Source organism: Cajanus cajan, chromosome 11 (genome assembly GCF_000230855.2).
Source record: "Cajanus cajan strain Asha chromosome 11, NIPB_CcT2T_4, whole genome shotgun sequence".
In the NCBI taxonomy this organism is placed as follows: domain Eukaryota; kingdom Viridiplantae; phylum Streptophyta; class Magnoliopsida; order Fabales; family Fabaceae; genus Cajanus; species Cajanus cajan.
This window is the reverse complement of record NC_138527.1, coordinates 37929776-38000276: the sequence shown is the minus strand read 5'-3', so window position 1 is coordinate 38000276 and position 70501 is coordinate 37929776. Positions and strand designations below refer to the sequence as shown.

Genomic DNA, 70501 nt, shown 5'->3' with positions numbered 1-70501 from the left:
AGTAGCAGAGCAACTTATGAGAAATGAGGATCTTGATGTTGCCTTGGAAGCACTTGTTAAATTTCTCAAAGAAATGGACAAGGACAGAAATTGCAATGGAGAGTTAACAGGGTTGCTTTCATAGAGTAGGGACTAGGGACTTATGATCTTCTCTTATATGCCTAGGAAACTCACACTGAAATAGCTTCTATCTTTACTTTTAATTTGTTTTGTGTAACTTTCCTGTTAAAATAAGACCATTCACTAAGCATAAAAAAAAAAAAAAAAGACCATTCATTGTAATGCTGCTTCCTGCTACCTAGGCTTAACTATGTTGATATGGAATCTGAGATGTAAGGTAAAGTTATTTCAAGGTGTATTTAATGTATGAATACGAATCTTTTGAAATGTTCTTTTATACTGGATTATAAGTTCATGGAAGATCAGACGTCCGTTAATAATCGTTTACGTGTGTGTTTGGTTTAGATTTTCAAGGTGATTTATCAAGTTACAATAGAAACTATTAGTTATAATTTTTATGTTTTAAATGTAATTTTTGCTGTAATTTTTACTTTGATTCACGTTTTGAACGTGTAACCAAACAGACACTACTTTATTAAGCCGAATTGATTCAATAGGAAATATTGCTGTTTCTAGTTTCAACTTTTGTGTCCAATGCGTACCCTTTTTTTCCCTTTCTTTAGGAAACTGATAACATATTTCTTGTATGATTTATCAAACAATAATATGTGAGTTATAATGAATATGTTGTACAATTCTAAAACAAGTATCATGCCTTTGTTTGAGTTGAAAATTTCATGATTTAGTTGCTATGAAGTACTGATACTTCAACTTATTTCACGTATCCGTATTCAATACAATATTTTTGGATATTTTACCGATACGTATCAATGAAGTATCATAACCTTTAAAAATATTATGAAAATTTTATTCAATTTCAGTACATACTTCACCAATACTTATTGGTGATATGTATGGATAAAGTATTCAAATTTTTGAAAAATTATGAAATATCCATTACAGCTAAATAAGATATATAAACATGTTTAATATAGAAACATAGAAATATTGGTCTTTAATAAAATGTAAATAAAAATTATTTTTTATATAGATAATTTTAAGAAATGAATGAATATTAGTAATATTATTTCTATTTGTAAATAATAAAAAGTAATTTATAATGAAATGATTTATAATATATTTATTTTTAGTAATGTATAATAAATATGTTTTTAATTTGGATTTACAAAATAGCAATTATATATTTAATGTTTATGATTCTTTTTTTTAATCAAAATCACAAGTATACATTTATTATATTGTATAAACATTAATACATATGTGTTAGGCATACTCGAAAATCATGTGACTCGAAAAGATTGATAGCGCTGCCTGAGAAGTAAAATCAACACATGATGAAATTATGGGACTCGAAAAAACAAGTGTTGCTCGAAAATAGTTGAAAAGTTGAGACTGTCAGAACATGGAGGTTAAGCCAAAACGGTTACTAAAAAATCAATCGAGAAAACAAGGAACGTGGGAAGAGCGGTTAAAGGAAGTTGAGTCAAGACCACGTAGCAAATATAGTGGATAGCGGTTATGAGTCAAAAGCGTACATGTACAGAATTAACCGCCCTTGATTGCTCTATAAATACAAGGAGTACGGACCTTTATGGGGGTCGAAAAACTCATACTAGAATTGGACTCTGAAGCACTCTCTGCCTACACACACACATGGCTTTCGTGCACAAGATCGTTTTTGGGTATGACTGACTCTCGGCCACTTTTTTTTCTCTTTTTTAGGAGTAGAAGTAGAATAGTCTTCTTGTTCTTTGTTTAATTACGTAGTGTATTCATGTACTGGGATCAATATGTTCGCATGTGTAACGTAATTTGATCATTGTACGAAATGAACTATGATTTGCATTGCTAACATATATATTGTTCACTCTGTTCATATTATTATTTGCTTGCATGAGCATTGCTTGTTAGTAGTAATAGAAGAACATTTCGAAACAAGTAGTTGCTAAGACTTTTTCATCCTACTTTCCATTCTCAGTAACACGATAACGCACAGTAAGATACCTAAATTGAAATACGTTCGTATGCTAGTCTAAATAAAAAGAACTCAGGATTTGATGGTTAATTCCACCGTAAACAAATTGGCACGCCCAGTGGGACTCGTTTAATTTAGAACGTAATTGGACTAGTTTTAGGTGTGTGAATTGCATGAGATTAAGGAGTGGAAGAACTATGTCTACGTCTGATAACATGAACGTAAACAATAATAATGTAGATGTAGAACAGCCTAACTCCAATCCTGATAATGCTACCAATGTGACCAGGGGGGCAAGATCTCCTCCTGTGTTGCTTGAAAACCATGCTAGGCATAATAATACCACTCAAGAGTTGGTAAATGTTACTAGAGAGTACCCTTGGGGTATGCCAACTAATTGGCGAAATACCCAGCCTGCGTATGTCGAAATGTCAATGCCTTTTATAGGGCCAAATTCACAAATGAATATATCCCCACAGGGATATAATCCTGGGCCAAGTGGACTGGGTTTTGTTATGCAAGACCCGTATCAACATGTAGGAACAAGTCAGGAGGGTTCATTAATTCGACAAGGTAGTTACATGCCCACGGGTATTAGTAATCAAGCAATGATGGCCCTTCGACAACAAATGGACCATAGTAATCATGACATGGTCAATTTGTTGTCTACTCAGATGCACAACATCATGACACCCCTTTACGAGCTAATAAACAAAATAGGAGATAAGTTGGGTAATGGGACTCCTTCGAGAGCAATGAGTGTGAATCTGAACGATACAGAAAACCCTGGGGGGCATGGAAATTTGCAAAACATAATTCGACCTAACAGGAACCCTAATGATAATTTAGATCAAATGGTAGAAAGAATATTGAATAGACATGGATTCGATGTAGGTCGGAATGAACGCCCATACTTTGTGTCAGCCTTTCCAGATTATATTACACAAGTAGAATTACCCCGTGGAATGAAAGTCCCAAAATTCTCGAAATTTGCAGGAGATATAACTGAGTCAACAGTTGAACGTATAGCTAGGTATGGGGTCGAATGTGGGGATTTGGCTAATAATGAATACTTGAAAATGAAATATTTCCCAAGTTTGTTGACTAAACATGCTTTTACCTGGTTTACTACCCTGCCTCCTAATTCGATACATACTTGGGTACAGCTAGAAGGTAGTTTTCATGAGCATTTCTTTCGAGAGGAAACAAAGGTTAGTATAGTCGATCTAATGAATATCAAAAGGCAAAGTAATGAAACATTAGATGACTATTTAAATAGGTTTAGGCAATTAAAATCTCGATGCTATACTAATATTCCAGAACATGAATTGGTTAGAATCGCCGCCACAGGTTTAGACTTCTCAATACGCAAAAAATTAGTAAATGAACAATTGAGGGACATGGCTCAACTTGCTGAGAAAGTGAGGAGGATTGAACAAATTAAATTAGAAAAGGAAAAGTTGATGAAATTCGACAAGTTCGTTCGAAAAGAAAAGATAGCGTATTTAGAAAGTTCTGAGTTAAATGAGGATTCTAATTATGAAGTTGTAAGTGAAGATTTCGAGATTAATTTGGCAGAATTGCGCCCTGGACCTACGTACCAATGTCAAATGCTAAAACCAGGAGGTAATATAGAAGGGAATTCGACTAAAAAATATAGTTTTGACGTTAGTAAGGCAGAAAAGATATTCGATACTTTGTTAAAAGATAAACAGATTATACTCCCAGAGAATCATAAAATTCCACCTTTCGAGCAAAGAAAAGGAAAGAAATTCTGCAAATATCATAATATGTATGGGCATTGGACTAACAGTTGTGTGCGTTTCAGGGATTTCATCGAGAAGGCGATTACTGATGGTCGCCTGGCTTTTGAAGAGAAGGAAATGAAAGTAGATGTTGACCCATTTGCTGTCCATACTGGCTATGTTGAACCAGTTTCGATGTCCATCAACATGGTGGAAGTCGCTGCTGAGGACGATGATAGCATTGAGCCCATTTCTGATGAGAAGCTCGAAGAGTTAATGGAGGATTTTGCTAAAGAGCAAGAACCCATATACCCAAAGGAAGGAGATAGTCTGGTGGAGTTTTTATCGAAGAAAAAAGAAGCTGATAAAGAGGTCATGTTGTGTCCTCGATGCAGTGCTGTCTTCGACAGAGCAGCGGCTAAGGCTTTCGAGGAGTCTGAAATAATGAAGAATTACAAAGCTGAGAAGCTGCGTGAAAAAGTGAAGCCCAATGCTAGGTTGAATGCTGGTCTGAATATGAGGCAAGTTCATATGCCTCAATATAATGCCCCGGTTGGGAAGATGGAGATGTATAACTCGTCTAGGTTCGGCAATACTTTTGTGCCGAACGCAAATGTGCCTGTCGGGACATGGAACGCACCACCTAGGTCTATGATGGGTCGAGGTAAACAAGTAATGACTAGCATGGGAAACCCGGGACAAAGAAATGCAGGAAAATTTTCGAACTTGACTACAGGGAATGTTGGAATTCCAGCTGGGGGATATGGACGTGGATTTCGACAGCCATTTAACAACTTAACCAAAACCCAATGGAGGAGGCAGCAAAGGATGCGTAAAGCAACCTTTGAAGGTATGGGAGGAAATCGTTTTTCAATCCCAGTTCCTCAAAAAGGGGAATCTTCTGGCAAGTTCATCGAAGACGATGAAGACATGATAACAAACTGCTTTGAGAGCGGTTTCGAGGATTCTTTGGAAGATATTTGCGGGGTAGTTTCCATTTTACCTTCGGAGTATGCTGGTGCTATGGAATCCGTGAACGAACAAGAGGATATCATCAGGGAAGACGTTTTCGAGGACCCCAATTATGAGTCCAAAATCATATGGGTCAATCAAATCTCGAGGGTTATCCCTAAGTTCAACTCTGCTATCTTCGACTCTCCCACAGAGGAAATGAAAGGACATCTCAAACCCCTATTGTTAACACTGATGATCGAGGGGCAAGAGGTAAACAAGGTCTTGGTCGATGGAGGCGCAGCTGTGAATATTTTGCCTAAGACAATGCTGAAAAGGTTTGGGAAATCCTTGGATAATCTGAAACCCCATAACATCATGATCTCCGACTATGCAGGCAAGTCTTCACATCCTGAAGGTATGATTCTGCTCGATGTACAGATCGGAAGTGTGAAGAGGACTACCATGTTTATAGTAACACCTTCCAAAGCAAACTTCAACATGTTGCTAGGTCGGGAGTGGATTCATGGTGTAGGTGCTGTTCCTTCGACCGTACACCAGAAGGTTTTCTTCTGGAACGATGATGAAGGTTTAGAGGTTCTCGAAGCTGATCAGAAGACTTATGAAGTTGGCATGTATTTTGCTGATCAACAACTGACAGCATTTGCCAAGACCAAACCTTTTGACGCTTACAACTCTGGGGTGATGGATGAAGAGGAAGGTGTCAAGAAAACCTTTTGTTGGGATGTAAAGAGAGGATTCATTATTCGAGCCGAAAAGAATTCGGCTCCATTGGATGCATGAAGGACGAAGATCCTTATTCGAGCTTTTTAGCTCGAATATCGGCCTACGTGGCCGATCAAACGGCCAATTTGGCCGATAAAGATCAATTTGACAATGAGGTTAGCACGGTCATGTTGGCCGAAGAAAAACAAAAAAAAAAAGAAGAGATGGATTTCGAATCAATAAAGGAAAAAGGGAAACAACAAAAAGAAAAGGAGTTCGAAATCGGGAAAAAGAGGGAAGAAAAGCAAAAAACAGAAAATGAAAGGGACGAAGGAGTCTCAGATAAAAAAGAAAAGCAAAAAACAGAAAATCAAAGGGACGAAGGAGTCTCAGATAAAAATGAAAAGCAAAAAGAAAAAGCAGAGCTAGAACTCAAACTGGATTGCATTTTTGATGATTCACCTTTGGGTTTCGAGAGTGCCGCTAATGGAGAGCATAAGTTAGAATCCCAAGATCCGCTCGAAGAGGTTAATCTGGGAACTATCGAAAATAAGCGGATCACTTACATTAGCAAGTTCTTGCAAGGGGAGCTGAAAGGGGAGATAATTCAAGTCTTGCATGAATACAAAGATTGCTTCGCATGGGATTATGATGAAATGCCAGGTCTGGATCGAGAATTGGTAGAACATAGGCTACCAATGATCCCAGGAAAGAAGCCCGTGAAACAAAGTCCTCGAAGATTTGCTCCTGAAGTGATCGAGAAAATCAAAGGGGAAATTGAGAGATTGCTGAAAGCAAAGTTCATCAGAACTTCGAGATATCCTGACTGGATCTCGAATATAGTGCCAGTTATAAAGAAAAATGGAAAACTCAGAGTTTGCATTGACTTTCGAGATCTCAACATGGCAACTCCCAAGGATGAGTACCCTATGCCCATTGCTGAAAATATGATAGACGTCGCTGCAGGTAACGAGATTATGAGTTTGTTAGATGGTTATTCTGGATATAATCAAATTTATATTGCAGCGAATGACGTGTCGAAAACTGTCTTTCGATGTCCAGGTGCCTTAGGCGTCTACGAATGGGTGATGATGCCATTTGGTCTTAAAAACGCTGGTGCGACTTATCAAAGAGCGATGAATTTAATCTTTCATAATTTGATTGGTAAGTTCGTGCAAGTTTATATTGATGACATAATTGTTGGCTCAAAACAAAAGAAAGACCATTTATATCATTTGAAACTAGCCTTCGAGAGAATGAGGAAATATGGTTTGAAAATGAATCCACTGAAATGTGCTTTTGGTGTCATAGCAGGCGAATTTCTGGGATTTATTATACACCAGAGGGGGATCGAGGTAGACAAGAACAAAACCAAGGCTATCATGGAGACCAAGCCTCCATCGAACAAGAAAGAGCTTCAATCTCTCTTAGGTAAAGTAAATTTTTTGAGGAGATTTATTTCGAATTTGTCTGGTAAAACTAAAGTATTCTCTCCTTTGTTGCGTTTAAAAAAGGAGCAAGAATTTCGATGGGATGAAGAGCACCAGAGAGCATTCGAAGAAATTAAAGCTTACTTGGCTCATCCTCCAGTGCTTGCACCAATCTCTGAAGGGAAGCAACTGAAGTTGTACATTTCAGCTAATGATTCGACTATTGCGGGCATGCTGGCGCAAGATGATGAAAATGGCATCGAAAGAGTCATTTACTATTTAAGTCGAATGTTAGTAGGAGCAGAACTTAGATATACCCCTTTAGAGAAATTATGTTTAAGTCTTTATGTTGCGTGTACTAAGTTGAAGTACTATATTAGGACTCGTAATGTTGTAATACTTTGTCGAAGTAATGTGATAAAATATATGTTGTGTAAACCTGTGTTACATTCTCGAGTCGGCAAATGGGCACTTGCCTTAACCGAATACCCATTAACTTTCGAGCCGCTAAAAGCAACTAAAGGACAAATAATTGCAGATTTTCTTGCAGAACATTCGAATGGAACTGAAGAAGTTAATTACATAACCACCAAGCCTTGGCAATTATATTTCGATGGCTCGAAACACGAGTTAGGCGCCGGAATAGGTCTTTTAATCATCTCTCCCAAAGGGGTCCCGACGAAGTTATCAGTCAAAACAAATATAGGATGCTCGAATAATGAAACTGAATACCAAGCATTGATTACTGGACTTGAGATTCTTGAAGAATTAGGCGCTAAAAATGTGGTAATTCGAGGAGATTCACAACTGGTCATCAAACAATTAACTCGAGAGTATAAGTGTTTAAATGAAAAATTAATTGAATTCAAAACTCGAGCTACACGATTACTTGACACGTTTGATGAAGTAGAGTTACAACACATTCCCCGGGACTCAAATCATATTGCAAATAAATTGGCCCAAATAGCCTCCGGATATAAAATCAGTAAAGAGTATCTTGAATATCTGATTCATACAGAGAGTGAAGTGTTAGACTATCGAGCAATTCTAAATATAAGTTCAGCAGGTCAACAAGATTGGAGGAGCGAATTGATCGAATACTTGCGAAATCCTAACATAAAGGTTGAAAGGAAGATTAAACTCCAAGCTCTTAATTATCTCTTACTAAATGATGAATTGTACAAAAGAGGCTTCGACGGAGTTTTGTTCAAATGCTTGGGAGACCATGAAGGTTATATAGCAATGGCAGAAATTCATGAAGGCATTTGTGGAGCACATCAAGCTGGAAAGAAGATGAAATGGGTTTTGTCAAGGAAAGGCTTATATTGGCCTACTATGATTAAAGATTGTATCGAATTCGCAAAAAGTTGTGTGGAGTGTCAAAAGCATGGACCAATACAAAAGGTACCGGCAAGTGAGTTGCATTCGATCATCAAACCTTGGCCATTTCGGGGTTGGGCAATGGATTTAATCGGACAAATACACCCACCTTCCTCGAAGAACCACAGGTATATACTAGTTGCCATAGACTATTTTACAAAATGGGTTGAAGCTATTCCTTTAAAAGAAGTCGAGCAAAAAAATATAATTGATTTTATCGAAGACCATATTATTACAAGGTTTGGAATTCCTCAAACAATCACTACTGATCAGGGTACGGTTTTCACGGGTCGAAACATTGCTCGATATGCAGAATCAAGAGGAATTAAGTTGGTAACTTCAACACCATATTATGCCCAAGCTAATGGTCAAGTTGAGGCTGCTAATAAAGTGGTAATTGGTTTAATCAAAAAACACATATCAAATAAACCTCGAAATTGGCATGAAACTCTCGCCCAAATACTATGGGCATATAGGAACTCACCTCGAGATGCCACGAAAACAACCCCATATAAATTAGTATATGGCCATGAGGCTATTCTTCCTATTGATATTAACTTACAATCAATTCATATACAAAAACAAAATGAATTACCCGTGGAGGATTATTGGAACTTGATGTATGATGAGTTGATCTCTTTAGAGGAAGAAAGATTAATTGCGTTACAGAATATTGTTCAACAGAAAGAAAGAGTCGAGAAAACTTATAATAAGAGAGTGAATATGCAACGTTTTCGAGTCGGAGAATTGGTATTAAAAGTTATACTTCCCATGGATCAAAAATCTCGATGTTTGGGGAAGTGGTCATATTATTGGGAAGGCCCATTTCTAGTCGAGCAAGTATATTCAAAGAACGCATATGTAATTAAGGAGATAAATAATTCAAGTGCAAGCAAAGTCATAAATGGAAAATATTTAAAACATTTCCATAAAAGAGCAGAAGAATAATTGTTCAATACAAGGCAAATATAAACTAAAAGGTTGGAAAAGTAGATAAGAAGAACGAATTATTGCAAAAATTGCTTCTTGAAATCCTCGAAAGCTTTGTAAGCCTCGTCTAGATTCTTTTTGCGAGAAGCACATTGAGCTTCTAAATGCCTCTTCTGCTCCAAAGTCTTTGCTAATCGAGAAGAAATGGCTTTGCCCTCTTCCTTAAGCCCTGTTTGATGTTGCTTGATCTCTTGACTCTTAATTTTCACTCCATCCTTCTTCGAGCGAGTTTTGTCAAGCTCGTGGTTTAAGGCTTCGATAGTACGTTCGATATCAGCCTCCTCCTTCTGCAATGCTTGTAAAGCAGAAATCATTTCTTCCGTTGATTTCTTGATAGAAACCAACTCGTCTCGGAGTTTCTCGAGCTTAGCACGGTCTCCTTCAGTTTCGACCTCAATTTGAGTCACTTCTTGATATGCAATAGACCACTGAGTTCGAAGTTCCCAGGCGCGACTAAAGGGCTTGATAAATGCTTGAAGCTCTAAAGAAATATCAGAAGGAAGGTCCGAATAACTGAGCAACTCATCAATCATTTGCTGCACTTCCGTTTTGAATTCAGGAATGAGGAAGGCTTGATCGAGATCTTTAACGTATGCCTTCGAGCGAAAAGAGTCGAGTAGGGGTTGGTAAGAAGGTGTGTCAGAAGCTGGCTCAACAGCCTTCAATTTGTCTTTCTCTGACCCAGAGGGACCACTCGTCCAATTGTCCAATACTTCGAAGATAGTATTGATATCTTCGTCCTCGTCATTAAAGAAACTCATCAAATCCAAATCTGGAGAGGGAATCAAGGAGAGACCTTGGACAGAAGAAGTAGCACCGCCCTGGGTTGAAGGAGAGGTAGTAAAAGGTCTAGGGGACTCAGTTGAACCTGCACAAAAGTAAATACATAAGAAACTTCCATTAACAAGGTATCATATCGAAGATTAAAGTCGAAAGAAATATACCCTAGTTCGGATCCAAGGGAGGTTGTAGTTCGAAAGAAGGTTCACCTTGAGCGGAGTCTTGCCGCGTCTCCATATTAGTCAAAGGTTCGGGTTGGGGAATCTTACCCTCTTCGACAGGAGGGGGAACTTCTATCGAAGCCATGGCAGAGGCAAGCGCCGCAACATCCACTTGAGGAGTAGACAACTGAGGAAATGAAGAAGTCAGGCTAAACATCAAGAGGAAATTTGAGTCACAAGGTATAACAAGATGAACATGTTGGGTTACCTCAGTGGCAAAGGGTACGCTTTTCTGCACCTCTTGAGACACCCCTTGAGAAGAATCCAGTGGGATAATCACAATATCCTATTAATAGGATTTTAGAACGGTTAAAGGCATAAGAGAAATATAAAGGAGGAAAGACGTCGAAATTGAGATACCTTAGGACCGGACTTCATGGCGTCTTTAAGCAACTTCTCGCCAGAGGATTGTTGAGGTTTTTTGGGAAGAGGCAAGACCATCTTACCTTTCCCCTTGTCTTGCTTTTTTGTGGTCGAGACCTGAGTTGGAAAATAATTGATTAGGTATGAAAAACGAGCAAGAAAATAATCTTAATATTTGAGTTAAGATACTCAACAGTTTTGATACTGTCTGAACCTATTCTTTGTTTCTTCGAGGTTCCAATACTCTGTAGAGTAGAATTTCGAGAAGGTAAGATAAAATATTAGTTTCGAGGAAAACTGCAATCCAAACAAGGTATACCTTAGAACGTAAAGAAACCTTGTCAGCAGCGGTCTTTCTCTTTCGACCCTTTTTAGATGTTTCCTTATCCTCGTCATCGTCACTCTCCCAATCAGGAGTTGGATCAACATGTCGAGGAACACGCTGAGGGATGGCAGCTACAAGTTTCAAGCAAAGAAGTGAGACAAGTTTAAAGTATACGCGAAGAAGAAGGAGGTGAAAAATATTTACCAGGAGGAGGGTTAATGTTATTGACCCAACATAATGGCCACCATTTGTTTCGAGGAAAATCGTACACGGAACATCTCGCGTAGGTAACTTTATTCTTTACAGGAACTTCTTTGCGCTCAAGGTAAAACGGGTCGAGTGTTTTCACCCAAGGAGGATGAGATACATGTTTAACTAGACCAAAAAGGGCATTTGGAAGAGGAGGTATATGCTTTGGACAAAATTTTTCGAAATCAGTTTTACCTTGAGGATTTATTACCTTTTTTGAGCGAATGTTCCGTTGTACCATTTTCGATAACGAGACAGAAGCGTCAAAAATGGTTCGGTGCGCATTGTCAGGTCGATAACAAACCTTAAAAAATTGTTCGAATTGATAAATGATAAGTTGATTCTTGAAAGTACCTGGTTGTTTAGGCCCCTGCGTACAAGAAAGAGGAGAACTAATCAGCTTTTTCAGAAAGCCATTAAAATCGGTGAGTTTATCTACAATATAGTAACACCACCATCGAAGGTAGCATTTTGAGACTAAGAAGGAAGGAGAAAAGGTGGTCGGTGTAAGCCTAAGTTCTTTATCAGGGCGAAGGATGAAGTTAAGGACTTCTTCATAATTCCCTTTTTCGACACAAATATCCGCATCAATGCCTTCTTTACGTCGAAGGGGAAGAGGTTTCATTTGACAAAGCCCAAACTGTCGAGCAAAAAGTTGGGGCTGATAAGGATAAAGTCTGACATCTTTTTGCCTCATACCCGACATGATCACATCCCAAGACAAGAATCCAAACCACAGGTCAGTTGAAGCTGGACTTATGCTACCAACTTGGTTATTTTGGCGCAACCATGTAGGACCTATCAAATTCGGTCGAATAAAAGGGGCTAAATCTTCAGTGAAGTCAGTAAAGCTAAGGATAGCTCTAATATATTTCTCGAAATTATCTACCAGACGCTTTCGAGGGGTAAGGGTTGTTAAACGAGCTCCTTCGAGTTCACATATGGGAATGGGTTTTGAGGGCAAATGAAGTTTCTTCTCCAATAGCGCGTTGAGCCAAAGTTGAAGTAGCCATAACGGGCCAGAGAGATTTCGAGGCCCAGATTCTCGAGCAAGACTTTCAGAAGCTTCATCAAGACAAGTATAAAGGGAGGCCAGAAGTAATTTGCTTAAGGAGATTTTCCTTTGCAAATGAAGGGCTTGAGCTAAATTGTAATAGTATTTTGGGACTTGAAGCGAAGGGGTGCAAAAGACACAGGCTGACAACCAGTACATAAGAAAGGCAATATGCTGAAGGTGAGACAGGCGTGTCAGGTTGTCCCATATGCGCGTTAATAAAGGCCAAATAGGTCTTCTTATCCCAAGAAATGGAAGTATCCTTGATCGAAATTTCCTCTTCAAAGGCGTCAGGATAAAACCTATCTCCAATAGGCTTTAACCCTGTTATAGCAGCAACATCAAGTAACGTCGGGCAAATGAAGCCACAAGGAAACTCGAAAGCCCGAGTCTCTCTATTCCAGAAGAAGATAGCAGAAAGGAGCATTTGAGGGTCGAAAAGGTGGAGGTCGAACTTAGCTAGCTGGATAAATTCGAAAATACCTGTTTCTTTCCATTCTGAGGACATAGAAGCCTCTACACGAGCTAACCAAGAGAGGTGCCTTTCTTTAACGGGGGGAAACGCTCTAAAAATTTTGGTAGTATCCCCAAAAAGGTTTAGGTCTATTTCTGGGGAATAAATGAAAGGTAGGGTGGTGGAGTCCTCAGGCAAAAGGGTATTACCATATCTCTTGGTATTTTGACCAGCAAAAGGACCAAGGAAAGCATGAACAGAACCATCTGCTAGAGAAAAAGGAAGAAGTACCTGAGATTGGTATATTTTCAAACTAGCCTCCTCCATGCCTGGAATTGGAATGAAAGTGTCATCACCTTCTTTGACCTTTTGAACCTGAGCACCAGTCAGTAGCAGAGGAGTGTCCTGGATAGTAGTTGCGGTGGCCATAGTGGTTATCGGAGTGGTGGGCATAGCAGCAGAAGTAGTAGCAATCAAAATGGGGGAAGAAGTGGTGGCAGTAGGAGACATTGAAGAAGCTACGGCAGCGGAAGTGGACGCAGCAGAAGAAGCCATAACAAACAACAGCAAGGACAGAGAGAACGGTCTGAGAAGAAGATCAAGAACCAGAGCAAAAGAAACAGTGAGCAAGAAAACTTGGGCACGAAGGAAGAAAGTGGTGAAAACAATTTAACCCTAGGGTGAAAAAGGGGTTTTAAACGAGGTAAATGGGCCTAGGTTGAAACGGGTTAGGTTAGGCAAGATTATTTGAAATATTAGATTGAATTTCCAAAACAACCGCCAAAACGTTTCATATCAGAAGGCAAATTTATGGAAAAATAGAAGCACTCTCTGCCTACACACAGAGCTATCAATGTCACATCCAAATGGTCAGTACCTTACAAGAATAGGTTTTCATCGAAAGAGGGATTAAGTTAACGTCAAGTAAAGTGAACATCAAGAAACAAATCGAGGAAGTATTGAAGAACAACCTTGATAGGAATTTAGTTTTCTCCTAAGATGCTCATCGAAACCAAATTCCTAGGGGGGCATTTGTTAGGCATACTCGAAAATCATGTGACTCGAAAAGATTGATAGCGCTGCCTGAGAAGTAAAATCAACACATGATGAAATTATGGGACTCGAAAAAACAAGTGTTGCTCGAAAATAGTTGAAAAGTTGAGACTGTCAGAACATGGAGGTTAAGCCAAAACGGTTACTAAAAAATCAATCGAGAAAACAAGGAACGTGGGAAGAGCGGTTAAAGGAAGTTGAGTCAAGACCACGTAGCAAATATAGTGGATAGCGGTTATGAGTCAAAAGCGTACATGTACAGAATTAACCGCCCTTGATTGCTCTATAAATACAAGGAGTACGGACCTTTATGGGGGTCGAAAAACTCATACTAGAATTGGACTCTGAAGCACTCTCTGCCTACACACACACATGGCTTTCGTGCACAAGATCGTTTTTGGGTATGACTGACTCTCGGCCACTTTTTTTTTCTCTTTTTTAGGAGTAGAAGTAGAATAGTCTTCTTGTTCTTTGTTTAATTACGTAGTGTATTCATGTACTGGGATCAATATGTTCGCATGTGTAACGTAATTTGATCATTGTACGAAATGAACTATGATTTGCATTGCTAACATATATATTGTTCACTCTGTTCATATTATTATTTGCTTGCATGAGCATTGCTTGTTAGTAGTAATAGAAGAACATTTCGAAACAAGTAGTTGCTAAGACTTTTTCATCCTACTCTCCATTCTCAGTAACACGATAACGCACAGTAAGATACCTAAATTGAAATACGTTCGTATGCTAGTCTAAATAAAAAGAACTCAGGATTTGATGGTTAATTCCACCGTAAACAATATGATGACACGTATCTTACAAGTATCATATCTTATATATTTTAAAATAATTGTATCACTATATCGAATACGTATTGTATTTGATACGCATATCGTATCGGTGTATCATAGTTTAGTTACAACGTGGTAACTCCCTGTCTGAGTTCTCTTCCCGTTAAATAGAATAAGGCCAATAGAGTGCATGGTCCTTCTCATTGATTATAACATCAATTCAGCTACTATATTTAAACTGAATGGCAAAAGTATAAACTTCAGCTACCATATCCACAAATCATTATGTCAGTTCTTGCTACTGTTAGTTAAACATGCAGCAAGCAACTCCTTCTTATAATTTTACCTCAAGTTCTTTCTCATATTTTACCCTCTAATGTGCTAATTTTATGCATTTTCCATTTATACGATTATCGGTAATCCTATGGCCAGTTATCGAATTGGAAACAATGAAGCGTGTGAATCGCATCTCAATACTATGTTTGCTTTAGTTAGAATTAGATTTTAGATCCTTTCGTTGTAAAGGTTTGTGTATATTATATAAATTTTATATTTATTGTAAAATGTATATGTAAATAAAATTAAGATTATTTTTTTTTAAATATTTAGTGGTATATTAGATATAATTATATTGATCGAAGTTGTGTGTAATTGAAGTTGCGCTGTAGATGTTTTCCGCATCGCACATGTCTTCGTTTTTAATTCATAATTTGAGTCTTGTTTGTTAAAATGAAGTGATTCTGGTTTCATCTGAAAGTAGACTTAAAATTTCTTAAAATAGAGACAATAAACACCTAAAAATATTAAGAAATAAGCTAGTTAAGACCAAAACAAAAAGACCTTTACTTACAAGAGAACGAGAATGGACATTATGCGATTACTATTTTGAAAAGCTATTTGAACGACTAAAAACTGACACTTTAGCATTTAATTTTTATGTATTGTGTAATTTTGAAGCTATTTTCGATTTTTAATGATTTCGGGGATTTGTATGTCATGTACTGATTTTGGCGAATCGTGTTTTTGGAACAGTTTTAGGAAGAAATTCACCATAAATTGCACACGTACATTATTTTTGGATGATCTTTGTCAATACGAAACAAGACCTAAATCACTACAAGATAGTTAGGTTTGGTGAAAAATGTTTTGAGAAGATGAATTTAAAGACGGTTGTAACCATATCTTAATTTTTTTATTGGGCTTCTACACTATAGCCCCAAAATTTGATAATTACTAAATTGAATCATACTTATATGTTAAAATAAAAATTATATTGATGTGTTAGATTTTTTTTATTCTTGTGGATGATAATGAATTTTGACTTTTTGCTATGCCTAAAACAAATTAATATTATGACTTATTTAATGATATTATATCGGTCCTTAAATATGAAAAACTAAGGACTGATATAAGGTAGTTGCCCAGTTTCTGATTTTCAAATGCAATCTTCAAACAAAACGTGTTTGAAAAAAAAATTGAAATGGTTAAATCAATTTTAAAACAATTCTATATTTATTTTCAATACCAAACAAAAAAAAAATATTGTAAATTTTCACACATTTAATAATGACTTGGTTCTACTATTAGTATTAACATCGACAATATCAATATTATAGTTAATATTAAGTATTATTGATGTAACATTCACCACAAACATTATCATTATTAATATTATTATTGTAAATTAGATATCGGCATGTGTAATGCACAGATAAAAAAAGTAAGTTATTTAAATTAAAAATATATTATTTTATTAATTAATTAGTGTGTTATTTTAAATATAATTTCATTTAACTATGTTAGTGGTAGAAAATTGAAGTAACATATATGAAATTCTAAATTCTAAATTTATCTGTGAATTATATTCTCAAGTATTCTAAACTAGCTAACATTATTTTTCTTAGTATTAATTTTTTAAAAACTTATCTTTTAACATCTTATATTCTTCGATAACCTGTGAATAAATAAATTAAAATGTAAACAAAGATATTAAATATTTTGTAATGTCTTTGCAGCGGTTAACATTAAATTTTTTATAAATAAAATCACAAGTTAATAAATTAAAATTTTTCTTTTCATAGTAATTTTCTTTTAGAAAAATTATAATTTAACATAATTAAAAGAAATATGATTGAAGAGAGAAGATAAAAGGATCATGAAAAATGCTTTTACACATTTATCAATTACTCTTTTTAAGACTGATGTAATTTTTTTTAAATAAAAATAAAAAATATGCATATATATGACTAAATAAAACTGAACAATGTAAACTAATATATATTAAAATAATAATTATGATTGTATTGGATATTGAAGATAATTTTTTTTCTGTTACTTATAATTAATAATAATTATTTATTTGATTTTAGAAATATTTCTTAATAACTATTTTTAATAAAACTATAATATTTATTACTCTTTTGCAATTTAAAATTTCACCAAATTTAATCTCTTAATTAATAAAATTATTAATATATATAAACTAATTAAATGTAATTTCAAATTATCAGATACTTTATATTTAATATTAATTCATCTTGTGTCATTGTTGTTTATAATTAACATAAATGGATATAAATTTTTTTTTTTGTAAACGATAATTTAATTAAAAGTAATCTTTTAATTAATAGAATTATTTATATATATACTATTTTTAACTTATTTTCATATCATAATACATTATAGTTTTGGTCAACAAAAAAAAAACTTTCACTTTTTCTTATAATTAACAACAATTACTCGGCGTTTATTGATTTATATCTTTTATAATCTGCATTTTAACCAACTTTTTCCCTTGATTATATATTAAATAAATAATTAATATATATAAATACTAATTGAATATATTTTTAATGAATTTATTAATTATTTAACAAAAATTGCAACAAGATCATACAACTGATTATAATAATAAATATATAATAGTAAATGTATTTACGTTTAAAAAATAAAATCTCAAAATCATATGATTAGAAAATAAAAAATATTACTAATTTATCATTACATAGTTCAAATCTACATAGTCAATGTTATGTAAGTATTAATTCAAATTGTAATAATATTATGAATTGTATCTTAATTCAAAATTAATTGTAAAATATAACTATTGTATAAAATATAACTATTGTATAAATATGATTTAGTATTGAACTAATTAAAAATTAATGATTAAAAAAAAAAAAAGTATTACTAATTTATTATTAATCAGTTGAAATCAGCATAATCAATGTCATGTAAATGTTAATTGTAACAATATTATGGATATATCTATTAAATAAATGCAACTTAATATTATATTAATTGCAAAATTATATGATTAGAAGATAAAAACATTACTAATTTATTATTAGATGACTTAAATTAGTTTATCAACAGCTCTAATAAAGAAATGTGTCTATAGTGATCACTAAGTCATGAATGTAAATCCTTAATCCACTTTTTTATTATTCACATTTCAATAGAAGAAATTTAACTAATAAAAGTAGATATATAAATATATTAACCTTTGAAGAAAAAAGAGTGAGTGATGCAAGAAGAAAAATAAGAAATAAGACAGCAAAGAAGAGAAATCGTGAAAAAAATAAGTGATTTAATATAAGAAGAAAACACAAATAATACAGTAGAAAGTGCTAATAAATAATATATTTTCTCCACTTTAAATTTTCAGTAATAAATAAATAAATCATATTATTTATAATTAAACATAATATTTCATTTTCTAATTTTTCTAATATTTCTAAATTGAAACATATACAAATATTAATTTAAAAATATGTTGTATAATTAATATTTTTTTGACAAATGAATACTTTTTTGCATATAAATTCAATAATTATTCTACAATTATTTAATTTTAATGTTTAATGAACTTTTATAATTTTTTTTAATATCTACAAATTATATTATCAACCCTTATATATTAAAAATGATTATCTTGCACGAGAGCATTTTTAGGTATTTTTTTAATTTGGCTTTAAACTTTTTTGTCCATAATTTTGAAACATCTATTTAGGGATGATAATACATTTGTACCTATGAATAATATATGAATTGACCCGATTTTGACGAGAAATATCTAATTTGATTGGGCATATGTATGAATATAAGTAATATCTAATTTATTGAATTAGGTATGAGGATGAGATGAGTATATATATACCCACCTATACCCATTTTAAATTTCTAGAAACTTAGTTTATTTTTTTTAGAATTTACTTGATATTTATATAATTTTTACTCTATTTTAAATTTATTTCAAATGAAACTTAATAAATGTAATTACTACCTTATGTTGAATTTATTTTTTATATTTTTGTAAAAAAAATATTTAATTAATTTTTGGACAAATACGAACATACCTAATTATTTACTTCTCACATTTATTAACTTCTCACATTTCCTATAACAATCTCTTGTACATGGAAACAAAACACCTATAACTCAATTTCTCATAGAAAGTGTATTGTTTATCTAATTTACTATTCTTCTTCTCATGTAAATGAGGTTGGTTATCTCATGTGTGAAAAAAAAAATGAGAGAAGTGGAAAAAAGGAAGAAAAATAGTACCTTACATTTTCAATGAAGTTTGTAATGTGAAATGAGAATTAAACAATATAGAGTGAAAAGTGAATTAGATGGAGTATGAAAATGTAAAATAGAGAGTGGAACTGCGGAAGGGAGATGTAATAGTAAATAGAATTGCAGAAAAGTTAATAATAAAAGAAAAATAATATCTTTTAATTTTATTAATAATTACAATGAGATGAGAGTTAGACAATAGAAAGGTGAGAGGTGAATTAAATAAAATACATAAAAAAAATATGTAATATAAAGGATAAAGATGAAATATAATAGTAAATAGAAATGTAAAGACAATAGAAGAATAAGAGGTAAATTGAATAGAATGCATAGAAAATATGTAATATAAATGATAAAAAGGAAATATAATAGAAAATAAAAATGTAAAGAAAATGACATGTAAGCAAATATGTTGACGTAATAATATATGAATTGATTTTATGACATGTCAATGTAATGATATTTGATTTGACTTTTATATTATAAATAGATAGATATATAAATACCACCACTACTAACATTATCGCTTGTATTGCTACTACCAACACTAACATCATTATCATCACCGCTATTACAATTGCTATAATCGTTGACATCACATACCACACAAACACTCATAAGTTAATTTTAATAAGATAATTTTTTTTTAGAAATAGGTTTATTTTAAAATTAAGAAAAAAGTAGAAAGTAAAAAAGAAATTGTATAGCAAACACGTCCTAAAAATATAATTACATAGTTAAAAAAAGTTATTTTCAACAGATTTTAATATTTTTGAAAAATATTTTATGTATAAAAAATAAACATTTAACCTGCATTAAGATAGTAGTTATTGAAAAATAAAATTAAAAACATGAAAGTGAGATAGAATAATATTTGAGTTTGAGCTGTGGTGGCAGATCGCAGGAAGGAAGCGAGATGAAGGAAGAAGCACGTGGCGGTCAACTATAGATTGTGACATATGATAGGAACGATGGTAAGATATATAAATGGAATTGGATATCCTTGCATTTCGCCCAAACCATGCTTCTGTCTCTCTGTTTTTATCTCCTATTTGCTAATTCTGAATTAGCAGAGATATTCACGGTCTTTCCGAGCGTTTCAATGGTAATGGTGCATGCCTCACTGTCTCCAACCATTTTCTAAAACTAACTATCTCTTTCTTTCCCTGTTTTTCGATTTCAAGAGGTAATCATCTCCCTTCTCCATCTTATTCCTTCACAAAAATCTCTTTGCACGCAATTCAACCGACGCGAATCTCATCACTTCATTGTAACATTTTTGTTGCTTTGTTTATGTATTTTGGCTTTTCAGCTAATACAACGTAGGACAATGGTGTCTAACGAATTGTTGGTTGGTGGGGTTGCAGGGCAGGGCATCTGGGACTGGGAGGGGCTTTGTGTTCCTTCCCTGTATGATATGAGTGCTTGATTCGCCTTTCATCTCTTTCAACTTCTCTAAGGTCAATCAACTCAAACGACACCATGTCTGGACCTATGTCTCCCAAAACAGGTTAACTTATTAAATTGTAGGCCACCCGTTTTCTCTTTCACGTCCATTCCTTATCCATCTTTCTTAAATATATGCTCAAATATTTTACCTTTTGAATGTCGTTTATTAATTATCTTTTATAGTCTTGTCTTATGGATGCGCCTCTTGAATGTTATCATCTTGTAGGTTCTTTCAAGCAGAAAGCCTCAAACATGCTGAGGAATTCTTTGAAAAGGGGTAGACGAAGCAGCAAAGTCATGTCAGTTGAAATCGAGGACGTCCACGATGCTGAGGAGTTGAAAATAGTTGACGAGTTCCGTCAAGCTCTTATTTTGGATGAACTACTCCCTGCAAAACACGATGATTATCACATGATGCTTAGGTCTCTTCTTCTTCTCCCCCCGCATTCACTTTTCAATGCATTCACACATTGAGCAGTGACTCATATTTCATCTCAGCCAAGAAGCTTTTAACACTCATTTGAAATGCACTGACTACGTGCATAAATGACTGCACTGAATCTTGTTCCATTTATCATATGACTTGCATGCATGGTTATTGGATCCATGTCCTCCTAGAATGGGATATGTACTTGCATATCATGTCATGTCACTTATTAAAATGAGAAAGACATGAAACTTTTCTTACACTATTTTTGTATTTTGCTGTATAGATTCCTAAAGGCTAGGAAATTTGATATTGACAAAACAAAGCAAATGTGGTCTGAAATGCTCAAATGGAGGAAGGAATTTGGTGCTGACACTGTTACAGAGGTACTTGTAACTTGTAACAACAATGTTTATTGAGGCTTGAGGGGATTTATTTATTTATTTTATTGTTGTATGCCATTGCTTTCCTTTATGGCAGTTTTTTTAACTATTTCTTTTCTGCTCCTAACTCTTGCGTTCCTTTATACCAGGACTTCGAATTCAAAGAAATCGATGATGTTTTGAAATACTATCCCCAAGGACATCATGGAGTGGACAAAGAAGGAAGACCTGTGTACATAGAGAGATTAGGCCAAGTCGATGCCGGGAAGCTGATGCAAGTCACAACCATGGATCGCTATGTCAAATATCATGTAAAGGAGTTTGAGAGGACATTCGATGTAAAGTTTGCAGCTTGTTCAATTGCTGCAAAGAAGCACATCGATCAAAGTACAACTATCCTGGATGTGGAAGGAGTGGTACGATAAATAGTTAATTATATGTGCCAAGAATGAAGTCATAATTTATAAAAAGAAATTGGACATTTGAATATGGCTTAGCTTAAAATGACAAAACACAGTCTTTATTTTCTTCACACTTCACAGCCTTTTTAATATGAAACCTGATATCAATAATAGAGAGAAAAAATGGAAAATATGAGAAGCTTCTAAAACTTTGATATTGTATGAATGCTACAGGGGCTTAAGAGCTTCAACAAGCATGCTAGGGAACTAGTTACTCGCCTTCAGAAGATCGACGGTGACAACTATCCCGAGGTATTTTTTAGTTTTTCTACTTTGGTTAGATTTGTGGAAAAATAAAAAATAATTTTATTTTTATTTTTTTTATGAATAAATATCATGGATTACTGAGTAATTTATGTACTTGTTTGCTTCATTGCAGACCTTGAATCGCATGTTCATCATCAATGCAGGTTCTGGATTCAGAATACTGTGGAACACCGTAAAATCATTCCTTGATCCTAAGACCACAGCAAAAATCAATGTGATCATATAAACCTTATCCTAAATCTGCTTGTTTGGTCAGAAAAATATAACTATGTCACTAAAACATGCTTTTTCAGGTTCTTGGCAACAAGTATGATAGCAAATTGCTAGAGATAATTGATGCAAGGTGAGTTCATGAATAGGTGGAACATGAATATCATAGTATCTGGTTTTCCTTATTTTATAAGTGCTTCCTATCTCTTTGGTTTTTCCCCCTCCCCTGCTTTCATTCTCCATCTTAAAAGTCTTCCTATAAAACTGCGGCAAGATTATTGAGAAGCTTCTTGGTTTATCTTGCCAGTGAGTTGCCTGAATTTTTGGGAGGTACTTGTACTTGTGCTGATAAAGGAGGCTGTATGCGCTCAGATAAGGGCCCATGGAACGATCCAGAAATAATGAAGGTAGGCCTGCAATCCATTTTATTTTTCCTCTTTTTTTTTTTTTTCCCTTGCTCTTATTATAACTTCAGCTGATAATTTATGTCCATGTATGGATCCGGATTCCTAAACTAAGTGTATTACGGAATTGCAGATGGTTCAGCATGGTGCTCACAAATGTTCAAGTAAAACTGAATCTGTTGATGAGGATGAGAAAAAACATTCTGAGGTGAGATAGATCATTCTAAGCTATTTCATTTGATAATATAGTGATACATTTTGTTTCATTTAGTTCTGCCTCTTCGAATGCTATAGCTTTTCGTATGTCATTTTGATTTTGTAGATTCTCGGTGCTTTCTATCATCTATGAAATTTTGAACTAATAAATTAGCATGTATGTCTAGGAAAACCATACTCCCAAGTTGGAGGAAAATCCCACCCCCGAGGTTTCTCCAGTTGCCCAAGAGGTATGTTAAATATGCATATCCTTAAATCTAGTTAAAAATATACAGCTTTCAGGACATAATGGTGGTTGTTAAAGTTTTAGATAGACATAGTACTTCTGATGTAAATACAGATTAATTAAAGAAAAATATTCTATCTATCAGTTTATATAAGTATCTTCGTGTCAACTGAGCATGCATATGTGCCTTTCCTCTGTCGCTAGTATTTTAAGTGTTTTATTTTGTGACTGGCTTTTAGACACTCATTAGCTAAGTTTATACTGTATGTGGAGATTTCACAGCATATAGGTCCTTCTGACTTCTGAGTATTAGTAGTTTGTAGGGCATACATTATCCTTGTTTTTTTAATGCTCCTTGTTTCCTTAGTTCTGAAAAAACTTAAGCCTCACAGGTCCCTGCTACTGAAGCTTTGAAGCCCGAGGAGCCTGCCACTCAACCTTCCAAGCCTGAGGAGCTTGCTACTAAACCTTCCAAGAAAGAGGACCTAACCCCAAAGCCTCATAAAATTGCTTCTAAAAAAGGTGACAAGGTTGAGTCACTTGCAGCATCAGCAGGTAGACCTCTATACATTTTGGACATTTGAGCTTTATATCTTTGTATAGATGAACATATACTGATATTATTAATAAAAATATTCATTTTTTTATTAATAATATTTTTAATTTTTATTCAAGTCAACTTAAAATATAATATAAATATTTAAAATAATGCCGCTAGTTTTTTGGAGACTTATTATCATAGAAAAGTAACATAACAAGTTGATTTGAGAAGGGGGATATACTTTTTCTAATAAATATAGTGTTATCTCCTGTTTTGCGATTTTTTGTAGAGATAAAATGTTTTTATTGTAAAATAATGTTTCTTAGTATTTTTTAAGCATTTGGTCTGACCAATTTGCCTGCAACTTTCTTTTTTTCAGCGGAGTTTGCTGCTGTCATGAAACGCATGGCTGAGTTGGAGCAGAAATTGCTCAACATTAATAATCAGCCTACTTCCATGCCAGCTGACAAGGAGCAAATGCTCAAAGCAACTATTACTCGAGCAGATGACTTGGAGAAACAACTTTTGGCCACCAAGAAGGTAAATAGTACATTATATTCATTTATACACGTAACTGTTTCCATTAAATTACAACTTATAAGCAAGAGCCAAATCAGTTATTGGGCGCATTTGGATAATCCAAAAAATTAGAGTAATAACTTTCAGGCACTGCACTTTTCAACACACTTCATTAACCCTCATCATTTTCTTTGTCTCGTTTTCTATCAAATCATGTCACTTAACATACTTATATTTTTCTCTCATTATCTGTCTCTTTCTAGGTGTTTGGGTGTCCAAAAATCATTTTGCAAAAAATTAAGCACTTCTTATCAAATGGTCACTTAATTATAAGTTTAATTATAAAGTTTATTAAAGTTAAAAAGAAGAATTTATAAAATAATCACAAGCCACTTCCACAGTTCCAAATTATGTAAGCCAAAGTGCTTCTGATTACCTATTGTTAATGGTTCTGAATTGTCAGGCTCTGGAGGATTCACTTGTAAAGCAAGAAGAGCTTTCGGCTTACGTGGAGAAAAAGAAACAGAAGAAGAAAAAGAGATTCGTATGTACCTTAACTTTGCTACTCACTACAGAATTATTTGGTTACTGAAGGTTTTTCATGTAACACTTTGCTTTTGTAATGCAGTACTTCTTCTGAGAGTAAAATTCAAGGATGTCCTGAGAAGAAAAGTCGTTCAGGGTTCAACGGGGAATTAGCTTTACTTTCTGCCTTGAGGAGACTTCCCAAATGCCCTCTTACATAAAATGTTCCAACATGCGAACTAGTAAATTTTCAAAACGACAAGAAGAAATATGCTCAATATATGAATAATGCTAATCAGAATTTTGGCCTCTTTTAGGATAGGACTTGCTCTCTAGTTTCTCTGTATATATTACATAATATATAGTGCTATGCGCGATATGCAAAGCCAACCGTATTATTTCCGTACAGAATCAAGCAATATCTAATACGAAATTAGAGGGCTTGTTTGATATATACATATATATGAAAAGGTAACTAACAAAAACATATTCCTTTTCCGGTTTAAGTAACAAAAGTGCTTCCTGTGTATAGGGCCATTTTTCGTGAAGTACACTTTTTCTTTTGGCCCAACAAAGGATAATTCCATATCTTGGTCTAAACGTTAATTATATTTTTTTTCTTTAACTTATGGACCTGGGCTTTAAACTCAACTAGTTATGAATTGAAAACTAACAAAGAACAAAAGACTGTCAGGTTTACCAGCTAGCCCAACCAATTGCAGGTTAATCAGAAATGGATCAACTAATTTTCAGGCAATACCGGACAAGGTTGAATAAATTATGTTTAGGTTAGATTTTTTGAGTTCAAAGCACTTTTTCGTTTATATCGAGGCCGAGAATATCAATGGTCCTGCCTAGATTATGAGAAGGAATATCATAGTCCTGTTTAACTTTTAAGGAATATATAATCGAGTATTTTAGTTTACATGAAAGAATTATAAAGTTTTAATTATGTATCAAGTGGAAATTGATCAAGAACATGTAGTTCAACACCATGTATATTCTTGTATCTTTGTAATTGTTGCAGGATACATTGTTGATAAACCTTTACGTTTTATCCTTTCTTTTTTATTTTTCATTCCCATCACCTATATATTTAGAAATACTATTGGAAAAGCATCAGCCAATTGGGGCTGTTTGTTGTTCAATTAAGAGGTATATATAAATGAGAAGGTGAGCTACGGATAAGGTATGCAACTGATGCATGCATACGAGTCAAAGAATATACATAATTATTATTTTTTTGGTGAACCGAGAATATATGCATGTTAAGCTATACATCTAATCATTTGTATGTCACTCTTTGCAAAACAAAAAAGCGTGCATGCGAAAATAGTTATTTGATCCTTTCATTATATGTTTCACGAGAAAAAAGTATTGTGCCATGTTATATAATATTAATTCATCACCATCACGGGTTTGTTCCAAAAATATGTACTTCATTTTCCTTCAAAAAACTTAAATAGAAGTGAGGATATAAGTGAAAACTGCAAAAGCAATTGAACACTGCAGTATGAAAGTGTGTTCAGTAGAAAATGGCAGGTACCGCATTCGCAAGCTTATCTAACATTTTATTGAACGTGGGGATGAAAACAGGTAGGTGGACTTCTAATCTTCCAAATACTAGTGTCATATCACTAGACACTAATTAATAATTGAGCTCTATTACCTTAAACGACCTCATTCAAAAGGGTCTTTAACCAAAATTTTCTACTGCTATATGTAAGCAGTTGTTCTTCTGTCAAGATTTTTTTTTATTTATTATTTTATTATTTAGCACTAGAAATTTCATATAATACTTTCATACTCAGGGTGCAATGTGAAAAACAAAACAAAAAAAAACTTTTTATTATATTATTTTTTCTTTACCTTTATATATATATATATATATATATATATATGTATATGTATATATATTATTACATAAATTATTTTATGTTACACTTGTTTCTCTTCTCTTTCCATTTCTTTGTTGTATAAATTAATAAAAGAAATTACACAAATGCAATTCTAATTTCTAAGGAAGGAAAACTCAAAAGCTCACAGATACAGTTATAGCAGTAGGGAGTTAATCTGAATAATTTACATAGAATTCTAAATTCAATTTTTATTTTTATCGCGTTCCACAACAAAAAATCTCAACCTCAAATAATTCTTCCATAACCAAGTGGCAAGTTGCAAATAGCAAATTAATGTTAATTAAATGGAGTAATTTTTGTTGAGTACAATTAATGTCTAAAAAGTATATAATCATTTAAAGTGTAAAAATGACAAGAAAAAAGGTATTTTTAAGGTTTATTTTAACTCTTTTATTTATTTATCGTGTTTTGTTGCAAAAAAATACTTTTCATGCAACAGTGTAATATTTTCCTGATGGGGTGTATCCAGGACCGGGAACATTGGAAAACTTGAAAGTAAAGCAAGTGCACCTATTGAAAGCATTATGAAGACTAAGATTAAGCGTGCAACTTTACTTTATCGGTTTTAGTTTGAATAATGGTGCATTAATGTAATATCCGTAGTCATCTTTACAGCTTTAACGTTCATTGCCAATGCCACATATGTCTAAACTTAATGTTATCTTATAAAATAAAAAAATTGCTAAAAATAAAGGGAAAGAGACAAAGAGTAGAAGAAATTGATCCTATCCTACTCCGTCTACAAAGCCCTAATTTTTTAGTAGCAAAGTTGTCGATTTCCCTGGAATCAAAGCTAAGCACATATACCATACACCCAAAAATAAACGAAAAGAAGTAATTCTAAGAATATAATGTTAAATCAAGAGAAGACAACTTTAGTTCAAGATTTAGACTACTAGAAACGTAGAGAGGAGTAGGTATCCAACTATACCTGTTCCTTCATTACATTGTGCATCATAAATCATGTAATGTTCTTTGTTATTTATATTAGCTCTTGTCAGCATTAATATTTTATATCCTTACACATATAAACAGATGCACAAGTCCAAATTAAGGTTGTTACAGGTTTCGAAGTGAAGAAGTGATAAGATTGGAGAGGTCCAAAAGAAAAAGTATAGAGTGGTTAAAAACTTGTTTTAAATAACAAATATTTATTTTATTCTCTTAAAGTAATAAGATGTTGATATATCAATAAATATTATTTATTAATTGACACGTAGTAATATTCGTTTTTAAAAAGTTATCATCAATGAATAAAAAAATATTTCGATCTATATTTTATGTTTTAATAATCTTAGAATATTTTCGCCAATGTCAAGAAGTTATTCTACACTTAAACTAATGAGAAGTCGAGCATATAGCAGACAGTAGCGTTTGTAGAGTCTTTACAGTTTACACCGACACACAAAAAGGAGAACAAAGACAACAAACAAACGTGGATACAATTTTTATTATAGTATAATAATCTATCATTCTGTCCACCACTCCACCGTATGAAAGTCACTGTGCCTTTCTTTTTTAATGTACCCGAGGAAACTGTTGCCCAATAAAAACAAATGCATGTGGAAAAGAAAATACTGCATAATATACAGAAACTGCATTTGAACAACAGAAAATTAATCCATCGTGATGGAATGATTATAGTTCATGAATAGTTAATTTTAATTTATAGAAAAGTTATTTTATATTATATATGTTATAATATATAATATATAATATATACCCCAATTAGTTGTCAATTGCAGATACCATTTTTGGTAGGAAGATTTAGTCAACAGTATGAAGAGGTAGGATGAAGTCAACATGAGCAGTTGAAGCCAACTTAATTGGAAGAATAAGACACAGAGAAGAACAGCAAGGTCTTTGATATTGTCATAGTTGAGTGGAACTGGAAGGGAAGCATCTAAAACTCAAGACTCGGTTATAGTGCAAGTGTGAAGGATCAAAACTCTCTTATTTTGCTTGGCTTCGTCTTGGTTGATTGAAATACTAGTCTTCGGCCTTATGGTTGTAATAATAATGAAGTACGTGTTTTTTGAATAGAAAATTGTGGGATAAAGTCCTTCAGATTGAATTTGTCTTAAAAGTGAACTAGTGGGATTATAACGACCCTTAATTAGTTTCATTTAGATTAAACTAGTTTACTTCAATCAACAAAAGTTGGGTCTGATATTTTAGGTTAGATTATCACAAGGTAAAAAATCATAATTTTTCTAAATATCTAGTTATATCGCGCGCGAATATGATTGACATTTATGAAAACCACGTAAGAAGAAGAAAAAATTACTTGGGGTCTTGCTTGGTTTAAGAAAAAAAAGTGAAAGGAAAGAAAAAAAAAAAAAAAAAAACAAGTGAGGTAATTTTTAAGTCATTTAGTAGAAAAAATATGAAAAAAAAAACAGTAAAACAAATATTTTCTGTTGTTTGATTGTGCAGAGAGTAAAAGGAAAAAAATGTAAATGTAAATATTCCTAATAAAAAAATGTGTAAAAATAAGCGTACTTTGGTATTTTAATTTTATAAAAGCAATTTTCTCTTGCTTCCAAATCGGGCTTACGCAAAAACAATAAGTTTAGCTTACATTTTTTTAGTTTCTTTCCTTCACAAGAAGTTGCCAATAGTTGGAAATATTGGTTTTTAATTTTTTTACTCTTCTTTTTTCCTTCCATTCTTGACTCTTTATATTATTAAATTCCAAACGGACGCTTAGTGATAGATTCATTAAAATGATATTTTCTTTTTCAGAAAAGAAAGTGTTAATGATACGTTATCTATATTTTGAAATAACTATCTAAATTATTAAACTTTTTTCAATTTTTTTTTATAAAAAAGTTAACCATGAAACTAAATTACCTTTATTTTTAGTTTCATTTATTGAGACATGATATTTAGAAAAAATAAATAAGGAAAATTAAAATAATAAAATAAATATTTCTTTGATACTATAAAATCACAGCTAATCTAGACAACAATAACAACAACAATAATAATAATAATAATAATAATAATATAACTACCACTAAAGTTTGCTTAATGGTAGAGTTTAGGATAATATGTTGAATAGTTTGCTTAATGGTAGACTTAAAATAACACGTACAAAATCATATATTTTAATATTAGTGTGACTGTTGTATATTATAAAAAGATTCTAAAAAGATGAAAAAGAAAATTCTTTCAAGATGGTTTTTTTTTTTGTTCGTCCCTGGAGTATCCACCGCCGACAGCAGTGACTAATCTCCTCGCTACGTTGGAGCCACCTCAAAGGGTGGGATAGCTGGCCCCAAGATTTAACGCGGCTGCATACACAAGGCAGGATTCGAACCCCTTCGAACCCCTAACCTTGCTTAAGCGTGGATCAACCCCTACCGCTGAACCACACGCTTGAGGTTAAATTCTTTCACGATGGTGGTAATACTTTATTAGCCATAATCAAGGTTTTGTATAATGAAAAATGAAAAGCAAAAGATAGTGCTTAAAAAAACAAATAAATGATTTGATGCTGATCTTAAAATAATTAGACCAATAAAATTTTCAGTGAAAGAATACCGTAAGTAACAAAGTCAGAGGAACCGGGTCCATAGCTAAGGCCTTTTTTTTTTGCATAAATAATACTAATTCGCTTCATAATATTTTTTAATTTCTACTGATCATGTCATTCATCTTACCTCATAATCATTTGATCTTATCTTTTTTATCTCTCTCCCTGTTGTTAAAGTTATTGAGAAATTTACTTGAAAATGACACTATTCTTTCTGCATCAAGTATTTTTGCTTTATGCCAGACTTAAAGCATGTTGCTCTGCATTTAGATCATGAAGCCATTTTGTTAATACTATAGTTTTGGGTGATTTAACATGACAAGTATCAAGAGCTAACCACTCTTCATCTTTTGTGCGGATTTGAAAACTAGTTAGTTACCAACTCCAGCTTTTTCTACCCTTCCATGACGCCTTTTTCAAATTCGTTCTCTGTCATGCAATAGTTTTCTGCCAACTTTCTTCTCTATAAATACCAAAACCCCATCACGGTGCTCATCCAATCCAGCTTGAAAACTCCTCTTCAACGACCCTTCTTTTGAAAGGAACAACAACAATGGTCAATTCTATAAGCTTCCTCCTACTTTTGTCTCTACTAGCCTTTGCTCCCTTCTGTCACTGTAATAAGAAAATAGCAGGTTACCTTTACCCTCAATTTTACGATGGTTCATGCCCAAGAGCTCAAGAGATTGTTAAATCCATCGTTTCCAAGGCTGTGGCAAAAGAACCCCGCATGGCTGCTTCATTGTTGAGACTACATTTCCATGATTGTTTTGTCAAGGTCTCTATATATGACAAGACAACAAACCCTTTAACTTTGTTAATACAAATAGAAAATTGTTAGTAGTGTCATAACTCTAATCTACGAGTCTTGTTATGTGCATATTATAGAATTTAGAGTAACAATATGTTGACACATGCATACATAGTATAATTGACACCTTTTATTTTTCTCTATCACTTTTTTTTTTTTTTTTTGTGTTTGTCATATTATATCTCCTATCACATGTGTCTAGGGGCACATGGGTGTTATGAATCATTTTTTTGTAGAATTTATATGGTTCAAATGCATTATGTGGCAGGGCTGTGATGCATCGTTGTTGCTAGATAGCAGTGGAACTATTATCAGTGAGAAGAGGTCAAATCCCAACCGTGATTCAGCTCGAGGATTTGAAGTCATTGATGAAATTAAATCCGCACTAGAGAAAGAGTGTCCTCATACAGTGTCATGTGCTGACATTTTAGCTGTAGCTGCTAGAGATTCAACTGTTCTTGTAAACATCTCCTTTGTTTTGCACTATAGTACCCTTATCTTGATATTTGACTATCAAAATTTAGTGATCAAACCTTATTTATAACCCCTGCAGACTGGTGGACCTAGCTGGGATGTACCTTTGGGCAGAAGGGACTCTCTAGGTGCAAGCATTAGTGGCTCAAATAACAACATTCCTGCTCCCAACAACACATTCCAGACCATTTTAACAAAGTTCAAGCTTAAGGGGCTTGATATTGTTGATCTAGTTGCTCTATCTGGTACACTCCTAGTACTTATCTGTTTCTAGCCTTCTAAACATGTTTGGTTTATGGTTATAGTTTGTTTAGATGAGTCTTTACAAACTTAATCTTAGATGATATTGATTTTACAAAATTTTGGTTAAAACTGAGTTTGAATCAAAATAATATATAATATTTCATAAGTTTACAGTAAACTTTAGTATAAAATTTTCAACTAAACACAATAATCACATTTTTTTTATAGTTAAATGTACTTTTAGGACAAACTTAAATTTTTGTTGTAACTATGATATTAAAGCAAAGTATTTATCTGCTTGATAGAACTCAAGATCTTATTTAAAAAAATCAAGTTTAGTTTTTGAACTATGCGTTAATTTCATTTCAATGTAATGAAACATGCACAGATTTTGCAAAATGAAGTTCTTGCAAAATATAGTGGAACTATGTAAGCTTGCAAAAAACATGATTACACCATCCACATTTAAATTTTGTAAATGTAATGTTATAGGGAGCCACACTATAGGAGATTCTCGATGCACGAGCTTCAGGCAGAGACTGTACAACCAAACAGGCAATGGAAAATCAGACTTCACTCTAGATCAAAAGTATGCTGCTCAATTGCGAACTCGTTGTCCAAGATCTGGTGGAGACCAGAATCTGTTTGTCCTAGACTTTGTCACCCCAATTAAATTTGACAACTTCTACTACAAGAACTTGTTGGCTAACAAGGGTCTGTTAAACTCTGACGAAGTTCTTTTGACAAAGAATCAAATATCTGCAGATTTAGTGAAGAAGTATGCAGAGAGAAACGATCTTTTCTTTGAACAATTTGCCAAGTCCATGGTTAAGATGGGAAACATTACTCCTTTAACTGGATCAAGGGGAGAGATCAGAAAGAACTGCAGAAAAATTAACTCCTGATGATTCATTGTCATGTGGCACGAGTCAATTTGCACCTACATTTTATTTTTCTTTCCTTTCTTTACCGCATTAAAAATAGGAGAAAAAGTCGATTGATGTGTCGTGATGTGCCATGAATATCCTTTTGATAGCGTTGTTGTGTGTTTAGATTAAATTATGTAATTAGATGTTTCAGGGTCAGTCTTGAAATTTGAATTAATTGTTCATGTGGAAAAAAATAAATTCAAATAATTTTTTTTATTGAACTACATTTTTATTTTAAACTGTTTTTTTTTTATATTAAATGAAACGCCGCAGTTTTTTTTTTCTTCTTTTTTTGCATGTAAAACATAACTTAAAAATGATTCCACGAGACTCAATTTTTTTTAAAAAACATACATATACATATATTTAAATAAATCAATTAGTATAAACTGTTTTAAATTTATTTTCATATGCAAATTAAGTTGATTCTGTTTTAATTTTTTTTACTCTCAAAAATAATATTTTATCTATTAAAAACTCTAGAAAAACTAATAAAAATAATCAATCGTTATAGGTATCACATTTCCCCCATCTCCTAATTAGGATTCTAAAATCAAATCATTTATGGTTCCAAGCGCAATTAAGCACTCCTTATGCGCGAGAAAAGGAGTAGTTTCGAATGAGGTACACAAATTACTTGATTACTTACTGAGTAAGTAGTTCTTTCTTTCTTCCTTTTTCGTGTAGTTGCTGTGACAAGTGTTGGCATCGCATAAGAATGAAGATCTTTCTACCGCATCAACATTTGCTGTAAACGAAAAAGGATTGCAAGATATATTCTACTAGGTATTGCAAAACTTTGTATGTGTTCGATTGAGTTGGAATCAAACAAATGGGAAAGAAACAAAATACAGGACAATAATGAATTTCCAGGACCCTTTTCTGGCCACATAAAAATTAAATTAGAAATTTAAAAAAAAAATGGAATAAATCTTGGCCATTCATGTGTAATTGAGGTCTCCGTTTGTGAGGAAAAGGTGCCTGTTGAATTTGCCATAGCTCACACAAGTTCCACGTATTATTGCATTCACAATTAGTTATTGGAACTCATTCCCAATTATTGAAAGGGATCAAGTTCCTGCGTGCATAAAAGTGGAAAGACCTGTTGGTGCTTGAAACTTTATCAAGCAGTATGTACATTGTCAACAATAAATTGAAGCAGGTATGCTGAACAATGGAACCAGAACTCAGAAATGCTTCCATTCCATAGATGAAAGCATGTATCACACACCAACATTGTGCCAGCAATCAATCTGCAGTATGATATGCAATGATGAAAATAAGTTTTCTAAATTCTTGTCTTTACATACAATGTACTTTATATCAAATGTTATATCAGATTGGTGAAAAAAGTAGCTTACCAATTGCCAAAATGTCTGTGGTTGATTCAATTACTGGAGTATTTGTGAACTCGAACGTCCGAAGCCTATGTTCGAATTCGACTGGCATTCCTACAATTTTTAACTTATTCAGAGAAGTGATAGCTTTCAGTCCTTCTGGAATCTTTTTCAGTTTCTCACAGCGATCAATAACCATGATCTCAAGTCTTGGCATCGCACTTCCTTCAACTGTCCACTCCTCCAATTCTTTCAAAACAAGTCGCAAAATATGCAACTGTGGAAACCCTTCAGCGTTGAAGTTCAGTTTCGGCCAATTGTATGCCCCTTTACCCAAAATGAGCGTTTTAAGGTTTGGCAATCTCTCCAGCTTGGCAAAAGACTCCTTTGGTAGGTGGGAGTTATGTAGAGTCAGTTTTAATAGGTTTGGTGGAAACTCGTGTGGATCAGGTAGTTTCTTGATCTTTCCATTTAAAGTGAGCTTCTGAAGATGAAAACACTGAGACAACTGCATAAAGATTGGAAATTCATCCTCTTCAGATTGAAGTGATAGTGACAGTGAATGAAGGTTGTGTAATCCTTGTACAGTAGAAAGTACAGAATTCACCATTTGTCCTGATAATTCACAGATCCCCAATTGCCTGAGGTTGGTCATTTTTGCTAAACCACCATCTATCCAGTTTCCAGCCTCAATGTGAGGTAGGGTTTGTAGATTGGTTAATGTATCCAACCGTAGATGGCTGCTATCTGGAGGATCAAATGGAGTGTACAGGAGCAGATGTCTCAAGTTCACCATCTTCCAAATTACATTTGGTATTCTCTTCAAAAAACAACAATACCTTAAATCAAGTGTCTGTAGGTTTAGCAAGTTCCCAACGGAAGGTGGAAGTTCTGCTTCTAGATTTGTCTTCCTCAATCCAAGATACCTCAATTGAATCAAATCCCCTATCGTGCTAGGCAAGCTAACTACCCGAACGCCATCTAATTCTAATACCCTGAGTAGCTTAAATTTCCTGTAGATGAAATTCAATTTCTTTTCTTGCTGAAAATTCAAAGGAAGCCAGAGTTTCCTCACTATATCTTCATTATATTCTCTGTTGAAGAAAAGCAGGGAACGGGAACGATCAGCATTGTATTTTAAGGAGTCATACCTGTCATGGCAAGAATGTATCGAATGGCGTCGGGATTTAGTTGATGGACCTGCCACATCACCTTGAAATATTGTGAGAAAGTACTCCTCTTTTCCTTTAGAGAGTGAAAGATCTCTAAGAAGATGGTGGATGCGAATTGTTTTGACTCTTCCCAATGAGCTTACTGTTCCCACTTGAATCATACACCTACCAATCAACTCATTTAAGCACTTCTGAGCAACACCTTCTGGAGTTTCTTCTCCTTCTTGTGGTAGAAACCCCTCCGCTACCCAAAGTCTGATCAATTTTTTTGTCTGAATGTTCAAACCCTCCGGGAAAAGACCCAAATACAGAAAGCATGACTTCAAATGTGAAGGCAAGTCATTGTAGCTTAAGGCCAAAATTCTTGCTATCTTCTCTTGCTCTTCTAGTAAGTGCCAGCTAATATTCTGTAGCACCCTTTTCCACTCCCCACTTGACTTGAGTTTCCTAGACAGCAAACCACCAACCACCACCACAGCCAAAGGCAAACCTCCACATCTGACCACAATATCCTTGGCAAGATTCTCCAAATCTAAAGGGATGTTATTCGCTCCCGGGAACGCTTTGTTGCAGAGCAACCTGAAACTCTCATCTTCTGTCAAGGGCCTCAACTGATGAGGATTGCTACTGGCATCAGCATGTAAAGCAACTTCCCAGTTCCTGGTGGTAAGCAATATCTTACTTCCCATCTTCCCTCTGGGAAAGGCAGATTTCAAAGCATCCCAAACCTCCATCCCCCAAATGTCATCTAACACGACCAAGTACCTTTTCTCACCCAACACATATCGCAGCTTCTTGACCAACTCTTCCTCAGGTATTGCTGCTCTCTGCATCTCATCTCTGGTGAGAGCATCCACATCCCTGAGAATCCCTTGCAGAACCTCCCTCCTACTGTACTCTTTAGAGACATAAACCCACGCCTTGTACTCAAAATGGTTGGTGATCTTGGTGTAATTGTAAAGCTTCTTGGCCAAAGTGGTTTTCCCCAAACCACCCATTCCAACAATAGAAACCACATGGGGCGTTGGCTCCACAGAAAGCAACTGGGAAAGGAGCAACCCCATGTCATCTTCAAGCTCAATAACATAGTCTTCTTCAGAATAAGGCAAGGGCTGTCTCCAGTGCCTCAACCTCTCATTGCTGCCGCTGCCGCTGCCATCATCACGGGTCATTACAACACCGTACGTTTCGCGCCTGTCGGATATACTCTTGATCCTGGACAAGATCTTGCCTATCCTCGTTCTCACCTTGTACATATGTAATTGTCTGAACATCTGATCTAAACCGTTCTGCATGGTTGTCTTGTACACGTAGGTTTCTATGAGCTCCTCCGCTTCGAAAGCCACGTCTCTGATTTCTGACACCCACATGCGAACACGTTCGTTGCCTTCTTGTTTGGCATCAGCATCTCTCAGGAAACTCTGCATCCACCCCAATTCGTTCTTCAAGCCCTCAACTTGCTCCCTTACCCCCACAAGCTGCGAAACCGCCGCCCTTGCTTGCTCCACCAGCAGCTCCGTCAGCTTGGTAACAACCGTTGACACGGCAACCTCGGCCATCCTTTGTTGCTTCTCCCGACAAGAGGAGGAGACTGGATCTTCTGCAAATGAGGGGTTTGTGTTCCTCTTCTTTCCTGTGTGGTTATGAGAAGGTTCCTTCCATCAACAGCGACTTTCTTACTCTTTTTCCTACCAGTTTGACTAGCAATTGCATTACAATTCTCGGTTAACCCATTTAGCAAACGAAGCCTATTCACTTCTTCTTTTCACTCTCGTTTCTATACTTTTTCCTTTGTTAATTAAAATTTATTAAAGATTATAAAATTTTTTAAAATTCCAAATTATTGAATCTCATTTATACTTTTATAAATTTCAATAAATAATAAAAATGTATTAAAAAAATTATGTTGAAAGGTGCATTTGGATTTCTCAAGAGTCGAGACTCTACTCTACCCGGATGATAGGATGTTCTTAAAAAAAAAAGAATTTCACTTAAATGTGTTTTAATTCTTAAGTTTCACATTATGTCAATGTGCATTTTAGTTCTTACAATTTTTTTTAGATCTTTGATACTTTTAAATAATTTTTCCTTGCTTTTAATTTAGTTATATTTGTAGTTCTTAATGTAATTAATAAAAATAAAGAATATTAATTTAAATAATAAAAATATTTTAAATTAAGATAATTAGATCATTTTTACAATTTGCAATTCAATTCAATAATATATTTATCATTTTATATAAATAAAGAAATTATACATATATTTTACTTTATATAAATTTTTATTTTTAATATATTATGAAGAGTGACTTTATTTCTTTTAATATTGTTTTTTTTATTTTCTATTCAATGATTTAATATTAAAATTAGTTTTTTAAAAATAAATATTATAATTTATTTTGACACTTAACTTTTATTACATTTCAATTTATTAAGTTTAACTAATTATTATATAGTTTGTTTCTTCATATATCACAAATACTAATTTTGTTTCCAATGACAAATAATATATTAAAAATAAATTAGTGAATTAAAAAGTCCACATAATGTTAAAAAATAAAATCATTGTTTATAATATATTAAAAATAAAAAAATATATGTGTAATTATTTGTTTATATAAAATTATAAATACATTATTTAATTAGACTACAAACTTGAAATGATTTAATTATCTAAATTTAAAATAAGCTTAAATATGTTTTTAGACCATTAAATTTAGGATAAATTTGTTTTTAATTTTTTAAATTTAAAATTATTATTTTTAGTGCTTATGATTTTTAAAAATTTTATTTTGGTCTCTCAAGTCACCAATCATATATCTAAAAGTTAATTAAGATAGTTATGTAGTATCAGTTGTGTTTAATATGATATTTTCACTAATAAAGATACTAGTAAGTAGATTTTATGCGACAATATTTAACATATTCTTTAATAAAATTTGAGTATAAAGCTAAAACAAGTTTTTTCATAATTCTTCTTTACTAAGTAAATTAAAAACTTGGTTGTTGGGGAGCGGTGGAGGTTGGATTTTGCTTCAAACATCTAGGGGTCCAAGCAATTGAGACTGTGGATTGGAGTGAGCATGGAGTTATGCGATGTCAACAGAAAGTTTCTTCTTCCTCTTCTCCGTTTTTGGTGAGCTCGGAATCGAGGTAAGGGGAGGTAGAACTTAATATTGGTGGATGTTGTGTGAATTTTCATGTTGCATGTGTGGTATGAAGGCTCATTTGATACATAATTGTTTGAATGTTAAAATGATTTGTAATGAGAGACTTGGTGTTCTTATTTTCTTAGAGATTTTTGGGGAAAAAATCTTGATTTTGTATCCAAATTCTTGTAATGAGTTGTTTTGTTATTAGAATTGATGTATTGTTGTTTAGATGAGTTTTTATGATTTAGATTTGAATTTGGAGTTTATAGGCAAGCTTGAGATGAAATATAGAGATTTGAAAATCCCAAAATTGAAAAATAAAATAGAAATGGGCTTTGTCATAAAATGATTAAGCTATTTTGAAACGGATAAGGAGAATTGGAAATGAGTGTCTTTAGAAGAAAATGACTATGTGGAATTAGAGGTGAGAATTGTAACATCCTGAATTTTCTACTAGTATAATGGTTAATTATTATTTATTTTGATATTTATGGAGATTATTTTCTTATAGTTATTTTAATGGGTTTTATAGGATATTTTAAAGGTTTTTAATAATTATTAGTATTTTAATAATAAATATTTATGAAAATTATTTTTGGATAATATTTTGATATTTAGTAGCCAAGAACGGGTCGTCTCAAACTGGAACGGGCCGTTCTAGACTATTAAAATGGCCTATAAAGAATAGACTGGAACGGACCATTCCAACACACGATTTTATGAGAAAAATGCGAAGCCAGAACGGGCTGTTCCGATTTTGGAACAGCCGTTCCAGATATGGTCATTGTAGGTAAAATGTGATTTCAGAACGGGTCATTCTAGTTTTGGAACAAGACGTTCTGAATGTGAAATCTACACATGAAAAACGAGTCCAGAACGGGCCGTTCCGATTTGAAAATGGTCGTTCTAGAGACTCCTAAAATCTATAAATAGAGCACTCTAACACTGTTTCTGGACACACTCTCTAGAGACCAAGGAGAACCAAGAGAAGGAGATCAGCTTATCCAGGTAAAGGGGGAGTGAGAAACCTCGCTCGGGGGTGTGGAAGTAATTGTTGGGTAGTTGGATTGGCCCCAATCCCTTGCCTGATGCATGCTTCTAGGAACAGACAAAATATGAATATTTTCTGTTTTGTCTTCTGATTGTTATGTTGTGTTCCATGTTGGATGTAATGTGTGAATATGTAATTAATTTTGAGAATAAATATGTTTTTATATGAATTATAGTGTTTTGTGGGTTCTTGAGAGAACCCTATGAGAAATAGACAAAATATGAATGTTTTCTGTTTTGCTTTCTGAATGCTCTGTTGTGTTCCTTGTATGATGCAAAGTGTAAATATGTATTTGATTTCAAAATTAGATATGTTTTGATATGAATTAGAGTGCTATGTGGGTTCCTGTACAGAACCCTATGAGAACAATTATGAATATGACTATGTAAAATATGAACAAATGACATGAGACGTGATGTGAATGAGAATGTGAAACGTGATGAAATGAGATAAGCTATGACTATGAGACATGAGACATGATGTGAATGAGAATGTGAAACGTGATGAAATGAGATAAGTTATGACTATGAGAATGTGAAATGTGATGATATGAGACATGAAATTTCATGACAAGTGAAATGTTGATTTAATGAAATAGTGAATGTGTGACATGCATCATGTGCATATATGATCTATTCCAGGTGTGCCGCTTAGGCCGCACACTAGTGATGTAACAAGCTAACAAGGTATACCTTAGGGTCACTAGTGATGTAACAAGCTAACAAAGTGTACCTTAGGTCACCAGTGATGTAACAAGCTATGTGATGAAATGACTTATTCTAGGTGTGCCGCTTAGGCCGCATACCAGTGATGTAACAATCTATGTGATGAAATGATGAGAAATGTGAAACTTCTGTATGGCGCCACATGCATGCATTTATGAGTCGAGTCCATGACATCATTGCATGATAAATGAGTGTGCATGTGATATTGATTGTGTATGTGTATTGTTTACATGTGAATTATGTTTGTTGTGTGTGTGTGCTATCTAACCTTTATTTCTGCACCTGGAACCGAGTGAGATATTTCTCACTCCCTTATTGTTCTTTGTATGTGTTTAAATTGTGTTGTAGGTGATCATCAGCATGAGGATGTTGGTGATGAGGCTTAGGCTTCAGTAGGGCATGCTCTAATAGGATATGTGACATCGGGGTTTAGCTAGGTTTAGCATTGGAGTTTCATTACTGTTATTGTGTTTTGGAAAGATTGATGTTTTATTTTGTCATCATTTCCGCATTGGACTACGATTTGCAAAATATGAATGTGAACTCTCTATCTATGTGTTTTGAAACCTTATCTTTAAGAAAGTTTTATTTACTCAAGAATGTACTTTATATTTATTGTGTATTATGTATGTGGGGTAGAGGGTGTCATAAGAATAAGGGGTGTCTTTAGAAGGAATCCACTTAGTGGTTTTGAAATGGTTAAGCAATTTATTACTTTCCAAATTAGACTTTGTTGTCTTCATAAAAGTCGTAGTCCTGGGTGTTAGCTTTCCAATGGCTTTTAGAATCATCTAAAAATGATGTCTAAAACTCAAGTTGTGACTTTTTAGTGAGTGAAGGTCAAATTATCAACATTAGTCAATTGCGATTTTTATAATTTTTAGTATAATAGATGATGAAATTAGAACTTGAAGTCCTTATAAGAGTTGTAGATAATCTTTTTGCATTTCTTATGAGATAAGGATGAGCTTGATATAAGTATTATAACTCTTTATGTAATATTTTATGTGAAAGTTGTCATAATACGATAGTTGATTTTTACAAATAGTATGTTGATATATATTGTATGATAAATGAATTTGGTTAACATAAATAAAATACTTGTGTCTATTGCATGTTGTATGATGTATGATGATGATAAACATTGATATGCTATTATGATTAAGTTGTCTAGCATTGAAATGCTATTTATGATGAATGTGCTCAAGTATGCATGATTGACGTTGTGGATAGGCATTGATATACTATTATGATTAAGTTGTCTAACATTGGTATGCTATGTATGATGATGTAATTTGATCTCTATATGTATTGACTTGGAGTAATGCATATAGATGATGAATGTTAAGGTGTGGACTGTGGATGTTGAGAATATTTTGGACATTAAGACATGCTGGCTAACTTAGGGCTTAGGAAGATGAAAATATTTTTGAAAATTAAAGATCCCACCTAGGGAATCCTTGAGTGGTGCTCGAGTGGGCCATTGTTGGAAAACCCTCCTTGAGTAGGTACATCTCTTGGAGTAGGTTTTTAGGTTTGTTGGTGTCCCTTTTAGGTCCTTAGTTAATGGTTGAATAAGATAAGAGGTCGATGGTTACAATCCTTAACTAAGTACTTTGAAAGGTTGCATGGTTTCTTGAAGATAATCAATAGACAAAATCCATAAGTGACTTGATAATGCATGTCAAGGTTGTAGTAAACATATATCCAACTATATTATTCCTAATGGTGGAACTAGACCTTCATAAAGTAAGTAGCAAAACCCAAGAAACCAAAGAAGGGATTGTTATCCCATTTTATTGTGATTGAATTGATGTTTCAAGTGTGAAAACAATTGGATTGGTTTGATAGGGTGAAGTAATTTAGACTTCTCATGAATAAGTAATGATGCATTAGTTGAGGTATATGTATACGATGTATTATTGATTTGTGTGTTCATATGCATTAGACAAATATGTTATTGTTTGATATGTCTTGGTGTGTAGCTTTCAAACATATTAGAACTGTGTTGTTTGGTGAATGTTGTGAACAATGAGGTGTGTGTTTTGGTTGGTTTATATGTTGGTGTGTATTATAAATGTTTTCTCATATACCAATATTTTTTTTAAATCTAGCTTACTCTTGTATGTTTTTTTTCCATGCGGGTTAAACTATGATGATCATGATTTTCAAGGGAGCAGGACAGAGTTAGCCAGAGTGGGGCTTTATGGATATGTTGTTGGACCATTTTTGGACGATGTAGTATTGGATTACTTTTGATGGTCTATATAATAGTATTTGACTGATACTTATGATTCTATACTATTTTATATTAGATGATTGTGTATATATTTATAAAGTTGTTCGTATTTACACTTATATTTGTATACATGTCATAATATGCATATTCATGTAGAGTAAGTATAAAATCTTAAGCATGTGAATAATTTTGCTGCTAATTGGTGATTTCACGAAGTGAAGCAATCATAATAGGTCGTTATAGTAATTCTAAAAAATCTTATTTTAGTCATTTAGGTTACCAATAATATATTTAAAAGCGACATATTGATATAGTTATGTATCATTAATTAGATTTAATGTGATGTTTTTACCAACATGAACACTAATATGTAAATTTTATGCAATAATATTTATAAATTTTTTAGCAAAATTTGAGTATATGAACTAAAAAAATAATTTTTAAAATTACAAAACTAAAAATATCAATTTTAAATTTAAGTGATTAAAAATAAATTTACTTTAAGTTTAAAAAATAAAAAAAAATATATAAGCATATTATTATTATAAAATAAATTTTCTTACCCAATCCCTTCTTCCTTAACTTTTCACATTTCTTGACACTTTCTCTCATGAGATAAGTTTATTTTAATCTCATTCTATTTTCTTTACAATTTTTATTTTTCACAATTCTTCTTTCCTTATACTTTCCTTTCCTTCTTCTCTATTTACTCATTAGCAAAGAAGTGCGAACGAGATTAACATGGCAAGGAGGGAAAGCAAATCTTATCAAAACACACCTTTTACTCCAAGCCCCATCGAGAGTCAACACAACACAACAACGTAAAATGTGAAGCAATTCAACACGCATTTACTCTTTCTTCTTCATTTACCCTTTTCATTAGTTTTTTGTATTTCATCAGGTAAGTATCATTTTAATTAATATATTTGTTGTCTAAATATCACAAGTTTTTTTTTTGTATATAATCCTTAAAACATTATGAATTTTTATTTGATATATTATTTGAAGAGATATATAAACATTTTTTTTAAAAAATAGCAAATAAAAATATCAAAATAAATCTAACTTTTTATAAAAAAAATTATGGTATTCAAAAAGACTAAAATATATTTAAGACAAAAGAAAGGAGAAAATAAAAATGTTAAAGCTTTCATTTTATTTTATTCCTCCACATTAAACAAAGACTGAAATTTTAGTCTCGAAATTCAAAGTTGCAAAATAAAGAAACTCTCTCAAGAAGATCAATAACAAACTAATGAAGAAATAAAATTACCAGAGCATGAAGAGAAAACGGGAGACCATAATCTTTTCTATAATGTGGATATTTAATAAAGTAAGACGAAAAAAGGAAAAAAAATACATCAAAGTGCAAAAACGATAAGTTAATCTTTTATAACATACATATTTATTAAGATTTTTTAATCTCTGTGCAACAACCTGACAAGGAAAAGTTGAAAGTAGATAGAATTTTTTTTTTAATGAGCAAGAAAGATTATGTGATCAAATTTAAATATTCATATTATTTAATATTAATTTCGTATTTCACTTAGTTTCCTCCAAAGTTTTTCAAAAAATATTATAAACTAATTTATGGAAAAGACTTTAAAGAGTAAAAAAAAAAGTTTTCTTTTAAGCTTAATTCTAAAACGACGGATTTGCGTTGCGTTTTGCCTCATTTGTAATTGATAGCAGAAATTCCTTGGCGTGGTGAGCAATTTGTAGGAATTAACGCGGAAACGCAGAAATTGGTTGAGGAAGAAGGATGAGGAGTATAGCGGTTACGTTCACGTTCGCTATTTTGCTCTTTTGGGTCGAACCTCTGCAAATCCATGCCAATAATTCAGTTTCCGCTTTCGTTCAAAACGTCATCTACTCCAACCGAATCGCCCTTTTCTCCAAATCCTATTGCCCGTGCGTTCCCTTCTTCTAATTTCCCCCCCTTTTTTTTTAATCAAATTCATTTCATTTAAATTCAATGATTAGGGTTTTCTTTCTCTCTCTGTAGCTATTGTTTGCGCGCCAAACGCATGTTTGCTGAACTGAATGAGCAACCCTTTGTGGTGGAGCTCGATTTGCGAGGTATTATCCGATTAACATGTTATCATTGTTCAAACTTTTCACACGCAGCTCATGTTTTTTTTTCCCCCTTTCTGTAGATGATGGGTATCAAATTCAGGGTGTTCTTCTGGATTTAATAGGTAGAAGGACAGTCCCGCAAATTTTTGTGAATGGCAAGCATATTGGTGGATCAGATGGTTTGTTATTAGTTGTCACTTTTATGACTTATTATCACTACTCTAATTCTGTTTTTACTTTTCATTAACGTAGTCTAGTTGTTTTTGCAACTCAGATCTCAGTGCTGCGATCCAAAGTGGTGAATTGCAGAAACTTCTCAGTGCAAGTTGATGCTGTACTGACATCTATCGTGGGATATTCAAGTTTTCAAGTTTCTAGCATCATAATGCTTTTTAGAGGAATTTCATACTATTATGATTATTTGAAACTGCTTGAATTCTTCATATACAAATATAGGAATCTCGAGAGAGAGAATGAGCTCTAATTGGTAGAATTGATCTTTCTTTCTTTCTTTGGGTTTAATCGTTAGTTAAGTAATATTTCTCTATAATTATTGTTTTGTTGAATCCATTTCAAATCATGGCATGATGACGTCGGGATATTGTTTCCAAGAGGAAAACTATGGGTTTATGAATGAACCAAGGTCAAACTGCTCTGTCGTACTTAATTACACTCTTATGAACTCAACCGAATAGCTCTGTTTTGAATAATTCACTGAAGTGGGAATTTACTAGTTCTGAATGTAAGCACAGAACAAGGTAACAAACAATACAGGTTATATATTGACAACTAAAAATCTAAATTTACGGGTAGGTGCATCATCTTTGACTATGATAGGTTCTGTCGTATATGTGATATGTATCTCGGGTTAATTATATTGAGAACTGAGATATACATGTTATGAAAATCAATAGAATAATAGCGTTACGTTTTATGGACAACTGTTGTGCTTATGCCACAGAAGGTGGATGAGAGGCCCAACATACGTTATTGCCACTGCACACCATCGTTTCTAATTACACCTTGTATTAAACCACTACTGTTTTTGCTCATTAATCATTTCATGAGGACGGAGCTACAGAATCAGGCCTCCATTTTCCTTTCTTTGCACAGAGGATACCCTCTTGTATTTTGTCGAAGATTAACTCCCAATGTAGAGACTTTAACAAAGTTTCCACTTCGGTGAGGGTGGTAGATTCGTCACGGACAATCAATTTACCTCCCGGTCTGATTATTCTATCCACCTCTGCCATAACAGCAACTAGTTTGCACCTGAGGAGCCGAAACATCAGAAATGAATCAACACAATGCAATTTCTCTAGTATAATTGAAAATTGTTGAAGGATCACACTACTTCTATCCTTGCCTATCTTTTAGCTTTGAGAATAGATTATCTGCATGCAGTAGATCAAAAGTTCGTGGATATGTGTTGAAGGATTCACACCAGTCATGGTATATCCCAAAAAGACCCCTCTCATAGATGAGGGGAAGTGTGTCCGGAGAATCTACGTTCACCACATTGAATACCCAGACAGGAAGATCCCTTAGAGCTGCTGCAAATCTGCATGCACGTGGCTAAGATTGAGTATCGCATATCAAATAAATAAAAAAATGTATAGTAGTTGTACCCCAAGTTGAATCAATACCCTCCATAGACAGCTCGCATGTCCATGACATTTCTCACGTTAGACCAAGTTATACCAGTGTTGCTCAACTCGTCCACAACGTTTTTCCAACGTTCATTATCTGCTGCAAAATCTTGAGCAGCTGGTTTTCCATAGATTCCAATCTGTGAGTTGTTTAACCAATATGGAGCTTTCTGTAATCGACGAGGCCACTCTTCAGGCCATTTGGCTCCTCTCTCGGCCTTGTCTACAGGCACCCTGTGTATGCATGCTTGCAGAGGTACATACCTAAAATATAATATATTAGCCCAATCAAGATTAAAAGTATTGTTATGCATTTTTACTGCTCGAATCAAGCACAAAACTTAAATGCATGCTGTCAGTGTTATTCGCCAATTAATTAGAATTAAAATTTTACTTTAGTAACCTATATTGACATTTAATGCAAACCTTTTTTATACTCTGATTTTGATTGAAAAAACAACACCAAAAATACCTAAAGAAGCATACAAAACATGTCAAAAGGTGCATTTGTCCATGTCACAAGTAACAGAGATTTACCATGCAGCATTTGGATCATCATCTTCTTTACACATTGGAGGTTCGTTTTGCTCCCTTTGCTCGTAGCATTCGTTAGAAGTGGGTTTGCGGTAAACGGCGACACCAACTTTATTAAGTTTATCCTTGTTGATAGTCACAAGCTCCCAACAAATGGACTTTGTTAGTGTAGTCATTTCTAGAAGAAAATAACAATATGTCAGTGATGTTAAAATTGTTGAGTTATTATCTTCTCAAAATCAAAGATATGATATGTAATCCTACCCTTCCATATCTCAACATCTTCTTCAAGCTTCTGGTACACAGGAGTAGCAGACCAGGCAAAATAACCACCTGGTCGCAAAACCCGATTCAATTCCAAAAGCAGCTTTCCACCTAGAAAAGTGTTTCACATTTCTTAGTAACCATGGAAACGCAAAACTGAGTCATTTTGAACAATCAATATGGAATGAAAAATCCAAGTTCAAGAAAAGTGTTAGTAAGACCAACCCTCTATATGCCAAGGAACTCGACAACGTGCACAGTGTACAAGATCAAAGACACGACCAGGGAATGGCAGCCTTTGAGAACCCATAACAGAAGATATGGCAGGAATCCCTCTTTCAAGGGCAAATTGCACCTGTGCTTCATGCTCGTCTTTAGGTGCAAAAGACATTGCAATGACATCTCTATCAAATAGATAACCTCCAAAACTACCAACTCCACACCCAACATCCAAGATCACACGTGTGTGCTTTCCCCATGCAATGCTAGGTTCAGCCTGCATCGGTGAAATTATAAAACTACTTGATAGCAATTATGATTAGAATTATATATCAATACGAAATTCACATTTTGACCTTCATATGAACCCTAATAATTAATGTTGCTTGTTGAATATCAAGTTCTAACAAATGTCATATATGGTTAAGAAATTGAAGTTGTGATTACCTGTTGGACAAAATCAATATAATGGAGAGCTCCATGAATGAATTGGGTACCACCTCCAGGGAATGTTAAGAACTCTCCGGTCACCTTCACCCAATTCTGGTGTCCTTTCACCTCTGCAAGCTTCGTGTGTGGTACATTGTGGTAATATATCTGTTTTGAAATACAATAATATAGCTATTAGAGTAAATTATACTAACACCTCAAAATTTCATGAAATTACTTTGACATTTCTATATTTTTTTAACGTTTGCAGTAATCTTTCTTATAGTAGCTACGGTGTAGTATTTATAGATAATCAAGAGATTAATGTACTGTCTAAATGTTAGCATAATATTTTTCAAATAATAAAAGGACAGTTATTGTAAGGGTAGAAAAAAGTGAAGGATATTTGTGCAATGTAACAAAACTTTATTAGAAGATATGTTAAATGTGATAGATGAATGTATAAATAAAAAATTACCTTATCTCGGCTGCTAGGCCACTCAATGGGTGTTTTGTAACCTGAGGGAATTGGCACCAGGCAAGTAGGTGGATCCTCAGGACAATGCCTTTCCCTGTGTTCATAGTGTTTTGTGCTACGCAACAATTTTATAGCCTTTTCATTGTCCAAACACGGTATATAATCAGCACCTGCAGTGTTATTGCAAAGTAACCACGTGTGATCTTCAAGTTTATCAACAGTGTTTGATTCACCCTTCTGTCTCCCTTTTTCTTTCTGTGACTGAGCAGCTTGTGTTGACCATTCCTTCTTAGACTTTCCACCCTTCTTCTTATCTGCTTTTGTTTTCTGGTTTTCATTCTGAGAGATTATGTCCTTTGAAGCCGCATCAGAATCCTGCTGTGCCACATCTAGCTTCTCTTCATTTGGTATTATTACCTTCTCATCTTTCTTTATGACTTCAACCTCACCTTTGTCCTCTTTTATTTGTTCTTTATTTGCTTCATCTTCTTCCACTTTAGGCCCTTGAGTGTCCACAGTTTGAACATCTTGTTGTTGTCCCATGCTTTGTTCTACAATATTTGCCGCTGCAATTTCCTCGTCCTTTTTGTTTGCATCAGAAGCTTCAACTTCATTGACACTTTGTGGAACTTTCTCAGGCTCAATAATCTTGACATCACTATCTGCACCCGCTTCATGTATCACGGAGACTTGTTCTTTTTGCGTTAACGAGCTTTCCTCAGAAAGCTGTGAGTCACTGATAGCAGCAGCACCTTGATGCTTTTGTGCCTCATTGTTGGAACTTTTATCATCAGATTTTATGGCATCATCTGGTAGATGACCAGGGTTGTCTCCGAAGACAGCAGCAGCAGTAGTAGTGTCCTTTCGATTTTGTTCGGGTTTTGGTCGGGAATCTTGTGATGTAGAGAGTTCATCATTGGTGGCGGTAGAAGTATCAATGGCCGTTCGCGTTGAGATGTCTTCATCGCTCTGTGTTTGAGGTGACACTACCGAGTTGGAGGATAGCGTCCAGACGCCAAAAACACATAGTGCGATGAAGACTACTATTGTAAAGGTTGATACGTAAGATGACGATGATGATGACCTCCTATTTTTTGGTGACTTGAACAGTGCCATGATGTATGTGTTCAGATTCAGATGGGTCGTGAAATGTTAAAGGAGAGAGTGCATGGCGTTGAAAGTCAAGTATTGTAATTGGAAGTTGGAATGTAGGGATGATCCAAAAGAGTAGGAGTAGGGGATTTGTTTTCTTTTCTATGTTAGGAATTTCACACAACATAAACAAACCACGTGAGGCTTTACTCTCTTCTTACATTTCAACCATAATCTACCCTTTCTTTCAGGACATTTTTATTCTTTTATTATTTATTTTTGTCAGAAAACTAATTAAACTGGACTTTCAAAATAAGTGTGTCATGCATCCAATTAATCATTATCTACCTACATTTTGTGATTGATAAATGAAAATAGTTTCAAGAGCCGGTCTCAAAACAATCACAAACTTCATTACATTTTTTTTCTATCTATAACAAACTTTGTTAGATTGCTAACACGCCATAAAAATAGTGTTGTTTGTGGATGCTAGACCCAAAAAATGGCTTAGAGATTTTGATTCAATTGGGCCAAGTCTAGGTCGAAACGGAATCCGAAGTTAAGGGTATCAAATTCGATCTTGAGAGTAGAAGTTTGCCTTCTTTTTCACACATCTCCTTCCCTCCTTTTTTTAATTTTTACATGTATCCCTTACTTTTCCTCCATCCCCAATTATATTAGTAGGTTTTAATTCTTTCAATTTGACATTACTCTCTTCTCCTCTTCTCTTTCAATTTTTTCACTATTATTTTCTCCCTCTCTTCTTTTAGTTTTCATACATATTCAAAATGTAAAACTAGTTTTCGATAACATTTTAAGCGTATGATTTTTTTGATAGTGTCGAAAATGTCGAGTCAAATTTATATTTTTTCTTTGAGTACTTTCCCCATTTACACGTCTAGAAAACATATCAAATAATTTTAATGTTTCAAAAAGTACTTCCTAAATAGAAAAATTAATGTTCCTAAAATCATTTTTCAAAATTGGATTTTTAACATACTTCTCAAAAGTACTTCCCGAAAAAGTAAATTTAGTATTCCATAAAAATACTTTTCAAAATTATGTAAAACAACACACTTCTAGAAAGAACTTTTTGAAATATTAATTTTACTATTCTAGAAAACACTTTCCAAAAGTGTGTTATTTTACATGATTCCAAGAAGTTCTTTCCGAAACAATAAATTTAGTGTTCCAAAAAGTTTACTGTTTCGGAACACTAAATTTATTGTTCTAGAAAATAATTTTCGATAATATATAAAAAACAATTCTAAAAAATACTTTTCGGAACACCAATTTCATTATCTTGAAAAGTTCTTCGGAATAGTGAAATTAGTGTTTTGGAATGCCTTTTTTTTTTTATAATACTAAATTTAATGTTAAGGTTTTTGAAGGTATGAAAGAAGAGGAAGTATTGGAAGAAAAAATGTGTCTAATTCGATATAAACTATTGAGGAAGTCGCATGTACTTACAATGCCGTCACACACCAGTTTTATGGTCTGAGTGCATGTGAAAAAGTGAAAGAGATGAGGAAAAAATAAAATAATATAAAAATCGAGAAAACTAAAATTATCTATTGAAATAAGTGAAAAATTAAAGAAAAACAAGATAGTAAATGTGAAAACTAAAAAGAAAATGAATGAGATATGCGAAAAAGAAAAAGAAAGGTAAATTGAAAGTTAGAGGTATAAAATTAAAAAATTAAATAATAAAAAAAATTAGGAATATTTTAAGATTTTTTTTAAAAATTAAAATAAAAAAGGTATACTTATTTTTTTAAAAAAATTGTATATATTATCAGCCTTCATTAATTCAAAAGTGGTTTGGAATTGGGCCCAACTCTAGTTTTGGGGCTATTGGTTGTAGGCCGTTGAACATATCCTTTGCGGACGAGGATCTAAATGGCGCACTAATTTCAAAGGCTTCCGAAGCAGATTTATTTTAAAGTACCCAAGTAAACGTAATAATACATTTATTTTAAACTAATATTTTAATATGTTTATTATATATAAATAAATTTTATAATATTATATTAAAATTTATATAAAAATATTTTAAACATATAAATTATATTTTATATTTATAAAAAATAATTTATTTTATGACATTATTAATGATTTATTTTAAAATATCAAAATTTAATTATAAATAAATATGTTTAATAAAAATTGAATTAGATAAAAAGAAATAAAAATTCTTAAAATCTTTTTATTAAAGAAAGAATTGTAAAAATACTTTCATTGAGAAGTCTTTAAAGACGTATTCACACAAAATAATCACATGAATTTAAATATGAGTGATATTAGTTAAAAAAAAAAAAAAAAAAAAAGCAAACTCTTGACATTCAAAACTTTATTTGGTAAAAAGAAATTCAAAAATTTAAAAAGAAAAGCATAATAAGGATGTGTGATATTAATCTCTAACAACACAAAAGTTATACCTTTATTTCGTGTTCATTTTTCTTGACATATTTATACTCATTTATTATATTTTCCGTGGACATCATCATGGGGCTAAAGAAGGACCTGAACTAGGTTCTAAACGATATTTAAGCGAAGGAGAAACTGAATGTTAGAATGTGGAGATGAGGACCCATGAATCTGCATAGGGACAAAACCAGACATGAAGATGATGGACTAACCTCTTGGGTTCAAATTCAATATCAATATAATGAACAATTGAATGTTTGTGAGCCAATCCTCCCTTCCTTTATCTGCTTATTAAGCTACTTCAGTGCTTAATTGTCACTATTTCATTCATACAGTAAAATGATTATACAATGCACAAAGTTACGGAGAACCCTCTAATACCGAATTTATTTCCTTCAAAAAAAAAAGTTTAACTAAAAATCTTTAAACTATAATGATTACACAACAATACATGCAGGTTTTTTAAGAAAATAAAATATATAAAAATGTGATTATATTTTGTGATTGAATTTATCAGTTGACTCAACAATTAATCGATTTTATTAAATATATTACTTTAGTAATTTAACTTAGTATATATCAGCTATTAACTAATAGTTTTTAGAAGCATATCAATTTTCGGCTTATCAAATATTTTTCTCATGCTTGACCGAAATGAACAAATTAACAATACAAGGGGAATTGAATAAATTTACTTACATATTTTTAATTACCTAAAAATGTATTAAATATTTTTGTATTCAATATGATAAATATTTTGTTTTTTTAACTAATACGCCTAGTGAATAGGATAAAAAAATTGCTTCTTAATTAGATTATATATGCTATATAAGTACATCTCAACTCAAACGTTAGACTCCAAATGAATTATATTTTAAGAGAAATGATATTGAAACTCTTTTAATATTTTCCTTCTAACACTTTCTATATTATAAATTAAAATTTAAGTTATTAAAAATTATTGGTATGTCCAGCCACTAAATCAAGAGATACTCAATAATTGAGATGTGAAACTCATCAAATCTTGTTATTTTCAATAATTTCAATCAATAATATAAAATATATATATATATATATATATATATATATATATATATATAAATATAAGTGTTGAAGAATATCACCGACCAACAAAGCGTATAGCTCAATTTGAATTTCTTGAAAATATTGATAAAAGTCTTATTTTTTTAGTTCTATATGAAGAAAATTTTATTAGAATAGACAAAACTTATTTCAATGATCTTCATACTTTAAAAGAAATTAATCTCTGACTATATAAATATATTTAATGCACGTAAAAAAAAATCTCGGGCTATATAAATATACTTAATGCACAAAAAAAAGAAGAACAAGGAATATCATTGACATTCATATGTTAATCTGTATTTTAATTAGAGAACAATGGTACACGGTCATCTCATTTCTAATTCTCTATCATATTATGAGCTATGTAAAGGAGTTGATTTGGCTGCATGATGTGGTAGTAACACCGATCTTAAGATTCTAATTAATTTTTTTAAAGTTGTGCGTGCATGTAGACTATGACATTGTAAACTCAAAAGTTTGTGTCAAGACACATGGTACATAATCCCACATCTGATCTTTAACTTTTATTTTGTTTTTTAATTTGAAGAGTTGAAAAATGAAAACTTTCCAAAATTCTGCGAGCAGCAGAGTGGGCATATAAAGGGCTTGTGAGGCGAGGTGAGTACTCGTTTCACTTTCAAGGGTCATACCCTATGATTGATTTAAAGAAAGGCTCCTATCTTATGGCCCACGACCAATATGAGACCTCAATTCATTGTGCTGTTTTGGAATGTGACATCCACATCTTGTGCTCTTCATCAACTCGTTTCCAACTTGATCCAATGCAAAGGTGTGCATATTCTTAATTTCCCTTTATTTCTTTTCGCAAAGATTTTTTTAAATACACAAATATAAAATAATATAAATGATGTCATGGAAAAAGATAAAAGTTATATTTATGTATTAGTATACTAATAAAGTTTGATAATATCTTCATCATTAAGCATGTATTAAGATTTTGACCTATATATATATGACTGGCGTTGGGGTCACTCATTACCGAAACTGAAATGTTACTGTGAATAATGTATTTACTTAGTTCAAAGCAGCTACAAAGGCTCATGATGCATAGATAGAATCTTTGAAACCCGTTATTGCTAGACTACTATAGGTCAAAGCTCAATTTGAAAGGACACAAAAGAGGATATTAAAGGAAAATAATAATTGGAAAAGCAGCTACGCCAAATTGTTCAGTCATTAAACTTATTATTAGCTAGGTTCTCCGAGCTAGCTAGCTTCCTTTTCTTTTTCTATCCCCCCAAACTTGATCCTAGTCACAACTAGCAATTAGTGGGACACATACATCTCTGATTAAATTCATTCTACATTTAAGCAATGATTTGCCCTTAAAGCCTTCCAATAATTTGCTCTATATTAAACGGGTTTAAATAGAGAAATATAATTATTAAAAAGATCAAAGCCAAAGAGATATAGAATTACTTTCATATATATTGGTATTATGACGAGAGGGAGCACATCATATAAAATAATAGCAAAAGAAGGGTACATGCAAAAGATTGACGGTTCCATATTACTATTTTGGACGGTGCATCACTTTCACCTTGTGCTAGATCAGAGTATATATGGATGGTACTAATAAGTTGCTTGTCCAATCGAGGAAACTTCAAATTCATATAGAAATTCCGAAGGGTCAAATAAATAAACACATCAAACCACGTTCCCAATCAACAATAAATTTCCACGTACCTTTATATTTTTCAATTGTTAATTTGTTAAGAATTTTTTGCCGATGCGAGGAACACTGTCAAACTTTATGATTGGAGGGGTGTTAAAAGATAAAATTTCTTGGGACAAGCTCGAGTGGCGACTCAATATTGCTGATTGTAGATAATAGAGACCCAACACAAAGTTGAAGATAATGTTTAAGGCATTTAATAACGAAAATGATACTATAGTCTATAGACTTTCGGAACCATAACAATCAGTTTGATGAACTAGGAAGATTCTCCTCCTTCCGTGCATAGGATGGATGTATTACTGTTACAGTATTTAGGCCTGCTTGGGTGATGTATGTGTACGTACGCGTGCAACCAAATCTGAATACTGAATAGGGAATTGAATTTTGATTTGAAGACTGAAAGAATGCTTTAGTTGGTGTATTCGATCTTCTTCTTAAAATATATATAGACAATATATATATGCATGCACATTAAATCTGACCTTGGTTTCACAAATCTGAAGGTGGTGGGGTAGGACACAAGAACTGAGACGCAGAAAAAGATTGGGAGACACAGCCCTTAAGTCATATGTATGCTCCTTTTGGAAACCACTTTATCTGGGTTTGGTCAGATAATAGTAGCTCAAATCTTAACAAACATGGGGTCAGGAGATTACAAATTTGTTTATTTCGACTTTTATTTGTTCTACTTTTTATTAGTGACCAAACAAAAAAATGTCTTAATTAACTATTCTTTTAGTTCATTATAAATCCGATGACCTCGAGTAAACTACACAAGGAGCTACCTACGTCATGACCTTCCCTAAAATTGTTACGCCAATATTCCATCTTGTCTATTCAACCCCGAAATGAATCAATGATCCCAACTAATAATTGTTGCATTATATGACCTAGATATTTTGGAATGAGAGGAAAAGTAACTTGCGCAGAATGAATTAATGAAGATAAGAAGTGGTACTACATAGCAAGACAAGACCATATCATAGCATTAAAATATTAATGTCAATATGTATTTGAAAACAAGGTAAATAAATATTTATTTGTATGTGTTTGTAGCATGGTTTGTGAGAGTTATAGTAATTAGGGTTTTCATCAGGAATTTATATTCATGTTTGTCACTAGTATGCTTTATTTCTTTTCTCCAAAATTGCAAGGCTTAAGAAACAAATATTTAAATGGGGTGAAAGTGTAAATTATTAATTATTCGCCAGTAATATTTTTCATGCATGTGTTAACAGATACGTCACCCCTTGGCAGATCTGCCCAACAATGTTGCAAAGTTGAAAGAATCATTGAAATTAAAGTGCGAGTTCCTCTTGTTATTGTTCTTTTGACTAAAGCCTGTTGTTACAGTAACATTGCCACATTGGCATCGACTTTCTTAATTTTCTTTCCTCATGATCAGTCTAGTAGTGAGCTAGTCTTCATAAATCTAAAAGGTAATCTTCGAGCCCACAAAATCATAAATAATTGGTCCAAAAATTAGTTAGTAGTTTAGTTAATTAGTTCAAACTTTTCTTTCCTCATGATCAGTCTAGTAGTGAGCTAGTCTTCATAAATCTAAAAGGTAATCTTCGAGCCCACAAAATCATAAATAATTGGTCCAAAAATTAGTTAGTAGTTTAGTTAATTAGTTCAAACTTTTGAAAGTCAATAATGACACCATCAAGACTTTAAGTTTCATTAGTATTTAGTATGTTGTGGCCATTCCTTGTTGACAGAATATAGGACAATTCTCCTTAAAAGTTACTAATTGAATGAAAAGTTTATAAATAATTTTTTATTTTATATGTTTCGAGTCCACAAAAACATAATTGGTTCCAAAAGATAATCATTTACTCACTTTTGAAAGTCAATAATGACACCAATAAGTCTTTAAGATTCATTAATATTTATTATTGTGGCCATTCCTTGTTGACAAAAATAGGACAATTCTCCTTAAAAGTTAATTGAAATAAAATTTTATAGAAAAAATTATATTTAATATATTTCGTTCTACGAGTGCACCTACCTAATAAATTCACTTAATCACACTATTTCCATGACTAATTTCTTAATTAAATGATTAAGATATTACGTCAAAACTCATAACATTTTTATGTCCCCACACACAAGTACATCTTAGCCTACGAGTCATGCAAGTATTTAACAAGCAATTTTCAAAATCCGTCATTAATTAAAGTTGTCGTGAAGGTTTAGGTAAGCTATGCATAGAAGGCACTAATTAAATAATTGAACGTTTATGAAAGTTACAACAGCTGTACAATGTGAAGCGAATACGCAAATGTTTTTAGGAAATTGGTCTTTCTTAATTAGTTAGATTGAGTGGTTAACAACTATTCCTGTTACTACTTGTTTTCTTTTGATAGAAATGAATCTCTTTCTCTTTCGCTTTCTCATCTCCATCATAAAAGTCACAAATGGTATCTGTTAATAGTCATTTGATTCTTACCTAGGTCTAAGGAATAACCAGAAGGCTACTTCATATTAACAGGCAAATAATGCGTAGACATCTCATGCTCTATAATACCTACAAAGAGAAGTAACAAGAAGACGAAATGTAAACATGATAAGTGACTGTGACAAGAGAAAATTAGAAATAAATAATGTCAGAAGAGTATTAGTAATATTTGAAATTTTATATATTTAATTGGTTGAAGAACTAGTGTTTACATTGGACAAATATCTATAAGTATATATATATATATATATATATATATAGACTCGTTTATTGAACTTCTTCTGTTTAATAATTTATGTTTTATATCAAATTTTAATAATTCAATTATGGAATTTAAAATTCTTAATATATACATCAAGTTTATAATTTTTTAAAAAAATTAAAAATTATTTGATACTTCGTTTTATTAATTTAAATCAACGTATAAAATACTTTTATGATTGTTTATTAATTTGAATTAATGAAACGAAATATTAAATAATTTTCAAATTTTTTAAAAACTTGCAGACTTAATTTATGTATTAAGAACTTTAATTTCAACGGTTAGATTATTAAAATTTACTCCTAGAATAAACGGATCCCTCCTCATATATACATACATATATATATATATATATATATATATATATATATATATATATATATATATATATATATATATTCAAATAGTTAAAAAAATTTGGATGATGCATTTTTTTTTAATACTTGATATACATTCTACCTAATTCACGCACTCTCCTATTTGATCGTTGCTATATATTTTAACAATATCAATGTTCATTTTTGACAAGTGAATTTGGAGAGATAAACTTCATAATTGTCATGAAAAGAGAGAGATTAATACACAAGCCATAATTTTTTTCTCAAACTTGAGGTCGGTTATGTAGAAAATAATATTTGAGTTTAATTGATTTGCTAAATATATTGTGAATGGTGAGATCATTAATTACTTTTACTAATGAAAAAATATTTTTAAAATTGATTATTTTTTATTTTTAAAATAATTTGTGTACCAATTTTAAAAGAATCAATTTTATAAGTCTTGACTTTCACACTCGGTTGTTAATTAATTTTAAAAGTGCACCTTTAAAAGAGTTGATTTTGAATCCAAGCATTGGCCATGTTCTGTACATGTGAAATAAACAACTACAAGAGGTTTTTATTCTTTTATTTCAAAAATTAGTACAAGAAGAATATGTTACTACAATAAATATTATATAGAATGACAAATAAAAAGTTTCATTATAGATATAATATTTATAAAAATAAATTTATTTGACATATATCTACATATATGTTAATTTTAAATGAAATTCAACAATATATATTGTATGTTCCTATAGCCTATATATGCTTACAATTTTAGTATTATCAATATATATCTATAATATAAATAAAAATAATTTTTAATGACAAATAATATAAGATATATATCATTTTATAATATATATCTTTAATTTTATTAGGTAAGGTCTCAATAACTTGTTGAGACATGCAACATAGACATTAGAAAGTGTCAATGAATTTTTCTAAGGAGAATTGTCCACGAAAAAAAAAAGTGACTTCAAGAGATTCAAACTCACCCATAAAAAGTATGAGAATTTATACTATATTTTTAACTACTTGTATCAACATGCATTAGCAAACACAAGAGAGTTTTCTATTTAATCTAAAATTTGAAAATTAACAACTTATTAATTCAGTTTGAACTTTGAATTGTTATTATTCAACATTAATGAATTATTGCAATATTTCTTAAACAAAAATACAATTTTTGCTTCCCTTCCTCCCCATATCTAATTATGTAGGTCAATCTAAGCTATATGATATAATATAAGTACGTAAACCACATATAGTTTATCTTGTGGTCCAACGTCGGCTGTTTTGACTTTACGTATTAGTAACATCCATCTATTTTCTTCTTTTTGAGAACAACTAACACGCGATTTTGATTAAAAATTAATAATAAATGAACATACTGATGATTTATTCTTTTTGCAACAATGTTTAAGGAATTGTTCATTCTAAAGTCGACACATATTACAACTTTTTTTATAAAAGAAAATCCTACAATATATAATACTTACAATTAATTTATCAATAAGAAATATACCTTTTCAAGAATAAAATCCAAATTTTTTTATTGTGTTGGCTAGCCTGTTATATTTTGTTGTTGGTTTTATTGTGTTGTTTAAAAAATGTCTGAAAAGTATGCTTTTCGTGGTGGTAAAATGTCTCACACGATTTTTTTTTTTTTTTCTATTTGTCTAAAACTAAACATCCTACTCTATAAAAAAAACTAAACATCTAAAAATTTATCCTAAACTCTTACTTATCGATTATGATTCACTTTATTTCTCTTTTTCCTATTTTCATTGATTTTGTCTTTTTTTTCTTCTTTATTTACTATTAAATATACTTTTATAGAAAATTTTATTATTAGTTTTTAGAAAATTATTTATATACATATTTTTAACAATTTTTTTTCTAATCAATTAAAATATATTAAAAAAATTAAAATTGTTATCATAAATAATTCAATACTTATTTTTTTTTCTAAACTAAAATTAGAGTTCAATCCCTATTTTAAGTTCAGGATTATGATTAAAAAGTATTATTTTACTCTTAAAATAAAAAAGATTTGGTGAAAAAACGAGTAGTAAAATAATAATGTGTTAAAAGTAATTAATTAAAACATAATAATAATAATAATAATAATAATAATAAATAATAATAATAATAATAATAATAATAATAATAATAATAATAGTAATAGTAATAGTAATAGTAATAGTAATAGTAGTAGGATAAATTTTCAAAATTTATCAGGTTTTGAAACAACCAGCTTTTAGACCATTAATATTTAACTTTCTCCGTGTTATATGAATTTTCTTTTTTGTAATGAAATTATTGCATATTTCAATGTGTTAAAAAATTATTTATCTAGATTTTCATTCAAAATGTTTTGTACTTATCATAGCACACTATGAAATAAATTGTTCATAGAATTGACTTTTTTTGGGCCAACATAAAATTACAATTTTTAACTTATAATTATACATTTATTTTGCTAACTACAACATAACACTTAAGCTTGCATTCACTTTCTAATCCAACATTTATGATATGATTCTTGATAATTTGAAAGAAATATCATATATTTATTATGTTAACACAACAGTAATCATAGCATTTGGCTTAAAAAGCATAAAACAAGACCTATCCGACACTTCAATGATATAGAGTACAATCATGTACTTAAACTCATTATAAATGCTCACAAATTTAATTTTTACTTTTATGATCTTCTTCGACTCTATTTATAAAAAAAAAATTATTTATTGACACATTTCTCATCTAAGTTGTCAAAGAAATAAATAGAGAAAATGAAGTAAAAGCATATATATCATACACTTAACATGAAAAAAATTATCCCAAACAAATTATTTCTCTCAATTTTCAAAAAATCATACATAATGACTAATTATGTTTTTATTGCTCAAAAAAAAAAAAAAAGACTGTTTCCCTCAATTTATAGAAGTACAGTAATAATTTTTTTAATATTTAACAGAGATCATGGTACATCATTTATGTCGCTGTGGGACCAAAGAGTGGAGTGCATGTGATCTAATTACTTATCATGAGTACATTGGATTTAATTTAACTGGGATGAGTATTTTGTATTATTTATCCTCATGGGATTTACTGGATTTCCTCACACAAAAGAAAGATATGATCTTTTAGCTGAAAGAAAGCCGTGAGATTTTCTCTTTTACTTTGATAAGGTAAGGAGTGTTTGAGGCTTAGAGGAGAGTGTAAGAAACTAATAAAGAGAAGGGAAGAAGAAAATGTTTGGGATTTTGACTTGTCCTCACATGGCTGTTGGGTGTTGCCATCAAAAGCCCCCCCTTCATTTATGGCTCTGATTGTGACCTATTTCGTCTCTTTACTTCATTGCAATAACTCTCTCTCTCTCATTGTTTGTGGAAAAATGTGAGTGAGGTGGGGGACTCGGAATCAGAACTGCCAAGGGAAGAAAAAGCAGAACCATTCACTAAACAGCTCTGCCTCTCAAGTCTGAAGAAGAAAATTACGACAGTGCATACACATACATACCCCTGCCTCTCTTCTGTTCCAATGAGATGAGAATACCAAAAATAGAAGTTTTTCTAATACAAACAATGCATCACACTTGTTGTGTTATTTGCTGTAATAGGCTTTGTGTCACTACAAGGGAGTTAGTTATCTTTGAAATTCGTGGCACCCTTTTCGGACCCACATTCTATGCACTACAACATCTAACACAATTCGATTTATTAACTTTATATGTTTCTACTTATACTTTGTTTGAATGATAAGATAAGTGATCAAGGAATAGCATAATAGAAAGAATTAAAAAAATAAGAAGAAAATTATTTAAAAATATATAAGTATGAGCAATTTTCAGAGTTTAAGGTTTTTAATTAACATACAAAAAATAATTTATACACATTATTCATGTACATTAATATACATTCATGCACATGTATGATAAAAAAATAATTTTATTTAAAAAATAAAAATTTCTAAATATTTTATATATCTTATTTAAAATATTTTAAATAATTAATATTAATTATGAGAAATAAGAGTAACAAATATATAACTATTAAATTTTTTGTTTTCTATTTTTTAATATAGAAAATAATATCTTCATTAGAATTTTAATGTAGAGAGTGTTATTTTTGTGTTATAAAGAACATAAAATTGGATGAGGTACTAAATCATTTATATCAATCTATAATAGCTTTTTAACGTTATTTACCAATATAAATATGTAAAACATTTATAAGTTTAATTACACCTGTTTATCTATAAGACAAATATATAAATTATGTAAAATATTTATAAGTTTAATTACACCTATTTATCTATAAAAATAAATATATAAATTATTGTGCATACCATATTTATCAACCATTTAAATCTAGTAATTATTTAAATAATTACATATATGATATAAACTACTCTATTGTCGAAAACCCAAGCATATGTTTCATGTTTGTTTAGATAATAATAGTAATATTATTTAATATCATAATATTTTTGAAAGAAAATATTATTTATTTAATGAAAAAAAAATGAAAATTTCAGTCTTTCAAAAAAAAAAAAAGTCACCTAATTTTTCTCATTTCACTCTTTCCCATTTATCTGTCCCATAAATTATCTAACCCAAAAACATATACGTTAGAATACTTTTGTTTCCTAAATTATCTAACTCAAAAACATATACTGTATGTAGGAGTACCTTTTCTCACCTCTCTTTATATTGTTAGACATTGTTTTCAAATTTTGGTCGTGGTTAACTAATGGGGATGATTACATTTGCATGAATGAGTAGGTGAGTGACACGCCCAAAAAAGAGAATGAGGTGAGTAAATTTATTTTATCATGCCCAATAATTATTGTGACTCAGCTCCTCGAGCCCAGTGTATGCTCTTGCTCCCATCGTTGACTATCTCTTCTCTAATAGGAGTGGCAAGCATAATCAGCCAATTACTTATGCAAAATGTTTTTTTTTATTAGTGACATAGTTCACTTAGAATTAATACAAAAGACTCAGACAGAAATGCTATTTTACGACCAGCTGACATGGAGAAAGAAAAAGGAGAAAGAAAAAGAAATATATATATATATATATATATATATATATATATATATATATGAAATCCGGTAGTCATACATACAATAAAAATACAAAACATATAGGCTTAATTTTCTCAAAAGTGATCAAATTAGATTTTTAATAGAAATTAGAAAAATAATAAATACTTTATATCATTAACAACATTATTAAAAATATAAAAAAATATATTAATTTAAGGATAAAATTAAACACAGATCTGATTTTATGGGTCAACAAAAAATCAATTTAGAACAAAATTTATTTTTATTCTTACTCTACTTTTAAATTTTTATATCAAGCCATTTATTAAAATTCAAACTTAACTTATTAAGATTCAAACCATGGATGACGAGACTTATCACTTTATTTAATTTAAATTGTTTGTTAAATTGAATTTAATTTATTGATGGTTTATTAGTTAAATTATTTGTGTTGTTGTGTTTTAATTTAATTAATTGTTGTTGTTGTTTCATTTTAATTGAATTTTTTTTATTGTGGTAATTAGTTCATTTTGTTGAGATATTTTGAATGATTTTTGTTCTTTTGGGCTTACTTAGTGTGAGCTAAGTTTTTTGGGTTGGTTTGAAATAGGAGTAGGGCCGACTGAGTTATTCTAAAGAGTCGGGAGGGGATTCTCATCCTAAGAGCTCATAACTTACTTTTTGAAGAGGTAACAAAAGAGAGAAAGAGCTTGTATAAGAGAGTTTCCATGCCTTGAGTGGTCCTTCTTCTCCCCTTTTCCCTTTCTCATGAAGTTGACCCTAACTCTTGGAATATCCTTGGACATTCTTGAAGTTGGTTATCTTGTTTGGTTGTTAGTTGCGTGGCTAAATGAGTTGTTGAGGATTTTTGAGTAGAGAGTGTCCGTACTAACACTAGTGCAAAAAAGGGTATTTACGTCACCCAATTTACGTCGCAAACCACAAACACCGACGTTGTAAAAACGCGGTGGCAGTTTCGTAAATAAGTGGAGACTAATTTACGTTGGACCTCTCGTAGACTGACGTAAATTAGGTAATTTACGTCGAGTACCTCTATTCCGACGTAAATTTACATCGGTCCCCTTTAGTCCGACGTAAATTTACGTCGGTCCCACCCACGTCCGACGTAAATTTACGTCGGAGTCCACCAAGGCCGACGTAAATTTACGTCGGCGAAGCCTTATCCGACGTAATAGTTCTCCTATATTCCCCCCAAAGTCCCATTTTCATTCCCGCGCTCACAGTTTATACGAAATCCTCTGAATTACTTGAGTCTCCCACTGCGTTTACGACTACATTCAACGTATCCAAGTTTGTAAGTGTCAGCACGTTGGTCGTTTGAGGATATGTCAAGAATCAATACCGCCCAGAAGCCTCTATTGTGGAGAGGTACATTGCAGAAGAAGCCATTGAGTTTTGTTCAGGGTACATGTCGAAATCAGAACCAATAGGAATTCCCAAGACTCGACATGATGGGAAACAATTTGGTAAGGGTAGTCGAAGTTTAAAGATTAGAACTGTGAGTCGAACAGAAGTTGACCAAGCACATTTGTACATATTGAACAACACTGATGAAGTAATTCTTTACATATCAGAACACATAGATGAAATCAAGATAGCACACCCTCGGATGACTGAGAAATGGGTATTGAATGAACATAACAAGAGTTTTTTAGCTTGGTTTAAGAAAAAGGTTTATGGTGAGGTTAATGCTTCTGATACACTTTTGAGACTCGCGCGTGGGCCTAACAACGATGTCATTACATTTGGTGGGTATGACATTAACAAATATTGTTTCTATACAAAAACAGAAGATGACAAAAGTAGAGTACAAAATAGTGGGGTTACAATTCAGGCTGAGGCTGTGCACTTTGCTAGTTCAAAAGATAAAAATCCCATTACAGCATCCATGAGTTATTTCGGAGTCATAGAAGACATATGGGAAATTGATTATGTTACGTTTAGAGTGCCTGTGTTCAAGTGTAAATGGGTTGATGGCAATACAGGTGTGCGGACAGATGATTTAGGGTTTACTTTGGTTGATTTGAATAAGGTCGGCTATAAGGATGAACCTTTTATTATGACATATCAAGCAAGACAAATTTTTTATGTAAAGGATCCATGTAATGAGAAATGGTCAGTGGTCCTCGAAGGAAGAACCATGCATGGAACTCACGAAGATGAGTCTCTAGATATGCATGAGACACCGTCTTTTTCAAGCAGATCATTTGGTCCTATTGCGGACAATGAAGTGGACGAAATACATGCTATTCGAAGTGATCATGATGAAGGAATATGGGAAAACATTCCAACCTAATAGGTTTCTGTTTATGTATTATTTGTTTTTTTATTAGTTATTTTGTTGCTATATTGTTATTATCTTTTTTACTTTATTTGTCTATTCTTTTTTACTTTATTTGTCTGCAAGGGTCGTTGCTAATAAAATAGTAAGTAAAAATATACAAATTAAGACTCTTCATTTCAACTCATTTAATTCATAAGATTTTTTAATCTTCCTTATTGTTGCAGGAGGATTTAGTTGAGCAGAGCACCCAGGGCTCATTTGTTTCCGATGGTCGGAATGATATCCTCACAACGGCCATAGGAAAGCCATAGCACGGAGGTCGTGTGCGTGGTGTTGGTGGTTCTTGGAGCCACTGAGATTTCTTTGGTGGCCGATCATCGACGAACACTGTCGACTCTTGCAGTCAAGAGGTTATACAGAAATTGGAGCAGAGATTGGAGATGCAGTTTGAAGAGAAACTGAAGAATATTGAAAAACAGTTTGAAGAGAAGTTTGAACTTTTGGCTCGTTCTCAGCAACAGACTGCAGTTGCTCATGATGGTGTTCGAGTCAGCACTAAAGGGAGTTGTGCTGCTCCAAATCCCTTAGGGGAACATGCTCACACTGATGTACCAAACCAGTGCGAGTTATATGTTGAGGATGACCCCCCACGGTTAGTGGCTATTGGCCGAGTATTTGAGGGTGGCTCAACCATCCATGGTGTCCCTCTACAGCCAGACTGGACACGGGTTGTGGTTGACCAAGTTCAAGATGCTGCTGCTCCAGTGCCTTTGCCCAATACAGAGGTTCAACTAGTGGGGCGGGCAACCGGCACATTCTTAGCTTGGCCAAAATGTTTGGTCATGCCGCTTTCAACACGGGCAAAGGTAATTATATTATTGCTCTTTTAGATTCTTATAATTCTATTATTGTTTAACTAATTTTGATTATTTCTTTAGGATTTTATCGATCGTGGTAAGGAGGTCATGAGAGAACCTCATGTTCATGATGCTAATATCGCAGAAGCTGAGGATGATCCCATATCTAAGCTTCTAATCAAATTACCACGATTAAAGAAGCAACCAATTCAATTGCAGTGGGACATTAGAGTTTTTGGAGTTGATAGCTCTGATGTTCCACTATACATATCTCTGCCTGATGCATTAGAGATTGTTGGGGGAAACTCCATGTTAAATATATCTGTCATACAGTTGTGGGCCATGTAAGTCATATTTTCTTTTATGAGTCTAAATTTACAATAATTACATTTAACTTATAATAATTATTTGTGTTAGGTACATGGACAAATTGAGTGTGGAGCAAGCACAAGCAGAAGTATATGGATTTATTGAGCCTCAATCCATCCAAAAATCAGGAAACACTCAGGTCCAGATCCAACAATATATGCAAACATGGATGAGTGACTCAAGAAGACATATATACATGGCTCCATACATTGACGGGTTAGTTTTTTAATTGATTTTTTAATCATGGTAATTTTTTAACTGATTTGTTTGTCATACAATGTAGGTCTCATTGGCAGTTAATGGTAATCATTCCTAAGGAATATACCGTGGTGTGGTTTTGTTCATTTCATCGAAAACCAAGCCAGGAAATTAAAAGCCAATTACATGGGTAACTAAATTTTTTCATTATGTTTTAACACTGTAATTATATATATTGGCTAACATTTATTTTTATTTCAATTAATTAGAATCGTGTCTGGAGCTAATATATTAAGTGGAAGAGCCAGATCATCAAAGTCATTGCATTTCATATACCATAAGGTTAGCAAATTAATTCATACAGTCAATAATATTTAAATTTATTGACTTTGGAATTAATAGTTATTTGTTTCTCATTTTAGTGTAATAAGCAACAAGACTCGTTTGAATGTGGCTATTACATCATGTATTGGATGAAAGCCATAGTTTCTGCGGGTATTATTGATTCTTGGGCGCAGGTAATTCATATCAAAATTTATTTAACTATATTTACCTTTAGAATAATTAACATTGCATATTAATGACACTTAAATTACCCTTTCAGGTCTTTCAAGATCCATCTCCATTGCCCGAAGATGATGCTCAAGATAAGAGAACAATGGGCAACTTTTTTTCTAAGTTTAGTTAGTTAGATATTATGTTTATAGTTTGATAGTTAGTTATTTAGATAGCATTGAGAAACATGTTTTATAGCTTTTTTAGGATAATAGGATTTACATTGTCATAATTTATGTTTTTTAAGATTTATATATTATTTTCTTTTTGTCATTCAATTTTGAAATACAATTTGAATTTCTATTCTGGACTGCCTGGTTTAGATTTGGTATTCTGGATTATATTTATATGCAGGTGTTGGGTATATCAATTTACAAACATTTTTAAAAAAAAAAAACTGCCACAATTTACGTCGGACATGGCGTTGTCCGACGTAAATTTACGTCGGGCCTTGCAATGACCGACGTAAATTTACGTCGGACAAGGCCACGTCCGACGTAAATTTGTGGCATGATTTTGCCCCTTTTTACGTCGGTCTGGAAAAATCCCCGACGTAAATTTACGTCGTCTTCCAGAGGTGACGTAAATTTACGACTCCCGTATTAACGTCGGACCCTTTTCCGACGTAAAAGGGTCAAAATACACGACGTAAAACACCCTTTGTGTACTAGTGTAAGTCTTTGGTCCTTCGTGTTTCTTGATTGTTTGAACTTTAAAGAGGTAAAGGAAGCTTACCTATACTTTTTGTGTATTTTGCATGTTGAAATGGGATCTAAAGTACATTACATTGATTGTCAAAATTGTTGTTAAATGCTTGGTTGAGTTAGATGAAGTGGGTTGGATTTTATTGCATTTTTGTTGAGCATGGAAGTGGCTTGATGAGTTGGTCGATTTCTGGAAATTTCTTGTTTGTATGTTATTTTTGTGGTTGGAATCATGTTTTGTAATAACAGTTATATGAGTTTTGATGGTTTAGAACTGACGTTGGAGTTAGCAAATGAGTTAAGGATGGATTTTGGTGGTTTGGAAAATTCAAAATTTATGAGTTCCACCGAAGTGCAAACCCTGCACCTACACTAGTCAGAAAATTAAATAGTCAAAATTAGTTTTTATGGTCTCCATAAAAGTTATAATCTTTGATGTTAGCTTTCTAATGACACTATAGAATCACCTAAAACAGAGATCTGGAACTCAAGTTATGACCTTTTCAGTGAGCAAAGGTTAAGCTATCAATTTTTATGTAGACTACTATGGTTTTCTATGTTTTTAGTATAGTAGAAAATGGAATTAGAACTTGAGGTCTTCATAAGAGTTGTAGATTATCTTTTTATCTTTCATATGAGATAATGATGAGTTTGTTTTGATTGATAGAACTCCTACTGTGTTGTGTTATGCATAAGTGTTTTTGTATGCTAGTTGATAATTACTTGTTGAAAATATTATATGTTACTTCTCCTATACCATATGGTAATATATGATGTGCTAAGATATTAAATATTAAAATATAATGAATTGTTGATATTTAAATGATGTTAAATAATAATAATTGATGATGAGTTCCATTGATATTGAGTTTCATATTATTGATTAATTTGATGAAAGTTGTAAAGTTGTATGTTGTATAAAGTGGTAAAGTTATGGACATGTGGTTGAGATGCATGTCTAAGTTGAGATACATAGATGCTAGGGGTGAATTAAGTTGTTTTAAAAGTTTATTCACTCTAGAGTCTATGTGGTTTTAATATGAAAGTAGTTGAACCATATCTTAGTTGAATGATTAACTAAGTAAAGTACGAAGTTGAAGGTTAAAATCCTAACCTATAGTATTGGAGGGTTGTGGTATTGGAAGGATAGTCGGTAGACTAATTCCATAAGTGATGTAATTAAGCTAGTTAATATTGTGTTAGGTTTATACCCAAATTGTTCTATCTTGATATAGTACCATACTTTCTAGTTTAAGTGGTAAAACCTAAGAAATCAAATCTAGCTTATGTCATTGTTTCTAACTTTATGTTAGCCATTGTTTCTAGCTATAGTGTCAATCTTTGTTTCTAACCTTAGTGTTAATCATTATTTCTGCTTTATATCATTCGCTATGATTCGATAGATCACTACAAAAAATGTAACATTCAATGACATACAAAAAATGTCATTGTAAGTATAGTATATGTAGTTATATATCTATTTAACATATAGCTACACATAATTTAAGTGTTAATTTTGAATATGATTAACAACATATTTTGTATACCATTATAGCTTATACCAACACTTGTTAAAAATATACCAACACTTGTTAGAGTTTTTATTTTTTATTATTAGACCTACCAATCTTTTCTTTTTCTCTTACTTTTTTTTTTCTCAAACAATTAAAAACTCTTTCCATTCTAACTTCTCTCATATATTTCTCTTTTCTCAAAATTATCTTAGCCAAACATACTATAATACTTTCCAATCTTAAGGTACAATTATGATTAAAAATATTAGTTTATCTTTAAAAATAAGTCAAATTAATTTATGAAAAAAGTGTTATACTTCTCAATAATAATAATAATAATAATAATAATAATAATAATAATAATATATTAAAAAGAAGATCATAGTGTATTTGTCTTTCCTATTTGATCACATCTTTGTCTATCAATATTTTAAAAAATGTGCGAAGATAAATAGTGTTAAATATAATTTTTGAATTTACTAAATATTTTTATTTATTAGTCAGGTTCTACATTATTTTCACTGAATACTCTTAGATCATTTTCAATCAATGGAGTTAATATAGAATTATAATGAATAATAAAATATCTCAAATGTTTTAGTATTAATTAATATTTTTCTAAATGTTATCACAATTATAATTTAGACATGTGTGGTGGATTTGTCTCCAACTTCCGACCATAACCAGATATTATAGAGTTGAATTACTATTTGGCAGCTGTAGCAAGCCAGCTGTGATTATTTGTAAAGTTGACAGGGACATATTACCCTGGTTGAAAAATTGATTGAAACATATGGTACTCGCTTTAATTAGCCCAACGAATGAAGAGTATATATACAACTACAAGGCTAATTTAGTCATAAAACAGACATCAAGAGACAACGTCTTCTGTTACGTACAAAATTGTTGCCTTGATGATGGACATATGTGGATGACACTTGACACATTCAGAGATAGACGGATGAGGGAACGTGTCAAATTAAAATATTTTAAAAACTCATTCTTAACTAACTCCAACTACATATTGCATACATGTCAATTAATACACCTCGTAAAATTGACCATTTTTTTTTTCATTTTTCTTTTTAATAGAAAAACATCAGTTAATACGTGTATGTATCCTATGAACATCCCAAGATCGATGTTCGCGATTATTTTTCTCCGACCGATTATCATCACTAAGATTCTGCGTACTGAAGTATATAGAGTATGGAGGATTGTGTATCCTATTAGCATCCTAAGATAGATGCTCGTAGTAATCACTTTCTATCCGAACTTTGTATTTTTGCATACTATGTTTATTTTGTGACGATCGTGATTGTCAAGTTTGGTTAACAATCGTCTTATTATTAAGAATGTATGTTGGTCTAAGAACGCATTTATAAGTAACTTGGTACTTAAAAGATATGTTTACACCGTGAAAAGTGTTAACAATCCTGACTCATATTATTGTTAATGATATACACTTGTAATAAGAAAAAAAGATCCTGGAGATTGAGGAGAAGGTTAAGATATAACACACAAGGGATTCTTCTAGGGTTTAAGGAAATTGTATATATAGAGATAGGAGCTTAAA

General features: G+C 32.4%; 8 protein-coding genes and 1 long non-coding RNA gene across 13 annotated transcripts in view; 6 read left to right on the top strand and 3 right to left on the bottom strand.

Moving 5' to 3' along the window:
* LOC109800923 (AAA-ATPase At2g18193) overlaps nucleotides 1-447 on the top strand; it is a 1949-nt gene extending 1502 nt beyond the window's left edge. The window contains exon 2 of the mRNA XM_020361852.3: nucleotides 1-447. This exon is cut by the window's left edge and continues 284 nt beyond it. Within this exon, the coding sequence (XP_020217441.1) occupies nucleotides 1-124 (124 nt within the window). The 3' untranslated portion in view covers nucleotides 125-447.
* Nucleotides 448-8276: 7829 nt separating this feature from the next.
* Nucleotides 8277-12361, bottom strand: LOC145953242 (uncharacterized). The gene is made up of 2 exons (XM_083067122.1): nucleotides 10268-12361; nucleotides 8277-10146 (listed from the first exon to the last, which is right to left on the bottom strand). Exons 1-2 carry the CDS (start codon nucleotides 10434-10436, stop codon nucleotides 9296-9298), a joined length of 1020 nt encoding a protein of 339 aa, XP_082923248.1. The 5' UTR covers nucleotides 10437-12361; the 3' UTR covers nucleotides 8277-9295.
* Nucleotides 12362-20191: 7830 nt separating this feature from the next.
* On the top strand, nucleotides 20192-25090 carry LOC109801029 (phosphatidylinositol/phosphatidylcholine transfer protein SFH10). Of its 4 annotated transcripts, none has more exons than XM_020361995.3 (15): nucleotides 20192-20332; nucleotides 20514-20656; nucleotides 20822-21017; nucleotides 21309-21408; nucleotides 21555-21821; nucleotides 22041-22118; nucleotides 22246-22347; nucleotides 22427-22476; nucleotides 22651-22750; nucleotides 22881-22955; nucleotides 23131-23193; nucleotides 23582-23744; nucleotides 24110-24270; nucleotides 24713-24793; nucleotides 24878-25090. In XM_020361995.3, the coding sequence occupies exons 2-15, from the start codon at nucleotides 20629-20631 to the stop codon at nucleotides 24887-24889; spliced, it is 1476 nt and encodes a 491-aa protein (XP_020217584.1). In that variant the 5' UTR covers nucleotides 20192-20332; nucleotides 20514-20628; the 3' UTR covers nucleotides 24890-25090. The 4 variants fall into 4 exon arrangements, with proteins under 4 accessions (XP_020217584.1, XP_082922626.1, XP_020217583.1 ...); XM_020361994.3 differs by having other exon boundaries at nucleotides 20283-20416; XM_083066500.1 differs by lacking the exon at nucleotides 23131-23193 and having other exon boundaries at nucleotides 20282-20416.
* A 5382-nt stretch (nucleotides 25091-30472) lies between these two features.
* Nucleotides 30473-32909, top strand: LOC109801068 (peroxidase 72). The gene is made up of 4 exons (XM_083066501.1): nucleotides 30473-31009; nucleotides 31311-31502; nucleotides 31596-31761; nucleotides 32252-32909. Exons 1-4 carry the CDS (start codon nucleotides 30785-30787, stop codon nucleotides 32662-32664), a joined length of 996 nt encoding a protein of 331 aa, XP_082922627.1. The 5' UTR covers nucleotides 30473-30784; the 3' UTR covers nucleotides 32665-32909.
* Nucleotides 32910-33432: 523 nt separating this feature from the next.
* On the bottom strand, nucleotides 33433-36911 carry LOC109800847 (putative disease resistance RPP8-like protein 2). The gene is made up of 2 exons (XM_020361749.3): nucleotides 34050-36911; nucleotides 33433-33941 (listed from the first exon to the last, which is right to left on the bottom strand). The coding sequence occupies exons 1-2, from the start codon at nucleotides 36754-36756 to the stop codon at nucleotides 33937-33939; spliced, it is 2712 nt and encodes a 903-aa protein (XP_020217338.1). The 5' UTR covers nucleotides 36757-36911; the 3' UTR covers nucleotides 33433-33936.
* A 28-nt stretch (nucleotides 36912-36939) lies between these two features.
* On the top strand, nucleotides 36940-42468 carry LOC145953040 (uncharacterized). Its single transcript, XR_014430579.1, has 2 exons — nucleotides 36940-38349; nucleotides 42305-42468. It is a non-coding gene; the product is annotated as an uncharacterized LOC145953040 (long non-coding RNA).
* Nucleotides 42469-44037: 1569 nt separating this feature from the next.
* Nucleotides 44038-44989, top strand: LOC109801345 (Glutaredoxin family protein). Its single transcript, XM_020362394.3, has 4 exons — nucleotides 44038-44274; nucleotides 44369-44442; nucleotides 44520-44618; nucleotides 44714-44989. The coding sequence occupies exons 1-4, from the start codon at nucleotides 44126-44128 to the stop codon at nucleotides 44767-44769; spliced, it is 378 nt and encodes a 125-aa protein (XP_020217983.1). The 5' UTR covers nucleotides 44038-44125; the 3' UTR covers nucleotides 44770-44989.
* A 300-nt stretch (nucleotides 44990-45289) lies between these two features.
* Nucleotides 45290-49231, bottom strand: LOC109801625 (S-adenosyl-L-methionine-dependent methyltransferases superfamily protein). 2 transcript variants are annotated; one of them, XM_029271783.2, is made up of 8 exons: nucleotides 48013-49229; nucleotides 47553-47702; nucleotides 47112-47382; nucleotides 46887-46997; nucleotides 46626-46800; nucleotides 46086-46352; nucleotides 45806-46000; nucleotides 45290-45711 (listed from the first exon to the last, which is right to left on the bottom strand). In XM_029271783.2, exons 1-8 carry the CDS (start codon nucleotides 49126-49128, stop codon nucleotides 45501-45503), a joined length of 2496 nt encoding a protein of 831 aa, XP_029127616.1. In that variant the 5' UTR covers nucleotides 49129-49229; the 3' UTR covers nucleotides 45290-45500. The 2 variants fall into 2 exon arrangements, with proteins under 2 accessions (XP_029127616.1, XP_082922624.1); XM_083066498.1 differs by having other exon boundaries at nucleotides 45573-45711; nucleotides 45794-46000; nucleotides 48013-49231.
* Nucleotides 49232-65306: 16075 nt separating this feature from the next.
* On the top strand, nucleotides 65307-67452 carry LOC145953156 (uncharacterized). Its single transcript, XM_083066878.1, has 3 exons — nucleotides 65307-65929; nucleotides 66003-66170; nucleotides 66238-67452. The coding sequence occupies exons 1-3, from the start codon at nucleotides 65694-65696 to the stop codon at nucleotides 66344-66346; spliced, it is 513 nt and encodes a 170-aa protein (XP_082923004.1). The 5' UTR covers nucleotides 65307-65693; the 3' UTR covers nucleotides 66347-67452.
* The last annotated feature ends 3049 nt before the right edge of the window (nucleotides 67453-70501 follow it).

Bases quoted from the DNA above. Each gene is read 5' to 3' on its own strand.
- LOC109800847 (XM_020361749.3), bottom strand. From the start codon at position 36,756: ATGGCCGAGGTTGCCGTGTCAACGGTTGTTACCAAGCTGACGGAGCTG.
- LOC109801029 (XM_020361995.3), top strand. From the start codon at position 20,629: ATGTCTGGACCTATGTCTCCCAAAACAG. The intron at 21,018-21,308 runs GTCTCTTCTTCT...TTTGCTGTATAG, and splicing joins GATTATCACATGATGCTTAG to ATTCCTAAAGGCTAGGAAAT. The intron at 22,348-22,426 runs GTGATCATATAA...ATGCTTTTTCAG, and splicing joins AGACCACAGCAAAAATCAAT to GTTCTTGGCAACAAGTATGA.
- LOC145953156 (XM_083066878.1), top strand. From the start codon at position 65,694: ATGAGAGAACCTCATGTTCATGATGCTAATATCGCAGAAGCTGAGGAT. The intron at 65,930-66,002 runs GTAAGTCATATT...TATTTGTGTTAG, and splicing joins GTCATACAGTTGTGGGCCAT to GTACATGGACAAATTGAGTG. The intron at 66,171-66,237 runs GTTAGTTTTTTA...CATACAATGTAG, and splicing joins ATGGCTCCATACATTGACGG to GTCTCATTGGCAGTTAATGG.
- LOC109801068 (XM_083066501.1), top strand. From the start codon at position 30,785: ATGGTCAATTCTATAAGCTTCCTCCTACTTTTGTCTCTACTAGCCTTT. The intron at 31,010-31,310 runs GTCTCTATATAT...ATTATGTGGCAG, and splicing joins TCCATGATTGTTTTGTCAAG to GGCTGTGATGCATCGTTGTT. The intron at 31,503-31,595 runs GTAAACATCTCC...TAACCCCTGCAG, and splicing joins CTAGAGATTCAACTGTTCTT to ACTGGTGGACCTAGCTGGGA.
- LOC109801345 (XM_020362394.3), top strand. From the start codon at position 44,126: ATGAGGAGTATAGCGGTTACGTTCACGTTCGCTATTTTGCTCTTTTGG. The intron at 44,443-44,519 runs GTATTATCCGAT...CCCTTTCTGTAG, and splicing joins GGTGGAGCTCGATTTGCGAG to ATGATGGGTATCAAATTCAG. The intron at 44,619-44,713 runs GTTTGTTATTAG...TTTGCAACTCAG, and splicing joins GCATATTGGTGGATCAGATG to ATCTCAGTGCTGCGATCCAA.
- LOC109801625 (XM_029271783.2), bottom strand. From the start codon at position 49,128: ATGGCACTGTTCAAGTCACCAAAAAATAGGAGGTCATCATCATCGTCA. The intron at 47,383-47,552 runs GTAATCACAACT...TCACCGATGCAG, and splicing joins ATATTGATTTTGTCCAACAG to GCTGAACCTAGCATTGCATG. The intron at 46,353-46,625 runs GTAAATCTCTGT...ATTATATTTTAG, and splicing joins GATGATCCAAATGCTGCATG to GTATGTACCTCTGCAAGCAT.
- LOC145953242 (XM_083067122.1), bottom strand. From the start codon at position 10,436: ATGTTTAGCCTGACTTCTTCATTTCCTCAGTTGTCTACTCCTCAAGTG. The intron at 10,147-10,267 runs GTGAACCTTCTT...ACTTTTGTGCAG, and splicing joins GCGGCAAGACTCCGCTCAAG to GTTCAACTGAGTCCCCTAGA.